The sequence below is a fragment of the Vipera ursinii genome (genome assembly GCF_947247035.1).
Source record: "Vipera ursinii genome assembly, chromosome: 2".
NCBI lineage: Eukaryota > Metazoa > Chordata > Lepidosauria > Squamata > Viperidae > Vipera > Vipera ursinii.
In genome coordinates this window covers 36,071,109-36,143,197 of record NC_139513.1, presented here as the reverse complement: position 1 = coordinate 36,143,197, position 72,089 = coordinate 36,071,109, and the positions used below count along the sequence as shown (strand labels likewise).

The 72,089-nt window shown below is 40.5% G+C and overlaps 1 protein-coding gene across 1 annotated transcript; it reads right to left on the bottom strand.

Moving 5' to 3' along the window:
* Positions 1–19,031: 19,031 nt before the first annotated feature.
* LOC310635295 (monocarboxylate transporter 2-like) lies at positions 19,032–61,067 on the bottom strand. Its single transcript, XM_083354085.1, has 5 exons — positions 61,055–61,067; positions 55,320–55,579; positions 30,110–30,253; positions 25,987–26,832; positions 19,032–22,488 (listed from the first exon to the last, which is right to left on the bottom strand). Exons 2-5 carry the CDS (start codon positions 55,534–55,536, stop codon positions 22,187–22,189), a joined length of 1,509 nt encoding a protein of 502 aa, XP_083210211.1. The 5' UTR covers positions 55,537–55,579; positions 61,055–61,067; the 3' UTR covers positions 19,032–22,186.
* Positions 61,068–72,089: the final 11,022 nt, after the last annotated feature.

The following is a 72,089-nucleotide window of genomic DNA, read 5'->3' as shown; positions in this document are numbered from 1 at the left end:
CTCTGATTTGAAAGAGGGGTCAAAGAAGACATCTATGTCAAAACTGAGGGGGAGGGATACAACATCAGCTATCTCCAGTCTACAACACAGTCCTTTCAGCAGTTCCAAGAAGGCTCCACACCCATTTGCACTGAGGATACAGATAAACCTCCAAGTGGCCTCAATGACTCTCTAATAGAATCAGCTGTCTGCAAGTAATTTAAATCCTACCATCCTCACCATCCAGTTAGAGCTGAAGAAGCTTCTTGGATGAGAAGCAAAACGTCTTCAAAGAAAAACAAGGGAGTCCAATTGCCTCTTGAAAAAGCACCTTTGGGAGTACTGGGAAGGCAGGGATAAATGATAAGGACACACAACCAGGCACTGGAAGAAGTCATGTAGAAAAGGGAGACCCACTCAAGAAGACCAGTGAGGCCATTACTAAGGCAAAGATGCTCTCAGTTTAGACTTGAATTTTAGTGGCCACATGGACATACACATGGCATTTTCTTGGAAAGAATATTGAAGCCATCTGCCCTTACCAAGTATTAATCAGAACTGTCCTCCTTAGCTTCTGAGTCAGTCATACTCAGCCAGGTAAGTTGAAACTGACATATCCATGGCTTAACAGAATAACAGAGTTGGAAGGGACTTTGGAGGTCTTCTTGTACAACCCCCTGGTCAGGCAGGAAACCCTATACCACTTCAGACAAATGGTTGTCTTATCTGTTCTTAAAAACTTCCGCTGTTTGAGTGTTTACAACTTGTGAAGGCAAGTTGTTCCATTGATTCTAACTGTTCTAAATGTCAGGAAATTTCTCCTTAGTTCTAGGTTATTTCTTTCCTTGATTAGTTTCCATCCGTTGCTTCTTGTCCTGCCTTCAGGCGCTTTGGAGAATAGCTTGACTCCCTCTTCTTTGTGGCAGCCCCTGAGATATTGGAACACAGCTATCATGTCACCCCTTGTCCTTCTCTTCATTAAACTAGACATACCCAATTCCAGCAACCATTCTGCAAATTGTTTAGCCTACAATCCCTAATTATCTTTGTTGCTCTTAGTTGCAAATCATATGAATTTCATACAAAAGTGTCCAGATTTGGTGTAGATAAGGAAGACGACCTGGATAGAAATATTCAAGAACTGTTAACTAGGAAATAGGGTTGAAACATTTTTTTTATGTCTGAAGAAAGAAGATAATATTCAAAAGCAGCTCAGGTAGGCATCCTCCTAATTCACTGGGGAGTAAAGGTACAGAATAATCAGACTTGCAAGATTTTGTTATTGTAGCCAATCCAATGAGTGTGCATGTATTCTTCCTCTGGTGTAGATTTTCTGGTCTGGTTTAACTAGTGGTGTGATTCAATGACTAACAGCTGCAGTAAATCAGGTAAAAAGACCGAGAACATTTCAAAGAGCATCCACTGGATAGGAGAGGTGAATAGGGATTCTTTCTCATTTCATTCAACAAGAGGAAGAATCAGGAAGCAATTGTTCCAGCAAAAGCGATACATCAATAATAAAACATAGGATTGCATTTAAGGCAGTGCAAGCACAAAGGATATTCATGCAATGGAAAATCCCCTCTCCCATATCCCAGGCATTTTGCAGGGGGGGAATTTTAGGATGTACAGGGGACTTCTTGAGATAACAGGAAGGAAGAAGGAACGAGTAAATAATTCTCCTAGGGAAAAAGTCCTTGTTCAGATGGTACATTGGATACAACTTTGTAAACTCTGTGCTATAATAAATCAGAAGCAAAGTCCACTTCAGTGACAATTTTGAAATGTGCTGAATTATGTTAAAGTTCAGTCGGTAACTCCAATACTCAGGAAAGCACCTTTGGAAATGAAGCATCTGAATCAATGTTAATCGTCTCCAAAGAGTAAAGATGTCCTTTGGCTTAATGTGATTTCCCCCCCCCCAAAAAAATATTCTCTTTTTAATCAATCAGCCATTTATTTCTCTCTTCCCTACCCCACCCCTAACTTGTAAACAGAGAATGGCAAAATGGCCCAATTAAATGCATCAAGTTATATAGGCTAAATCCGAATTTAGAGATTTATAAGGGACATAAACTTCCTGCGAGTCATTGTTCTTATAAAAAAACTATAAAGAGAACAGATTATGGTATAAAAATCAATTCACTTTCAGGAAAGAGGCCATTCATTAGGACAAGATAAAAACATATACTTCATTCCCATTTACAATCATTGAAGTTTATGCATGTGGGAGCTAAGTGAAAATTTTCAGATGCACAAAGAGACTTAATTGGTCTTTAGTTCAATGTTTTGGGTTTTTTTCTTCTTAAGAAATATAGCTGCAATCTTAACTGAACTCTAAGAGACATGGCAATTTCCAAAACTGCTAGCATGGAATAATCTTATGGTGGGTTGAATGTGTGTAGCAGAGTTTTAAGCAAGCAAGCAATAGTTACTGATCGAGATTGTGGGTATCTAAGATTGTGGAACAGATATAGGAAACTTGAGGCTCTCCAGGTATTTCTGAACTTTAAGGCTCGGCAGGCCCTATCATCACAGCTTGGAGAGAGGAGCAGAAAGTTTTTGTTCAGTTGCAGATTCTGAAAGGGTACAGATGCCCCATCCGTGTTACAAATCAAGGCAATCAAAACCCCCAAAAAAGGAAACAAAAAGACTAACAAAAAGGAATCATCAGTACTGATAGGGCAAGCCACTAGTATATAAACAAAGAGCAAACCCCACTCTTTGTTAGCACTGATGATATTACCAAGTTGGCTAATGAAATGTCTGCAAGAAAATCATCAAGCTCAGAGAGCACCAAGGACCCCCCCAAAAAAGGCAGTTTCATGTACAAAATGGTAACGGAAGTGATAGATTGCACAGAGTGTTGTGTGAAAATATAAGAGTATAAATTCCTGCCTTCAACACCTCTTAATGGCTACTAACAATTTATCAGCGATGGCAGCGCTTTATTAGTGGATCACACTCTGGATTTGCTAGTGCAGCCTTGGCAAGATGTGTGGGACTTCAATTCCCAAAATTCCCCAAACATGCTGGCTAGGGAATTCTGGAAGTTGAAATCTACACATCTTCCAGTTTTCAAGGTTCAGAAACACTGTGCTAGAGAGTAGCTCAGAAGTCTGAATGGCTGTGTGTGACTTCTAGTGTCCCTATTCCTTATAAATAGGAAGTTGCTTTTGATTGATGTATGTGTTTATTACTGTGACTTAAACGCTCCTTCGATTTTATGGCTATGATTTAATTAGGAGAAAAGCCAGCATGTGCAAAATCCGAGCCCTCATTTCTGGATCACGCTAAATCTAGCCTTCCACGACAGAAAGGACTATGTAAGTCAAGTTATGCAAAGGTAGAACTTCCAAGCCTGCTAAAGTGCTCCTAATCTCACATTTTAAGGGCATAAACATAAATGAAGGTCATGAATTCATTTTTCTGATGATGCCAGAATGGCAATGCCTGGAAAAGTTTTCGGAACATCTCCTTTAGAGAGAAGGCCGATGACACTTTTAATTCGCTTGCAAACTGAATTAGAACATGTAAGGGACACTTATGCTGGCAAATATTAAAAGCAGGAACTTTTCTCAGGATCTGTGGTACCTGTGGAGGTGCCTGCCCAATCATGGGGAAAGATCTTGCTCCTTTAAAGAGCTGCAAAAAGCTGCTGTGATCTGCGCACTCCAAAGCAGCACCAATATGAAGCCCTGCTCATCTCTCACACATACCGTTTGTTGTGTCAACAGTGAACAAATGCAATTTATTTCAGAGATGACATTTGGTGCTGTCAGAACACGTAACGTGTGCTGCTCTGTACTGTGAGCTGAATATTCAGATTGGGTTTATTGGATATGATTGCCCTTACTTACTGCCTAGTCACCTCAATCTTTGAGTTGCATATTAAACCAGGAATTTTGCACCTCAGTTTGTGTTTGGAATAGTCAATGAAAGTAGGAAGACATGCTTTTTATTTGTTTTCCTAGAGAAAAATTTGACAGGAGTATATCTTCCTTTACCTGGTAGTCAAGGTTAAGGGTTAATAGTTAGTTGTGAGACTAAAATTCCAGAATTGCCAGCCCGCTAAAGGTCCTAATAGCTAAGAACAGTGGTGGAATTCAGCCAGTTTGGCAGAACCGGTAGCTAATTTTTTGTTGCCCAGGCCCAGAACGGACTTCTGGAAGTGGCATCCACATAGAGAACCAGTTGTTCATATATTTGAATCCCACCACTGGCTAAGAAGGCTGGGGGTGATAGTTCCAACAATAATTTGATATAGTGGTTAAGGTGCTGGCCTAGAAATCAGGAGACTGTGACTTATAGTCCTGCATTATTCATGAACACTGACTGGGTATCTTTCTGAACCCAGCCTATCTCACAGGATTATTGTTGTGGGGAAAATAGGAGGAGGAAGGAGAATTAGGTATATTTGATGCCCTAAGTTATTTATAAAAATAATAAAGACAAGATAAAAATAATAAAAATAATAAAATAATAAAGACAAGATAAAAACACATCTGAAATGCATCAGAATAGTCATTTTAGGTTAATGTGAAGGGGCTAAGGAAAAACAAGAGACAGATATCTAAAATCACATGAAGATAGACAAAAGGTTTTATTCTTCCCTCACAAGATTAGAACTCAGAATGGAAATGTAGAGGAAATTCAGGATGAATAAAAGAAAGAACTTTTATACAGTGGGCAATTAGATTATCCTTAAAACTCCAACAAGATCAAAAAATCAGACACTCAATGGCAGGACTGATGGTTGCACATTGCCTCTTGAATTATAGGAGGGATGCGTTAAATAGGAATTATGAAGCAACAATGTGAGGGAACTATTGATTCTAGCCCCCTCTTCATTTAGCTTTCTGAATTAACATGATTGGCCACAATGTAGTAGGATGCTTAATTGTGGGCCTTGGGCAAAAATATAAGTGCACTCATTAAAAGTAATTTACCATCCCAATCTTGGATATGCTATTTGTGTCTGCAGTGGTCCATGAGCACTATTCTGATTCCTGCTGGAGGGTTTGAACCCCATAAAATAAGAACTGGCTATGTACATCTAATGATTCCCTATAAGGAGGAAACTACTATGGTCACATACCACCTCCTGATGATTGATTCAATTGGTGAGAAGTGAAATTCAGATTCTGTATTTCTCCCTACATGCAGCTCATCTTTAATCTAGTTGCCAGAATCTTATGGAAGACGGATGGGGTTCAGCTTCATACTTCACATTTTAGCAAGTTACCCTTTACTAAGTCAAACCATTGCTCCATTAAAATATGTGGAACTGATGCTGAAGATACCTCAGAAACTTCAGTTAGGACAAAATACTGCAGCAAAAGGTAGAACTGGGGGATATACACATCAGCCTACTTCTTTGTGATCTTTACTGGCTCCTACTACATTTTATTTATTTATTTATTATTTATTAATTTTATTTGTATACCGCCCTTCTCCCGAAGGACTCAGGGTGGTGAACAGGGCAGTGCATGTTAAAAGTCAAAATACAAAAATTAAAAGAGATTAAACAAAATGCCCACAACTCTTACAATAAGTTAAAACACATTAAAAATAAGTTAAAACACATTAATAAAACCCAACCCCATCCCATCAGGCCAGGCCAGCTTGTTCGAAGAGGTAAATCTTTAGGTCACGCCGGAAGGAGCGGAGGTCGGGCGCCATCCGGAGCTCAACCGGAAGATGATTCCATAAATCCGGCGCGCCCACAGAGAACGCCCTCCCCCTGGGGGCCACCAGTCGGCATTCTTTGTGGTTCCTTTTTGATTGATTGATTATGTGCTATTAAGTTGGTGCCAACTCTTAGTGACTACAGATAGATGTTCTTCATGAACTGAATTGGGCGGCTGTATAAATTTGTTAAAATAAATTTTAAAATCCATCACCCCTGTAACTGAATCCATCTATATTGCTTCTGTTTATCTTCTTTTTCAATTTTCTTTCACATCCCAATTTCAGGTGTTGGTATTAACTTCTAACACCCTTCATAGCTTACTATCATATTATCAAAATACCTTTAAACATTTATTCCTACTGATATCCTAAGGTCAACTTTAAAGAATCTTTTCCCTCATGTCTTCTTATGCTGAAGTGTGGTAAAAAGACTGTTCAAAGGTGGATCTTTTCATTGGCAGCCTCACTACCCTTTTAAATATAGTTTCCAGTCTGGTATAATATGGTGCCATCTTGATGATCAAGAGTTGTAACGGTCTCCCCAAAGTCTGATAAAATGCATTTGACAGTTTGCAAAACAACTAGCAGGAGAACAGACACATGGCAAATACATTTTTAAAAAACCATTAAGAAAAGACTGAAAAAAAATCAAATAAGCTGAAAAATAAATTGGGTTCTAAAAGGAAAGTAATCTAATTGTTGAGATTTCCATAACTATGATAATATGTTAATTCCCTCTGATATTTTCAAATTCCTTACTGTTGTTTTTATCATTTAATAGTTTTATTGTTTATCTTGTTTATTTTGTATTTTACCATGTTGTCAGTATTAATTTGTTTAATCGTTTTTAATTTTACTATAAACATCTGGCAGCTTATTTAAAGAGGAAATAGTATATTTATTTATTTTTATAACCATCCAGCTCCAATGTGTATAATTTTTATATACATTATAAGTATATATTTTTTTTAAAAAAATAATAAAACAGCCATCAGATCATCTTCTCAGACCAGTTCTAAAGAAGAACCTGAGGGAACAGATATGAATTATAGCAAGGCTGAACTTGCATTGCAGCTTAACTCGAGTTTGAATATTAACAACAGAAAAGAAGATAACAGTTTTATAAAATGAAATGTCTGCACTGTCAAAGTTTTGTGGGGTTGGTACAAAGTTATTGGAAAGGCAAGTTAAGCAGCCTGTTTTTGGCAACAGATTTATATTTGCTTTGTGGGAGTAAATGTGAACTTTGGAGCCACTTGATACGGTTGTACTGCTCTTAAATCAGTTTCCACAGCCATTCAGCCCAAGTTCTAGCTGGCTGACAGTTCACCAAAAATCATCTTGACCCTACTTTTTAAGGGAAGCGGAAGCATCATTCATAGTTACCTTGCATGCTGTTTTCTGCAATCCAACATTGAAAGAGTGAGGACAACTGGGTTGTATTGAAACAGGTTCTCTGGCTTGGGGAGAAAAAAAGGATGTAGAATTCCAGAATTATAAAAGCAGAAAATTTAAGAGATGTAAGTAGCGATAGACTTTGTAGGATTCCAAATCATGATCCAGATACTCCATCAACTAACCAGCTTCTCCCACCTTGGCACCCTCTTGGTGGGTCAGCTTTCAGTGCCAAACATCCCCAAGAATCAAAACCAAAAGAAAGCAAACCAAGGCTGTGCTCATAGTACCACTCTTCATTATGACTTCTATAAAAATAATAAAAATAATAAAAATAATAAAGTCAGGATATAAAAAATATTAAAGTAAATAAAATAAAAATTCTGGATTTGAGAAGGACTGCGAACAGTCTTATGTTAATACAGTCTGATGATCTCCTTCCAAACAAGGCAGGACAGTTAATCAAGGAGAGAAGCAACTTAGAACTAAGGAGAAACTTTCTGACAGTTAGAACAATTAACCAGTGGAACAACCTGCCTCCAGAAGCTGTGAATGCTCCAACACTGGAAGTTTTTAAGAAGAGACTGGACAGCCATTTGTCTGAAATGGTATAGGGTTTCCTGCCTGAGCAGGGGTTTGGACTAGATGACTTCCAAGGTCCCTTCCAACTTTATTATTATTATTATTAAACCCATACAGGATTATGCCATTAGAAATATGGGAAAACTGAGGAGAATTTAATATTCATTCATTCATTCATTCATTTCATTTCATTTCATTTTCTATGGCTGCCCCTCTTGGTCAATGACTCTGGGCAGCTAAAAGGAATCCCTGTGGATTTTGCTCCATTTAGCCATTGCTGATTCTAAGGGGTGGTGCTCATCTCTGTTTCCAGGCTGTTGAGCCAATGCTGTCCAAAAACATTTCTAAGTTCATGTGGCCAGCACTGTTACCTTCCCCACCAAAGTGGTACCTGTCTTTAATCCGAGCAACTTAAGAGTTCATAAAATATATTATAATTATACAAAAAACACTTTAACACAATATGGGATCATTTCTTGATTGCAAACAGAATTTGCATCCAGGCCTACTTTCCATTTAGGTTTCTAAATTGCCATAGAAATCTTACCTTCTTACTCTTTCAGCGTTATATTCTAAAAGAAAGATGCACCTTGTGTTGTATGCTGATCTTTGTACAGTCCCTCACTCTCAATGACACTGACTCTGAATTTTAGTACTGACCTTTCTAAGGACAGCTGTGACAAAATTATTGCCATTTCTCATTGAACTGTGCATGAAAAATGTTCACAGAAAGGATTGTGCTTTTTTTTAAAAGCTTTTTGTTTTATGGAAAAAAAGAACAGAGAATCATGTTGCTGACCTTTCTTTGGTCTTAATGAGGTATTTTCAGAGCAGGAAAATAATCATGACAAAAAGAGGATGTCTACTTGTATTTGGCTGCAGGGCGATTTCATTGTAGAAGATTTGATAGGAGCTACCTTCCATATATATAGGGACGCAGTGGCTCAGTGGGTTAGGACACTGAGCTTGTTGAACAGAAGGTTGGCAGTTTGGCAGGTCGAATCCCAAGTGCTGCGTAACAGAGTGAGCGCCTGTTACTCGTCCCAGCTTCTGCCAACCTAGCAGTTCGAAAGCACGTAAAAATGCAAGTAGAAAAATAGGGACCACTACGGTGGGAAGGTAACAGCGTTCCATGCACCTTTGGCATCTAGTCATGCCGGCCACATGACCACGGAGATGTCCTCGGACAAGCGCTGGCTCTTCGGCTTTGAAACGGAGCTGAGCACCAGCCCCTAGAGTTGGAAACGACTAGCACTCATGTGTGGGGCAACGTTTGCCTTTACCTTTACCTTCCATATATTAGAGCAACACAAATATGTCTGTGGAGAATTCCATTATGCTCAATGATATATACAATACATTAAGTCATAGCAGCTAATCTAAAAACAAAAGGCTAAGCCTGATAAGTATTTAGATGTAAGACTATGCGAAAATATCTAGATCAGACAGGAAAGTCAAAAGACACATTGGAGGAAGGCAATCACAAACTACTTACCGTATATACTGCTGCTAAAAAAAGCATTAAAGATTTATCGTTTTCCTTCCTCAGAATGGGGAATGATATGAATGCATCATATAATTTTTTTATCAACACTTTGTCTTCTTTTGTTGACCAGTTTTGTTTTACATTTCCATTTTATTGGATTTTATTGCTATTTACTGAAAATGTATGCCAACCTATGTCAGGTGCCAAGGGGTGGCTATAAGAATCAAATAAATAAATCAACCAGCGCAAACATGTCTTTGTAGTCACCAAGAATGAAGCTCAACTCAAGGATATTTTATTTAAGTATACTAAATAGCAGAGCTCAGTGCTGCAGGAACTATCGATATTATCATCTCTTGGTTGAAATTGAATTTATTTAATGCTGAGATTGATCTAAGCACTGACACGGAAATGGGTGATTCAGTTTTGAATTAAAGTATCCAATTTTATGTCAATAGCATCATTTTCCAGAAATGTGTTACATACCATTTTCCATCCCCATGAAAAAAAAGTGTTTTAGTTTGCTTGAAAGTTAGAATCAAGACACGACTGCTACTACATCATGTCCAGGTGCTCATCCTTAGCATTCATAGTTAATATTATATATTTTGTTCTCTTCTCAATACCCAGCCCTTACAAAATTTCACAGAAACCGTGCCTAGTCAAAATCTTTACAAAATCATGAAATCCTGAATGCTCAAACCAAATTGTATTTCAATTATGCCATGTTCAAGGGAGATACTGGATTATAAGCAAAAGGTAATACTAACTGGGAATGCTGGGAAAGAGAGAGAGAGAGAGAGAGAGAGAGAGAGAGAGAGAGAGAGAGAGAGAGAATTCTCAGCATGGAATTAAGCTTACTCTCTCCCATTTCAGTTCACAGTAAGATCCCAAAACCTTAGTAATTTGCATTGTTCATCATCTGCATTAAACACATTCAAGAGGTCTTGCACAACCGTCTGTTTAAAAGTGTTTCATCTGACATCTTTAATTAGATTTGTGGCAGTCACTCCACTCCTATGTAATAATCAAAATGATTCTTAGCATTTAACTACTTTGGAAAAAACCGGTAAATGTAGTAAAGTGGGTGTTTAAAAAGCCAAAGGTCATGTAGTGAATTAAAAGCAAAGTTCATATACCAAGGAGAATGTCTAAGGCAGCACAAGATTGAACTCTAGTGGTTCGTTTTAAACACTGCAAACTGCTTTGAGCATTGTCTCCCAAGAACAGATATTTTGCTTTCCAGCTCTTGAAGAAAACACCAGGCTAGTAGTCAAAATGTTCATGGAGAGGAGTAACATATGTTTTCCAAAATAAAGGTAATGAAAGAGAGGTTTTGTAGCGCTAGACAGAAATCCTCTCTATTCAGAAATCAAAATCAAAGACGCCTCTGTTCCATTTGGGCCCTGTTGTCTTCCTTTGTTCTCTCCAGGTGATCAAAAAACAATATTTTCTCCTTGCATGCATATTAGATTAACAGCTAGCAGGGTTAATTTCCCATCCCCAATTTTATTCACTCGGCTTGAATTAAATAAAGGCATGCCCTTATTTACAGCTTTCAAGCTTGTGACTTAGTTATTGTATTGATATCACTGACATTTTCCCAACAGCTGTAGCTAGCTTATACTGGTATTAGGGATGTCTGCAGAATGTGGTTAAAAAAATAAATCCAAAATGGCAACCACAACAGTGCAATCAAACCAAATGATACACATAAATGAAGGAGTGGAGACATTTTGAGCTCAATGGCCAAGGTCTACTTTTCCTAGCAGCCCAGTCAGCCAGTCTCATTTGCCTATGACATCTCCAAATGTATGCTACAAGTATACTAATTCTAGCCCATGGGCCTATAGTATACTATACTAAGCCACAGACCTAGGATAACAGCCAGGTTTACAGGGCTCATTTGAATTTCAGGGTAGGGGAAAATGGGTATCTTGGAAGAGATGCTATTCCAGAGACCAGGTGCTACAACAGAGAATGCCCACTTCTGGAGTCCTATCAGATGTCACCACAAGACTCAAAGCTGACAACTATGTTAGATCAAATACAGGAATACAGGGGACAGATGGTACACAGATAGCCATAGATACCCCAATGCCATGTAAGGATTTATAGGTGATAACCACCCCTTTGAATTGTACATAGAAGCATACCAGTATGGGATGTCTATAATATACCTATAATAGTATAAATACAAAGATGATTAAGGGGACTGGAGGCTAAAAAATACAAAGAACAGTTGCAGGAATTGGGAATGTCTAGTTAAATGAAAATAAGAAATAGAAGTGACATGATATCAGTGTTCCAATATTTAAGTAGTTGCCACAAAGAAGAGGGAGTCAAGCTATTCTCCAAAGCACCTGAAGGCAGGACAAGAAGCAATGGATGGAAGCCAATCAAGGAGAGAAGCAACCTAGAACTAAGGAGAAACTTCCTGACAGTTAGAACAATTAATCAATGGAACAACTTGGATCCAGAAGTTGTGAATGCTCCAACCCTGGAGGTTCTAAGAAGAGATAGGACAACCATTTGTCTGAAGTGGTATAGGGCAAAGGCCCCCAACCTTTTGAGCACCTGGGACCAGTTCTGTGCAGAAAAAATATTCCACGGACCAGAGGGAACCTGGTTTCATGTGCTGCCTGCATCCAGCAGATAGGGCTTCACTTGTTTGCGCAGCCTGGTTGCTGGTATGCTGCGGCCCGGTGACGGTCCACAGACTGGGGGGGGGGGACTCCTGGTATAGGGTTTCCTGCTTGAGCAGGGAATTGGGTTAGAAAACCTACAAGGTCCCTTCCAACTCTATTACTCTGTTAGTATGCCTTAACATTCTGTATCAGCTGTAGCTTCTGAATAGCGCTCAAGGGTAGTCCTTTGCAGAATATATTTCACCAATTTCAATGCAACATGATTAAAATATGAGTGACTATCTGGAGGGCCTCTCGGTACAGAAATGGCACAATTGGCACACAAGATGGAATGGCTGTAAGAATGCAACCATTAAAAATTAGGTAGGGTGGCTATCTGTGTGATCCAGTAGTAAGAAAAATGGGGCTTTTGCTCTGTTCCTTGAATACCTGTTGTAATTAAAAAGCTAACATTTCATTCTAGCGTAGTCTAATATTGAAACTCATAAACAACATCAGCATGCTATTTCTTTGATGCTTGCATAACAGCTGTTGCTTTCTTTGAAGTCTCTTACCTGATACTTGCCCAGGTAGCAACATTAATTGATAAAAGATCTGCAAAGGTTTTGTTCTGTTAGCACTCAGAAACATTTGCATAAAGAAGGGGGGAAATGATGTATACATTATCAAGAATATTCCACTCCTTAGACTGGGTGTGGTATGTGTGTGTACACATATGGATTGCATTTTTATTAAGGTCAGGCCATTATGTTATAATGCAACAAATTTAGGAGCCTCAGTAATACTCTAGTACTGACAGAATCACCGCTATACAGATTACACAACTCCTGGGAAGCCATTTATAAACTACAGCTGGCAACCACTTAGAAAAAAAAATCAGATACTCTAGTTGAACAGCATGTATACATTAGATGGTGAAGTTTCTTCACATGAGGGAGATAAACATCATTTGCCAGTATAACTTCACCTCAGCAAGCCCTAAGATTTAGAGCTACAGGAAGTTTAAACCCCCTATAGGGAAACTATCTATTTACTTTCTTTGAGATTATTTTGAAATACTTTGTTTTCCTGTTACGGAATGTATTTGATTCCGATTTTTCATTTTATATAATAGATTTATTTTCCAGTCACATCAGATGTGATGAGTACACAGTGAGTATCCTAGGAGTAATTAAACATTACAAACCATGGAAAGAAATCTCCAATAAAAAAGAAAGCTTGCAGAAATGTATTTATAAGACGGTTTAATTTGAACAAGGACTCTCAATACCCAGAATTAATTTTGAATATTACAAAAATATACCAGCAGTTAAAAATAATGACAATATCAGCAAATGTGTAGGGAATACATTTTCCTGCTTTGGGATAAGAAGACAAATTCAAAAACTAAGGGCAGATCTTGCAAATTTTAAGCCAAGTGAGATTCTATTATTATTCCTCGTGGCAAAAATATTTCATAAAATTCAGCTTCTATGTTAATATCATAACAAAAACCTTCATAATAATAAAAACCATAGTTGCATTAAAAGTATATTTCATTTGTAATAACAATGTTTATAATTTGTAAAGTTACATAAAACTGTTCTGGAAAAGACTCAGTGGAATGTATATTTTGCAGACAAGATTTACTATAAAACATATAATGGAGTTTGTTTTAGTCATACTACAACAATAGGACAAATTGTATTAACCAACTGCACTAGAACTATGTGCTATTCCTCATTTGTACCTACGAGTGATAGGATATTAATCATAAGTGGTGAAGGAAAAACACCAGCTTTCTCATAAGTAAGCCATGGTTTCTGTTTATAAGTCCTGCAGACTCCGGGTTGGCTAATCTTAAAGGCTGCTCTGCTGAAAGGCCAGACCTGGGGGCTGGAGAAAAAGACTTGAGTAAAATGATAAATATCAGAAATTAACAAAGAAGCTTGCAGAGGAAACACTGGAAATTCTCTTACTGAAGCCTGTATAAACAGACTTTTCCATCTGTCCTTACTACCTGGTTGGAAACCAGTTTATTTATCAGGCACTAAATATAACTGGTTCCTCTTAATGCAGCATTTCTCAGTTTTGGCAACTTTAAGCTGGGTAGACTTCAATTCCCAGAATTCCCCAGCCAGCATTACTGGCTTACGTAATTTCCAAAGTCCATCCAGCTTAAAATTGTCAAGATTGACAAACACTGCTCTATTGGACTTCCGTATCAGAGTTAAGGAAGGGCCCAGTCTTCCCAAGTGGGGAGTTTGCTGAGGAGGGGCGGGGTGCCCATTTAATCTGCCAGTGGAAAGGAGTATAATAAGTCTCCAACTACTGCTACCTATCCCATTTGTCTCCCTTGCTTTGAATATTTTGTTTGAGAATTTTTCTTTACTAGGCTTGGTTTGGCTTGTTGACACACCAAAGAGCGAAGAAAGAGAAGAGAGAAGAACAAACTGCAGCAGGTTTTTCTACATCTTTGGACTCCAGTGTTTGTTTGCTGGCTCTCATGAGTCAGCTCTCTGTCTACAAAGAATTTTGCCACATCTTGATAATCATTTTTTTTCCCTGCCATGTCCTCATAATGTTGACTTGGTCTCTCTCCCAGGCCATGCTTTTCTTAAGACAGGGGTGTCAAACTCAATTTCATTGAGGGCCGCATCAGCATTGCGATTGCCCTCAGGGGGCTGGGTGGGTATGGCCAGGGTGGGCGTGGCCTACTGGGTGGGCGTGGCTAGAGTGCGTATGGCCTACTGGGTGGGCGTGGCCAGCTCTACATCGTTTGCATCAAGGGTGCCTATGGGGGCCTGGGCAGGAGTGGGACAGATCTGAGGGTCTCTGGCAGAAGGAGGGTCTCTGGGCCAGGGCCAAGGCAGTGGGGCCCGTTCCCTCACTTTTTCCAGGATGGCTTCGTGGGCCACATGAAACCACTTTGCGGGCCAGATCCGGCCCCCGGGCCTTGTGTTTGACATGTCTGTCTTAAGACTTAGAGCCACCTGTGCTATACAGGACATAGAGCAACAATTGTTTTCCAACAATTTTGATCTGCTAATCTTGTTGAATTGCACTTGTTGCAGTAGCAAAGGGTGGGTTTTTTAAAAAACAAACAAACAGGGATGAATTGCTAACCCAACACCCAATCTTGCTCTTTCCTGGTCTGAGTATAGGGCTGACAATGACAGAGCCCATACCTGAAGCAACTTTAAGTCATCTAGCTTTAGTGGAATGGGGAAAAATAAATTTTACTTTGAACAGATAAGGTTTTATCATGCTTATATCGCTCCAGTATTAATTGTTTATCTGTTATATTGTTAAAGAAGCTACTGGATCTTTTTTTTCATATTTGGTGGTAATGTTGTAAATTTCAACATTTCTGTAAAATAATTTGTACTAGAATGAAACAAAATTTAAAACCTGAATTCCCATTTTAACCTGAAGTAGTCTTATTGAAGTTTACTAAAAACATATATTCCCCCGAGCTATACTGAATTAGCTTTGTATATATTAGGCAAGGTTATTATATGTTTCTTATTGAAGTCTAATTCCTTCTTAACCAACATGAGGGAGTATGCTTCAACGTCCAAAATAATTTTAAATCTGACAAAAATTTAATTGAAATAGGAGACCAAGTCTGGACTATAACTCAACATAATATCCAAAATTTGAATTTTTCTATGTATACAATGTTTCAATCCAAACGGATATTTAAAGTAAAACAGATTATTAGTTTTGAATGAATGAATGAACCTTTATTATCAAAGTACAACATGTATACATTGAGATTGGCTGAGCCTCTCTTCATGTCCCCACAACTCACAGTGACAACAAACCCACCATCTTGTTACTCCATGTGAGCTAATTACACAGCACACAAGTCAATCATACATAAAAGTATTTCCTGTTCAAGAGCCTGACAGCCCATGGATAGAAGCTGTTCTTCAGCCTGTTGGTACTGCTGGCTATACTCCTGTATCTCCTACCCGATGGTAGGAGAGTAAAGAGGTACCAGCCAGGTTGTGAGTCGTCCCTGAGAATTTTCCTCACTCTTCCAAGGCAGAGAGCCCTGGCGATGTCATCCAGTGGTGTCAGGGGACACCCCACAATGTCTTGTGCTGTGTTCACCACCTTCTGTAATATGGCTGTCAGGCCATCATACCAAACCACAACACAGTGCAAGAGGACACTCTCTATAGTAGACCGGTAAAAGAAGGTCATTAGCGGTTGTTCTACCCTGTTCTTCTGCAAGACCCTGAGTAAGTGGAGTCTCTGTTGGGCCTTTCTGGCCCCCTGGGTTGTATTGACTTTCCAAGTAAGATCTTCACAGAGGTAGACTCCCGGGAATTTAAAGGAGGAAACTCTCCACACAGTCCACCCCCCAATGTAAATTGAGGCAGGTACCTCTCTTTTCCTCCAGAGGTCTAGCATCATCTCCTTTGTCTACCCTGATATCAACTGGGAGACAAACTCTGCACCAAGTGGAAGATCAAACAGATTCTTGAGAAACCTAGCAGACAACTTTCTCTCCCAAAAAGTAGAGAAGGGAACTAGGGGATTAGCCATATTGGATTTAATTCTCACTAACAGAGATGAAATGATAGAAAGTGTCGAAGCCACAGGAACCTTGGGGGGAAGTGATCATGCAATATTGGAATTCAACATTCTGGAAGCACAAGCAATAGAACACAGCCAAACTAGAGTCTTGGACTTTAAAAGAGCTAATTTCAATAAACTTAGAGAGACCTTGGGAAGAATTCCATGGATGAGAATCCAAAAGGGGAAAACAACTCAAGAAGCTTGGGAAATTTTGAAAAGTGAGATAATAAAGGCCCACTCTAGCACAATACCAACAAAGAAGAAAAATAACAGCTCTCAAAAGAAACCAGCATGGCTGCATAAAGAACTCTCTGATAAATTGAAAGATAAAAAGGACAAGTATAAGAAGTGGAAAGAGGGGCACATAACTAAGGCAGAATATCAGCAAATAGCCCGTGCCTGAAAAGATGAAGTGAGGGAAGCTAAGGCTCAAAATGAACTAAGGCTTGTGACCAAAGTCAAAAACAACAAAAAAAGCTTCTTTCAACATATAAAAAACAAGAAGGAAATGATTGGTCCATTAGTGGGGGAAAATGGCAAGAAGGTGACAAGCAACAGGGAGAAAGCAGAACTATTTAACTCGTTTTTTGTATCTGTCCTTACACAAAGGGAAAAAACAGTCCAACCTACCAAAACCAGTGCCATAAAAAACAGAATAGAAACGCAAGTTAAGATAGGCAAGAAAATGGTAAGTGAGCACCTGTCCAGCCTAGACGAGTTCAAATCACCAGGACCAGATGGATTACACCCCAAAGTTCTCAAGGAACTGGCAGACATGATCTCAGAACCACTAAACTATATTTTTCAAAGATCCTGGAGCACTGGGGAACTACCAGAGGACTGGAAGAGAGCTGATGTAGTTCCCATCTTCAAAAAAGGGGAAAAATAGATCCAGGAAAGTACATACCTATCAGTCTGACCTCAATACCTGGGAAGATTCTGGAAAAGATAAACAAAAAACAAATGAGCGAACACCTTGATGCAAACAAAGTCATCACTAAAAGTCAACATGGGTTTGTCAAAAATAGATCATGCCAGACAAATCTTATTATATTCTTTGACCAAGTGACAAAATTAGTGGACCAGAGAAATGCTGTAGATATAATTTACTTGGACTTCAGTAAGGCATTTGATAAAGTAGATCACAAGCTACTACTTGATAAGATAGAAAAATGTGGGTTAGATAGCATCACCACCAGATGGATTCGTAGCTGGCTGACAGTCCATACTCAGCGTGTGGTCCTCAATGGAACCACATCTACATGGAAGGAAGTGTGTAGTGGGGTGCCCCAGGGCTCTGTTCTGGGCCCAGTGCTCTTCAACATTTTCATCAATGATTTGGATGAGGGGATAGATGGGGAACTCATCAAATTTGCAGACGACACCAAGCTGGCAGGAATAGCCAATACTCCAGAAGATAGGCTTAAAATACAGGAGGATATGGACAGACTCGAACACTGGGCACTATCTAACAAAATGAAATTCAATGGTGAAAAAAGTAAGGTTCTACATTTAGGCAGGAAAAAACAAATGCACAGGTATAGTATAGGTGGTACCTTGCTCAATAGTAGTAACTGCCAAAAAAGCCAACACAGTGCTAGGCTGCATTAACAGAGGGATAGAATCAAGATCACATGAAGTACTAATACCACTTTACAATGCCTTGGTAAGGCCACACCTGGAATACTGCATCCAGTTTTGGTCACCACGATGTAAAAAAGATGTCAAGACTCTAGAAAGAGTATAGAGAAGAGCAACAAAGATGATTGGGGGACTGGAGGCTAAAACATATAGGGAACGGTTGCTGGAATTGGGTATGTGTAGTTTAATGAAGAGAAGGGTGAGGGGTGACATGATAGCAGTGTTCCAATATCTCAGGGGCTGCCACAAAGAAGAGGGAGTCAAGCTATTCTCCAAAGCACCTGAAAGCAGGACAAGAAGCAACGGATGGAAACTAGTCAAGGAGAGAAGCAACTTAGAACTTAGGAGAAATTTTCTGACAGTTAGAACAACTAACCAGTGGAACAACCTGCCTCCAGAGGTGGTGAATGCTTCAACACTGGAGGTTTTTAAGAAGACACTGGCCAGCCATTTGTCTGAAATGGTATAGGGTTTCCTGCCTGGCAAGGGGGTTGGACTAGATGACCTCCAATGTCCCTTCCAACTTATTATTATTATTATTATTACTCACAACAAGAGGCTCTTTAGTTCTTCCAGTTTTGGTCACCACAATGTAAAAAAGTTGTTGAGACTCTAGAAAGGCTACAGAGAAGGGCAACAAAGATGATTGGGGGACTGGAGGCTAAAACATTGCTGGAATTGGGTATGTGTAGTTTAACGAAGAGAAGGGTGAGGGGTGACATGATAGCAGTGTTCCAATATCTCAAGGGCTGCCACAAAGAAGAGGCAGTCAAGCTATTCTCCAAAGCACCTGAAAGCAGGACAAGAAGCAATGGATGGAAACTAGTCAAGGAGAGAAGCAACCTAGAACTAAGGAGAAACTTCCCGACAGTTAGAACAATTAACCAGTGGAACAACCTGCCTCCAGAATTGGTGAATGCTCCAACACTGGAAGTTTTTAAGAGGAGACTGGACAGCCATTTGCCTGAAATGGTATAGGGTTTGCTGCCTGAGTAGTGGGTTGGTCTAGATGACCTCCAAGGTCCCTTCCAACTTACTTATTATTATTATGTTCTGGTACAAGTTGTTCTCTAAACACCATAAGGATAGTTTTCGTACCTCCCCCCTGTATGCTGTTTCATCTCCACCTGTAACAAGACCCACTACGGTGGTATCATCTGCAAACTTAATGATCGCAGTGGATGGGTCAGATGATACACAATCATATGAGTACAGTGAGTACAGGTAGGGGTGAGCCCGTGCAAAGGTTTTGATTGAATATATTGTAATTTATGATTTTATCTGATTTATACTTGATCATTGTTATTAATTATTCTTGCTTAAAGCTTAATTATGACTTTAGCTATTTTAAAATGATATATTCACTCATTCAAAATTAATTTACACCAGGAAACTACCATCCCTTTGATATTTTTAGGTCCCTTGTTCATTTTGCTTTACTCTTTTCATTCTCTTTGTGCTTGTTTAATGTATATATTTTTTTTCTCAAAAGCTTAATAAAATAAGTAGGAAAAAAATCAAGATTATAGCTTCAAAAAGCTTTCTCTCTTCTTCCAATGGAATTTTTGTGGTGGATTTGATCTGCAGGCTTCACTGATTCCTTGGCGGCTGACGCAGTCAGAGGTCAGACTCTGCCCAGCTTTTAATGGCCACAGCCCTCCGCTAACATTTTGGCTTGCAAAAAAGGAGGGATAACACTTATATGTGTCATGCCATCTGGCATATTCCATAACACATAGCATATCCTACATGAGCACCTTATAACTATCAGTATAAGATTTCTGTACCTAGTTTCAAAAATAGACCATCTGACAGGTAGTAGGCATAGGTTATCAAGAGCAATGGAAAAGCTTTTTGATTTGCCAGTTCCAGTCCCTTAACAGTTTGCGCTTGTTTGTTAGGCAACTTGTCAAGTACATAAACCCACCATTTTAAGCATCTGTCTACAATCATCTAACCCTGCTGCAGCTGTTAAGAAAGAGTGATGGTAGTTTCATCCCCACTGGCAGATGACGATTGGTAGGAAGAAAAAGATCTAGGAAAATCAATCCCTTTCTTTAAAATGCCTCACAACAAATCAGTAAGAATAAAACCATCCACTGACTTAGTTGTAGCTGAAGAGAGATCAGCAGTGGGGGAGGCACAATTTATGTCACTTTGGAGGATTGGTGGTTAGCCCTTCAGCTGCCTTGAGAAACAGCTGTGTAAAATATCTTATTGGGACAAAGAATCACTTGGAACTTTTACCTTTGCAGTTATCCAAATATGTCCTGTTTTAATTAGAAATAACAAGCCCTTTACAACAAATACCTTATTATTATAGAAATAGCAGTAGCACTTATATACCACTTCACAGTGCTTTACAGCTCTAAGTGGTTTACAGATTCAGCGTATTGCCCCCAACAACCTGGGTCCGCATTTTACTGACCTTGGAAGAAGGCTGAATCAACCTTGAGCTGGTCAGAATCGAACTCCTGGCAGTGGACAGAGTTAGCCTGCAATACTACATTCTAACCAGAGTACCACCACGGCTCCTATTATTATGGTTAGTGACAGAGTCAGCCAGATGTTAACACTGAACTTCACATTTTTGTTTACCCATCATCGTGTCCTTCTTTAAGACTGGAATAGACAGGTGTTGATGTTCCATAATATTAATGGTTTTGTCACAGGATGTAAGCTGTTCTGAGTCACGTTGTTTTCTGCAATTGACTGGCGGTGATTTTGTCAATGGTGTTCAAGTGATGCTTCCAACATTTTGGGATTGCAGCCAAGATGCCTATTATTATTGGTTTTATCTCTGCTTTATTTTGCCACAGTAGTTCTACTTCAATTTGCAGGTCTTTGTATTTTGTGATTTTTCTCTTATTTCCTTTCCTTCTACACTGCTGTCTTCAGGTATTGTAAGGTCTACTATACAGTCTTTTTTTAATCTTTCTTTTCAACAGTTGTTAAATGTGGGGTGTTATGGAAGTTACTTATCTCTCCCAGAGCATTTTAACCGTCTTCATTTTCTATTATTTTGACTATTTTGTGGTCTTACCAGTTCTGGCTTGCAGGCAAATGGTATTGACTGATGATGCAAAGTAGAATCATATCATACAAAGATGGCTAGGTATAAGATTCACTCCTTTGGGAAGTGAAAAATTGGGGGTTTCCCTTTTTTAATAAACCTGTATGCTCATTCCCAGCACCGGTTACATGAAGAGAAGTTTTTCCGTGGATCCAAGGAGGCATGATTTTGTGTCCTGCCTGCAGCCCAACAGATGAGGCTTTGCTTGTTTGTACAGACTGGTTGCTGGCATGTTGCGGCCCGGTACCGGACCACGGACCAGGGGTTGGGGACCCCTTCCTTAAATTATGTCACTGATTTTTTGGCAACTATGTTTGATGGGGGTCCTTGAAGAGTTTTAATTTTGCCAAAACCACAAGATAAAGTCAGAAGTAAAATGGTAAACTTAGCGCTTAGACATGAACATTGATCTTTTTTTAGATAAGTGCATTATATTGTTCTTATAGGCTTTGATCTTTATGTGTTTGTTCAAATCAGTAGACTTACTGATATTCTGAAAAAGCAATTGAATATGTCTCTGTGAGTTTTTTGTTAGCAAGTACATCTCACCATTTTATTCTATGTACCAGATTACCTTCAAATACAAAGCAAATAAAAATACCTTGAAAAATATATTTTTTTATTTCTCTTGAGATTATTCTTATAAAAACTTTTTGCTGACATGATATTTTTCACTGCAATGTTGAGGACCAAATCATGGACCCCGCAGTGGAAAAAGTGCTGTGGGTATCTATTGCTGTGCGTTGTTTTTTTTTTAATCTTGCATCTTCTATTATACAACAATTTTCTACTCTTCTATTTTTGCTACAATAGAAACAGGAGTACAGGTCAAAAATTCAAGTATAAATTATCTTTTAAAAAAAATCATCAGCTAGGACAGTTTTTTAGTCAAAACAAGGTAAGATTTAAGTGGATTTAGATTTGCAGCCCTGTAAAGCCAGGTCTAAGAAACTGTCATGTATCCATATAAAATGTGACTAATTATTTTAAAATTTGATTTCATACTACATATAGTCCTCAACCTATGACCACAATTGAGCCCAAAATTTCCTTTGCTAAGCAAGGCAGTTGTTAAGTGAGTTTTAAGGAACAATTTTCCATTCAGAAAACTTTAAATTAGATTTAGGCTTCAGTTGGAAGGCTTGCCCTATTCTCTAGTCCATTCTCATCACTCTTCAAAGGAGCTTTTTCATTAACATCTTGGATTTTTTCTGCTGCTTTTAAGGTTCCTTCATCACTTTCTGTCCTTGCAGGATTATGAACTTTCTTTTCTCCGTCTTCCTGCATCCTTTTCTTCTCTTCTTTTGCAAGCATTCTGTAGTTGTAGTAATTCATAATGAAGAGGAATATCCCAGCCAAGACCATCACTGCCCCACATTTAATGAACATGTATTTGTAGTCTCCAAAGGTGTCAATAAGAGTACCTATCAATGGAGAAATGACATCTTAATTATTAGTGACACTTATTGATCAAAATAGAATAAGACCATCATGTGAGAGAGAAGCAACCTAGAACTATGGAGAAATTTCCTGACAGCTAAAACAATTAATCAGTGGAACAACCTGTCTTCAGAAGCTGTGAATGCTCCAAAACTGGAAGTTTTTAAGAACAAAATGGATAAACATTTATATGAAATAGTATAGTTTCCTGCCTGAGCAGGGGGTAGGACTAGATGACCTCCAAGGTCCCTTCCAACTATTATTATTATTATTATTATTATTATTATTATTATTATTATTATTATTATTAGTATTAGTATTAGTATTAGTAGTATTAGTAGTAGTATTATTATATAAAACTTTTATTCATAAAACATGAAACTCAGTCAACTGAACACTCAAATTGACTGGCACTAATGGCTGACATGGGTTGCTGCCAGCATCCTAGGTATCATCATCATCATCATCATCATCATCATCATTATTATTATTATCATCATCATCATCATCATCATCATCATCATCATCATCATCATTATTATATTCCAGGCAAATTTTGAATCGATTGCTAAAATGGTTAGAGAAAATGGTATCTACTCAATTTCACAATTAAGGACAGGCTTTCCTTAAAATAAGAAATATCAGCAAATCCTAGGCTAATTTTGAATCAATATTTTGCCACCTTTTTTGGTTGCAATCCACGCATTTCATCCTCCAAATTAATGTGCAATCATGGTTTTCTTTGACCATTTTCTTGTCCTTGAGATACAATACTTTTCAAAACCACCATAGCGATAATTTATTGAAAGTATGGTACTTAATTATTCTAATGTCTAATCAAACAAACTACGCATTTTGTAACAAAGATGAGATGCTTCCATCTTGATTGGATAAAAATACTGCACCAAGGAGCAACATAGCCCACATTCATGCTTTAATATGGTGGCATTAGCAAAAACATCAAAGAGAGGCTAATTGCAGCTATTCTAAATTTCTGCTAATCAGGATGACCTTAAGATCTGCAAAATACATTTCAATGAGAGTTTTAATGAGAAGAGTACTGGAAAATTTAACAGTAGAAGAGTCTTTCCATCTCCTCCTTTGAGAATAACAGAAAGTCATAAAACACACCAGGAAACATTACTTAGTCCATTAAAGCAAAACCCAGTAGTAGGTTGTTAAATGCCAAAAAACCAATCAATTTGCCACTTATTAAATAGGGAGCAACACACTGAACTCATATTCCAAACTATTTATAAAGCACTTTCTAGCGTCATTAACAGTCTTAAGCAATTAGCCCTAATCTGCTTCTTAAAACTGCATGCTGAAAAAACATGTGTGCTGACCTCTCACTACACTATAAGACAGGAAGAAAGTGCTCTGATAAGAAAGGATAATTGAATAATAAATATTTTTAAAGCCCTTGAAATCTGAGGTTCCTTTTCCCTTATTTGACAATTAATGGTCATCTGATATAAGTTGAAGTATCAACATCTGTATTTCAACTATTCTATCACTTATACCACACGCATTTAAGATTGCAGCTTTTTGTCCAAAGCCATTTTAGCTCCACTACAGTCAACAGGCTTAAATCAAATTAAATCCTGTGGAGCAATTATTTTCTTAACAGCAAACAGCAATAGCTTAATGCAGATTGCAGTAATTTTGAACCTGCCACATATTGCCCTTAACTTCCTTGATTCATAAATACTTTTCTTCTAGAATAGAAACAACAGGTACAACCTGTATCTAATAATTGTGTAAGGATTTAAAATCTAGTTAAATCATCCTAAAACAAATCAAAAGGAAATGGGCACATGAAAGCTGTTAAGCAGTGGATTCTCTCTTGCTGACAATTTTCAGATAAGGATGGCTATCAGGGATGGTTTAGTCCAGACATGTCAAACACAAGGCCTGGGGGCTGGATCCGGCCCGTGAAGTGGTTTCATGTGGCCCGCGAAGCCATCCTGGAAACAGTGAGGGAACGGCCCCCACTGCCTTGGTCCTGGCCCAGAGACCCTCCTTCTGCCAGATCTGTCCCACTCCGGCCCAGGCCCCCATAGGCACCCTTGATGCGAACGATGTAGAGCTGGCCATTCCCACCCAGTAGGCCATACGCACTCTAGCCACGCCCACCCTGGCCATACCCACCCGGCCCCTTGAGGGCAACCGCAATGCTGATGCGGCCCTCAATGAAATTGAGTTTGACACCCCTGGTTTAGTGGATATCTGCAGTGACCAAAGAATCATATAAGTAGATCTGTAACTCAAACATTCTATAATTTTAAAGTGATGCTTTTACCAGCGGTGATCTCCAAATTTTTTTTAAGAAAATCAGATATTTGTATTTTACCTGGCTGCATCTATTTTGTCTTATCTTAGCAATATCATCTGATAAAGTTTCAAATGTTTTATGAAATTGCTAAACATGTATTATAATAATTATATTTCTTCAGGATGTGAATAGTATTATTGTAAATATTCACGTATTTATTTGAAAGCCATCCAGATTTGCCTTATCAGTGAGATGGGAGGCATCTACATGTAATCAATAAAAATAATTCAGGTGTAAAAAAATCTGAACGATTGCTAGGTCATTAATAATTAGAAGTATCCATATATTTTAATATCATCCAATGTTCATCTGGGTTTTTGCATTTCAGATATGGAAGCACCACTTCCAGGGTAGCAGGTGAATTTATTGATTATATTTATCTTTCTCTTTTTCTCCAAGAACCCAGGACAATCTATATGAGAATCTCTTTTCATTTTATCTCCCCAATAGCAACCTTGTTAGATTTTTTTTTTGGGGGGGGGGGGACTTATGGAGGATGGCTGGCTGAAGACCCTAAACATATTTCCATGATGGTGAACTACTGTATCTCTGCTCAGTCCTAATCTAATATTTTAGCTATCATGAAGACTGGTTTTAATCTTATGACTGCTGTTTATTTGTGTATTTTGTATATTTAATTTTACATTAAGAAAAATTAACTACTGAGTACAGAAATATAATGAACTGAGATCCTTTTTAAAAAAAAATACTAAAAGAAATTACATGAATATATTATGTTAATCTTTATCCAAAATCTAGCCAGCCAAGAAATTTGAGGTTTTGCAAGGCACAGAACATTTGAGGTTAGCAAGGCTCATCTAAACTGATTTTTAAGCAGCCTTTGGATAGTTTTAACAGTTTAGTTCTGCAACATCCATTTTAATGAACAGAAAATTTCAAGGGACTGAATTTTCTTGTCGGGTGATAATTTTATTCCTTCAGGCATACTCCTGATGAACCTAGTTTAAATGAAATTTGAAAACTTCGGCAGATGTGGAATTGAGCAGGGCAGTGAAGAATCAAGAAATCAAATTCTAAGAGTAGGTGGGGGGGAAGCCTTAACACCTGATGCTTCTTCCTTGAAATTAAAAGTAATGATTTTCATTATTGAGAAGACTAATGGAAAGAAGAGTATAAATGTTCTTACCCCCAATAGGTGGCCCAAGTAATATGGTGAAACATTCCACTATGGTGACTAGTCCTACGGCACTTGTGAAACGGCTGGCACCGACAAGATCCATGAGAGTTTCAAACAGCATTGCACACACCATACCAAAGGCCAGGCCAAAGAAGATAGAATAAATGACTAATCCCACGTAACTTGTTGCCAGTGGGCACAGCAGGTGACAAGCACCATTAAAAGTAATGGAGAAGCTGAAAAAATACTGAATTCTTGGCCTCACCCATTTGCTATTTGCAATGAGCCCTGTAGCTGGCCTGGCTATCATGTCAACTATTGCTAGAATGGAAAGGAGAAAAGCTGCTGAATATTCATCAATCCCACGGTGCTTTGCATAAGGAGCCAAAAAGACAATTGGTGCAAAAAATCCTAAAAACATCAGCACGTTCCCTATCAGATAGATCAGGAAGCCTCTGTGCTTAAAAAGCGACAAATCCAGGAACTTGTTGAAGTTTTCACAACAATCTCTGTCTTCCTTTGTTTCCATATCCTTATCCCCCATTTCGGCAATGCCTCCATCAGGTTTTTCTCTTATGGCCTCTTTTGTGTCTTCATTTTTTTGCCTTTCAGATGTTGGTCCAATTGGTCTGAAAAGGGCTCCAGCCACGCAGCAGTTCAGCAGAATTGCCCCAAGGATAAAAAAGCTCCCCCTCCATCCAAAAGTGTCAAAAAGAAACTGGTTCAAGGGTGCAAGGGTGCAAAGCATGACGGGACTTCCTGCCATGGCAAGTCCATTTGCAATGGGACGTCTTTTCAGGAAATACTTCCCAATGATGATTACTGAAGGCTGGAGGTTCAGGGCAAGACCAAGTCCTGTGGTGAGAGAATAAGAAAGAAGTATGTTACCTCATTAGTTTAAAAAAGCATGTTCTGTTATCATAGAGACTAATATGAGACAGCAGTGTGCTGCAACTGCCAAAAAAGCCAACACAGTGCTAGGCTGCATTAACAGAGGGATAGAATCAAGATCATGCAAAGTGTTAATATTACTTTACAATGCCTTGGTAAGGCCACACTTGGAATACTGCATCCAGTTTTGGCCACCACAATGTAAAAAAGATGTTGAGACTCTAGAAAGAGTACAGAGAAGAGCAACAAAGATGATTGGGGGACTGGAAGCTAAAACATATAGGGAACGGTTGCTGGAATTGGGTATGTGTAGTTTAATGAAGAGAAGGACTAGGGGTGACATGATAGCAGTGTTCCAATATCTCAGGGGCTGCCACAAAGAAGAGGGAGCCAAGCTATTCTCCAAAGCGCCCGAAGGCAGGACAAGAAGCAATGGATGAAAACTAATCAAGGAGAGAAACAACTTAGAACTAAGGAGAAATTTCCTGACTGTTAGAACAATTAATCAGTGGAACAACCTGCCTCAGGAAGTGGTGAATGCTCCAACACTGGAAGTTTTTAAGGAGAGACTGGCCAGCCATTTGTCTGAAATGGTATAGGGTTTTCTGCCTGAGCAAGGAGTTGGACTAGATGACTTCCAAGGTCCCTTCCAACTTCTTGTTGTTGTTGTTATTATTATTACCGTATTTTCCGGCGTATAAGATGACTGGGCGTATAAGACGACCCCCGACTTTTGAGAAGATTTTTAAGATTTTTCGTCTTATACACCGGAAAATACTTACATGCCAGTTGCCAAGTGTCCGACACAAGCCCGATTCAGACCTGTCTGATGCAGATGGTGCAAAGCCCTGCCGGTTCCCACCCGATGCCGGTGCCACCTCGAGAGGGAAGGGCGTGAGGCGCCTTCCACGGCTCCCCGAGCACTCCTTAGCAGCCGGGGAGCGTGCACGTGCACAGGACTGCCCTGCCGGCTCCTGCCCGACGCCAGACGGCTCTGCCGGTGCCGCCTCGAGAGGGAAGGGCGTGAGGCGCCTGCCACGGCTCCCCGAGCACTCCTTAGCAGCCGGGGAGCGGGCGCGTGCGCAGGACTGCCCTGCCGGCTCCTGCCCGACGCCAGACGGCTCTGCCGGTGCCGCCTCGAGAGGGAAGGGCGTGAGGCGCCTGCCACGGCTCCCCGAGCACTCCTTAGCAGCCGGGGAGCATGTGCATGTGCAGGACTGCCCTGCCGGCTCCCGCCTGATGCCGGACGGCTCCGCCGGTGCCGCCTCGAGAGGGAAGGGCGTGAGGCACCTGCCACGGCTCCCCGGGGACTCCTTAGCAGCCGGGGAGCGCGTGCGTGCGCAGGACTGGCCTGCCGGCTCCCGTCCGACGCCAGCCTGCCCTGCTTCCTCCACAGTGAGAGGGGAGAGCGTGCTTTCCCGGGCTCGTCGACTTGCAGCCACGCCGGAGCCAAAAGGGGCTTTTCCTTCCACCCACCCTTTGGAATAAACACAAGAGCTCCCAGGGTCTGGTGTTTGCAAGGGGGAGGGGAAGGGGCTTAGAGGCTCTTGGTGGTGGGAAGGGAGAGTCACGGTGGAGGGGGGAATGGACTAAGGAGGCTTGAAGTTGCTTTGCAAGAACGGGGGTGCTCGATTGATTTATGTACTATTTTCCGGCGTATAAGACGACTGGGCGTATAAGACGACCCCCCAACTTTTGAGAAGATTTTCATGGGTTAAAAAGTCATCTTATACGCCGGAAAATACGGTACTATTATTATTATTATCCGTCCCAAACAATTCTGTGGCAGGAGTATATTACTAAATCTACTTTGTTCTAACTCAAGATTCCTTAACTTAGTGGTCTACATAATGGATTGAAATTATGGATTGCAAAAGTCCATCCAGCATCACCATGCCTGGGAAGGCCATCTCATTTACAAGTCAGATAGTTCTAAAAATCATCTGCATGAAAACTGATTTATTTTTAATAAAGTTTTCAGAAGTAAACAATACATTTGGTAGCAGAATTTCTAACAGAAGTCTTTACACACAGGCTGTATTCTGGACAGCCCTATTTGAACAGTAAACTGCTGTAAAAAGGCATTATTGTAAAGCTGTGACAGAAGCCAGAAATACATATAAGCGGATGAACATTTTATAGGAGAAGGTTCATGACTGTGCTTTGAAAACAAAGCAAATCGTATCTATTTTCTAGGTCTATTATAAATCATGACCAGCATGTGAAATAAAGAGGTCTGGCAGCTATTCCTGCTTTTTATATCACATTTCTGAATTTGTTCTGAAAAAAGTAAATATTGTCATAGGGGATTTTGAGGACATGGGAGTCAGAAAATTAAACAGGTTTTATAACTTCTTTTAAATGAGAACAGTCCGTTCTTGATTCCACTTGGTGCTTTGGTGCCACCGAGTACTAGCGGTTATTTTTTTATTTTACATTTATACTGCTTCTTTTCTAGGAAGAGTCCAAAATAACATGCCAATAAGGACAAGAAACTGATGAAGAGAATGGTGGAAACCAACAAAATATGCTACTGGAGAGAGGATTTCTCTGCAACTCACCTGAACCTGTTCATCAACATATATGCCAAAGTGTCCACTCCACCAGAGTAAACCTTGAAGGAAAGTGGGGGCTCCAGAGAATTATATGTATGTTTTTCATTCAGATTCTTATTTGACTCTTGAGATTCTTCTCTTGAGCTTTGGGCAAAGTGCCTTAATACAATATACAGATCATACAGATCATAAGAGCTGAATATTACTATAGCAATGCCTAGGTATACAACACCAAGGTCAGAATGTATCAGTTTTCTAGGTCATAGGTAAATGAAAATCATCAGGTATCTGTGGGGTCTTCTCTTGGGACATATAACTTCTATGGACTGAGCTGTGGTGGTGCAGTGGTTGGAATGCAGTATAGCAGCCTAATTCAGCTCACTGCCAGGAGTTCGATCCTCACCAGCACAAGGTTCACTTCCATCCTTCCAAGGTCAGTAAAATGAGAGCTCAGGTTGTTGGGCGCAATATGCCGACTCTGTAAACCGCTTAGAGAGTTTTTTGAAGCACTGTGAAGCACTATATAGGTCTAGGTCAGGGGTAGGCAACCTCGGCTCTTTTATGACTCATGGACTCATGGAGTCAGCTATGCTGACTCAGGAATTCTGGAGGTTGAAGTCCATGAGTCATAAAAGAGCCTAGGTTGCCTGCCCCTGGTCTACAGAAAAGAAAAAAAATAAAATTACCTGTGATGAATCCAGCACAAATGTACAGTTGAAAAATGCTGTTGCAGAATGCTGCTGAAACCATTCCTATGCCACATAGTAGCCCTCCAAATATGACCACCGGCCGGCTACCAAAACGATTCACCAAAATACTGCTAAGGGGACCTAAAAAATGAAGGGAGTGGGAGGAGGGAATGAGTCATTTTCATAAATATGTCTCTGATGTCACATACTTTAAACATCAATAGGGGCTGAATTATTCTTGAATCAGAATAAGGATTAATTAAGGTGTAGGAATGACTCCCAGCTAAGTAGTAAATCACTAGTCATAACATTTGAAAAGAGAAGATAATATTTGACATAGGGGCATCAAGCAAGAAATTGGAGGGAAGAGAGAGCAGAGTGAAAACAGGAAAACAAAGCTTGCTTAGCAGTATCATTATCATATGATGCACAACTACATGGAGTGACACAGAAAGCAGAGCAGATTGTAGCATCTGTTGGTGGCTGATATCAAGAGAGGAGAAAAGAGAGGAAGAGAGAAAAAGAAAAAGAAAGGGGAGGGGAAGGGGGAGAGGGGGGGAGAGAGGGAGAAGAATTTGTACTATTTGGATGAGAGATTGCTAGGAAATAAATTGGAAAAAATATCCAAGAAGGCAAAAGCAAGGCACTTCTATGTTTCTGCCCAAAAAACTTAACAGAAGGGAGTCAAACTTAATTTGAGGGGGAAAAAACCCTTCTTTTTCTTAAATGCAGAAAGAGCATAATCACACAGTATTTTTCATAGGTTCATGACACTCAGTCTTTCTATTTCAAATACAGTCAGAGCTTGTCTTTCAATTTGTAGACCAGAACAGGATATATTGGTAAAGATGCAGTGTTAACTTTTTTTCATTAGGGCTCTGTACATGGACTGCAAAACTGTATATTCTTTATTCTATTCTATTCTATTCTATGTTCTTTATTCTATTCTATTCTATTCTATTCTATATTCTATTCTATTCTATTCTATATTCTATTCTATTCTATTCTATTCTATTCTATTCTATGTTCTTTATTCTATTCTATTCTATTCTATATTCTATTCTATTCTATTCTATTCTATTCTATTCTATTCTATTCTATATTCTATTCTATATTCTATTCTATTCTATTCTATTCTATTCTATTCTATTCTATTCTATTCTATTCTATTCTATTCTATTCTATTCTATTCTATATTCTATTCTATTCTATTCTATTCTATTCTATTCTATTCTATATTCTATTCTATTCTATTCTATTCTATTCTATTCTATTCTATTCTATATTCTATTCTATTCTATTCTATATTCTATTCTATTCTATTCTATTCTATTCTATTCTATGTTCTTTATTCTATTCTATTCTATTCTATATTCTATTCTATTCTATTCTATTCTATTCTATTCTATTCTATTCTATTCTATATTCTATTCTATATTCTATTCTATTCTATTCTATTCTATTCTATTCTATTCTATTCTATTCTATTCTATTCTATTCTATTCTATTCTATTCTATTCTATATTCTATTCTATTCTATTCTATTCTATTCTATTCTATTCTATATTCTATTCTATTCTATTCTATTCTATTCTATTCTATTCTATTCTATTCTATTCTATTCTATTCTATTCTATTCTATTCTATATTCTATTCCAGGGGTGTCAAACTCAATTTCATTGAGGGCCGCATCAGCATTGCGGTTGCCCTCAGGGGGCGGGGTGGGTATGGCCAGGGTGGGCGTGGCCTACTGGGTGGGCATGGCTAGAGTGCTTGTGGCCTAGTGGGTGGGCGTGGCCAGCTCTACATCGTTCGCATCAAGGGTGCCTATGGGGGCCTGGGCAGGAGTGGGACAGATCTGGGGGTCTCTGGCAGAAGGAGGGTCTCTGGGCCAGGGCCAAGGCAGTGGGGGCCGTTCCCTCACTGTTTCCAGGATGGCTTCGCGGGCCGCATGAAACCACTTCGCGGGCCGGATCCGGCCCCAGGGCCTTGTGTTTGACATGTCTGCTCTAGATGATTATAAATGGCAATAGATCATTTCTTTGCTAACAGCTAGTGACTGTCAGATCTGATAGCCATAGCAGAGTATTGGTCAGAAGTTAATGCAAAGTAATAAAAAAATCACATGGGAAAAATCATAATTCACTAGAGAAGCACACATATGTTTTATCACAAAGATAATACAACGTTTAGTACTATATTGTTAGATGCATTAGTCTACCAAAATGAAAACAGACATTAAACTCTAACTGATTTTTTTATTATATACATTTATATGTAATAGAGATGCAAAAATGAATGGAAGGATGGAGATTATATCCATAAATATACAGGGGAAAATATTAAAAGTGGAGACAAAGCACATGAAATGCAAGACACCGTTTGGATTTCTTTCAAAGCTCAAATGTGATTTGGAAATATGCAGTGATAATCTATAACAGCAAAACCTGGCAAATGCTAGGAAGATGATATTATGAGCATTTAATATCCATTTACCTTTAGTGCATGTATTTTTATACAGAAGCGCACAGACAAAATCTGAATGTTCTGGCTTTATGACTTCATTGAGCTCACCCTCATATTCTTCTGCACATTATCAAAACAATGCCCTGCTAATTGTTTATGAGATTATAGCCTCAAGACGCAGATTTTTTTCTCAGCCCGCCATAGAGTTGGCTTAGTGTTTTTTGTAGCTGTTCCTCTTTTCCAATAATGCTTTCCTGTTCTCCCAACACAGGTTTTGCCACATGAATGGCTTCAGTCAGGATTCAGTCCTGGACTGCTGACTTACTACACGTCTAACATACTTCTGGAAGAGCATTAGATTTGGATTCTTTTCAATCAGGATTCAGATCTGGGTATGCAATGAAAATAGTATTGGTCATACTTTTGGATGACCTCTAGGTTGGGGGTGGATGACCCTACTTCCCCTCTTAGGAGCTTCTGATACTATTGACTATGATATCTTTCTAGATCAGGGGTGTCAAACTCAATTTCATTGAGGGCCGCATCAGCATTGCGGTTGCCCTCAAGGGGCTGGGTGGGTATGGCCAGGGTGGGCGTGGCCTACTGGGTGGGTGTGGCTAGAGTGCATATGGCCTACTGGGTGGGCGTGGCCAGCTCTACATCGTTCGCATCAAGGGTGCCTATGGGGGCCTGGGCAGGAGTGGGACAGATCTGAGGGTCTCTGTATTATATATGTAAACAGTTAAGTTAAATGTGATTAACCAGTATACGTGAGGAAAAGCAAATCTGACAGGAGAACACGCGGGAACTTTGACAGCTGTCAAAGTTCCCCGCACAGCGCAGGCACAACCGCTGACAGCTCGCGGCTGTCAAAACACCGAGCCATGCGGAAGCCTGAACTGTCAAGAACAGACGACGCGGATTGGTCCAGATAGACGCGGCGCCAAAATGGACGTTCCTGATTGGCCCTCACTGACAGCTGCCGGCTATAAAAGCCGGCCGAGTTATTCTGTTTTGTCTTGCTCTAAATAAACCCTTTAGTTAACTAGCCTGTTGTCCCGAGTGGTCCTTCGGCTACTTCACTGGCGATGAAGGTGGGATCGCTCCAGAGCTGAAGTCACGGCCGCGGAAGAGAGTTCCCGGCCAGAGCTGTCACGGAAGTTTTAACTTCCAACGGAGCGAGACCCAGGACCGGACGACATGGCAAACTTCGGTCGCGTGAGGGAATTCGACACCCGACATCCCGAAAGGTGGCAATCACACCTGGGCCAGGTCGAGGGATTCCTCCTTGTCAGCAAAATCACCGATGACCGAGCAAAGGCCGCGGCGCTGCTATACATCAGTGGACCCCCCGTCTACGACGCAGCCGTGGGGCTGTTCAGCCCGGTGCCCATCACCGAAGTATCCTACGCGGACCTGGTAGACCAGCTGACGAAGCATTACATGCCAGCCCGATCCGAACTGTACTGGCGGGTTCAGTTCGCCCAGAAGAAACAACGCCCAGACGAACCCGCAAACAATTTCATCGCTGGGGTCCGACACGCCGCGCGGAACTGCCGCTTCCCCGACCTAGAAGACCGCATCAGAGACCAGGTGGTGATCGGCCTGAGGGACGAACGCTTACAGAAGAAGCTGACATCCAAGACCGACATGAGCCTGGCAGAGCTGACCAGAGAAATCATGGCCTACGAGTACAACCACAAGAAGAAGTCAACTACCACGACCCCAGAGAGCCCAGCGACCATCTTCCAAGAAAGCGCCACCCTCAGCGACAGCGAAGAGTCGGTGGATTTCACCGACGGAGAAGCCCTGCAGCGCAGAATGGAACGCAGGCAACCAAGGAGAAGCGATACTTCGGACCGCCGAAGGTCCAGGAACCCCCCTCCGCCACTGCCGCGTTACGAGCAACGGGCCGCCTGCGCCAGCTGCGGGGGCAATCATGCCCAAGGAAGCTGCCGGTTCAGGAACGCTAAGTGCCACAACTGCGGAAAGACTGGCCACATCAAACCGGTGTGCCGCAGCAAGGGCCGTGACAACATCAATGATTTGGAGGCAAACTCCCCAGGTAGGCCAGCTACCCAGGCCAGCAGAGAAAAACCGCCAGGGGCCCTGGTAGGAACAATTGACAGGGTAAACAGCCTAAGCTCAAAGGTTAAGATCAGGGTAAGAATTCAGGGGGTGCCCTGCCTCATGGAAGTGGATTCAGGGTCAGCAGTCTCCCTAATTTCATTTAAAACTTATCAGGAGATCTGTCAACAAGGCAAGGGGAAAATTCCCCTGAGGCAAACCCAGGTCCACCTAGCAGACTTCCAGAAAACCCCTATTCCTCTGGAAGGGAGGGCTAAGGTGGAAGTAGAGTACAGATCTTTCAGGGGTCCCCTAGAAGTACTGGTAACGCCGGGAAATCGCACCAACCTGATAGGGCTGAACTGGTTCGGACCGTTAGGGATCGCCATAACGGGGGTAAATACTGTACAATCACCCAGTCTCGAAGCCGTTTGCAATAAGTATGCAGACGTCTTCGATGGCACTTTAGGGAAATACACGGGTCCCCCCATCTCTTTACAATTAAACCCAGACATCCAACCCATTAAGATAAGAGCTAGGAGAGTGCCCTTTGCCCTTAAAGAAAAAATTGAAAGGGAACTAGAGCGCCTCGTTGGGCTCGGGGTGCTTGAACCGACAGAGGGGGGAAGCTGGGAGACCCCAATAGTCACCCCGGTTAAGCCTAATGGTGAAATAAGATTATGCGCGGACTATAAGGCGACCCTCAACGTAGCTCTTAGCCCCCATGCTTACCCGGTGCCAGCGGTAAGGGACGTTTTTGCTTCCATCCGCTCTGGCGCCATTTTCGCCAAACTTGATCTCACGCAGGCGTATTTGCAACTGCCTGTCACAAATGACACCGCGGAAGCCCAGACAATTGTCACCCACCGCGGTGCCTTTAAAGTAAAAAGGCTACAATTCGGCATATCAGGAGCCCCGGGTATCTTCCAGGGTATCATGGAGAAAACCCTGAAAGGAATACCCGGGGTCTGCCCCTACTTCGACGATGTTCTCATCGCCGGAGAAAATGAAGAAAATTTAGCTGACAGACTGTCAGCTGTGCTGAGCCGGCTCAGAGAAGCCGGCCTCAAACTTAAGCGGGAAACGTGCTCCATTGGAGTCACCTCCACAGAGTTCCTAGGGTACAAAATAGACGGACAGGGCATCCACCCCACCACAGACAAACTAAGGGCTATTCAAACAGCACCTAGCCCAAGGAATAAACAAGAACTCCAAGCCTTTTTAGGATTATTAAATTTTTATCATGCCTTCATCCCCCACAAAGCCACTATCGCAGAGCCTCTGCATAGACTCCTGGATAAGGGAACTGCCTGGTCCTGGACCAAAAGTCATGAAAATAGCTTCCAATCACTAAAAAAGATTATTTGCAATAGTTCAACGATCACCCTTTTCAGAGAAGATACACCAATATGCATCGCTTGCGACGCATCTCCCTATGGAATTGGGGCAGTATTAAGTCATTTATACAAGGATGGCACCCAAAGACCCATAGCCTTTTATTCACGCACTCTGTCGAAAGCAGAAAGAAATTACGCACAAATAGACAGAGAAGCCCTAGCAATTGTTGCAGGGGTCAAAAAATTTCACGACTATCTTTATGGGAGACCCTTCACTATATACACAGATCACAAACCCCTATTAGGGATATTCACTTGGAATAAAATAACACCTCAGATTCTCTCACCGAGAATACTACGGTGGTCCACATTCTTATCTGCCTATTCTTATCAGTTAATCCATAAACCAGGGAAAGAATTAGGACACGCAGACTGCCTCAGCAGACTGCCAATCCCTAGCAATGACCCAGACCCAGCCCCAGCCGGGATGATCTTAGCAATTTCGCAACTTCCAGACTGTCCCCTCTCTGCTAAGATTATAGCGAACAACTCAGCTAGGGACAAAATACTCAGCAGAATTCTCAGGTGGGCCACAACAGGGTGGCCAGCAAAAAACCCACACCCCCAATTCCAACCATACTTCAACAGGAAAAATGAAATATCTTCACATAGGGGATGCCTGCTATGGGGAAATCGTGTCATAATACCAAATAACAACACAAATCAAACGTTAGACATCTTACACGAAGGACACCCTGGCATTGTCAAAATGAAAGCTATGGCCAGAAGTTATGTTTGGTGGCCGGGCATAGATAAGGAAATAGAAAAATATGTAGGAGGGTGCTATACCTGTCAAGCAACCCGGAACGAACCACCCCAGGCACCAATCCACAAATGGGAAACAACAAAAAACCCATGGTCACGCATACATTTAGACTTTGCAGGACCTATCCAGGGACAGAGTTTCCTAATTGTAGTGGACAGTTATTCTAAATGGTTAGAAGTCACTCCCCTTAAGAAAACAACGTCAGGAGCCACTATACAAGCCCTAAGAAAAATATTCGCCACACACGGCCTCCCAGACACCATAGTTTCAGACAATGGCCCTCAATTCACCTCTCGTGAATTTCAGATATTCGCTATGAAGAATTGTATTAGGCTGGTCACGTCGGCGCCCTTCCACCCATCGACTAACGGGATGGCTGAAATTATGGTACGCTCCACAAAAGAAGCTTTGAAAAAATTCGTCAAGGGGAACTGGCAAAGGCGACTCAGCCAATTCCTAATGTCACAACACGCAACTCCATGCACAACAACGGGCAAATCACCAGCGGAACTAAGATGGGGGAGGAGGCTGATAACATGGCTTGACAGACTGCATCCTGACACATACCCGGAAGAAAACGAACAAACCCCCCCCATCCGCACATTCAAACCAGGGCAAATGATATGGGCACGATCTTACTCAGATAAAAACAAATGGGTTCAAGGGACAGTGCTAAAACAAACAGGACCCATTTCTTACCTAATATCCACACAAACTCACGGCAACCTACGCCGCCATATCGACCAACCCAGACCCAGACAACCGCCATACACCCCAGAACCCCAAACGTCGGAACTCAACCTGCAACCCCCTCCAGAAATACTACCGATACCAAACCAAGATGAAGGGGAGCAAAGAGACGCACCACCGGCAGACCCAGACATCGCCCCACTTCCTCGTCGTTCCACCAGGAACCGAAGGGCCCCCACCTACCTAAAGGACTACCAGTGGGTAGGTTCCAATGACAGACAGGGAGGAAACGCTCCAGGGGAGGGGTAAGGGGTGTATTATATATGTAAACAGTTAAGTTAAATGTGATTAACCCGTATACGTGAGGAAAAGCAAATCTGACAGGAGAACACGCGGGAACTTTGACAGCTGTCAAAGTTCCCCGCACAGCGCAGGCGCAACCGCTGACAGCTCGCGGCTGTCAAAACACCGAGCCATGCGGAAGCCTGAACTGTCAAGAACAGACGACGCGGATTGGTCCAGATAGACGCGGCGCCAAAATGGACGTTCCTGATTGGCCCTCACTGACAGCTGCCGGCTATAAAAGCCGGCCGAGTTATTCTGTTTTGTCTTGCTCTAAATAAACCCTTTAGTTAACTAGCCTGTCGTCCCGAGTGGTCCTTCGGCTACTTCAGTCTCTGGCAGAAGGAGGGTGCTTTGAAGGAGCAGGCAGGACAGCGAAGTTAAGCAAACTTAACTTTATTAGGAACCAGGCAAACAACAGAAGAACATTGCTCTTATTTATACTAGCAGCTGTCAAACGTCTGGCCAATCAGGGCTGTGCCGGTTTCCCGCTCCGTTCGCTTCCGCCAATCGGAGTCGGCTGGTTTTGACAGCTCGGAGCTGTCATCTGGTGGCGCGTGCACTGTTGCTGGGTGATTTTGACAGCCGAGAGCTGTCAGTCGGTTGGCGCCTGCGTAGTTCTGTCCGGCAGCTTTTGACAGCTGTCAAAAGCTGCCGCAGCTTTACCTCAGCCCTGTTGGTTCTTTATACATTAAGAATGTTTAACGTTATATTAACATGTAAATACATAACAGAGGGTCTCTTAGCCAGGGCCAAGGCAGTGGGGGCCGTTCCCTTACTGTTTCCAGGATGGCTTCGCGGGCCACATGAAACCACTTCGCGGGCCGGATCCGGCCTCCGGGCCTTGTGTTTGACATGTCTGTTCTAGATCAATTCAGAGGGTCAGGAGTGGAAGGCAAGTTTTTCTGCTGGTTCCCTTCCTTCCTTCAGGGTCTAACCCTAACCCTGATAGTAATGATTGGGGAGGAGAGGGATCGATCCTCACCTTTACAGGGTTTGGCACTTTCTCGTGAAATTACGATATATGGCTATGTTTATTAGAAAAAAATAGATAATAGGGAAAATAAATAATTTTGTAGTCGGTTACATTTGACTACATTTGTACTCAGTTACATTTGCTAAGATAATTTTTTAATTGTATTTACTTCAAAGGAAATTGGAATCTATTTTCTATTTTTTATTCTTTCTTTTTGCACTTTTTGTCTTATTTTCTCTTTTCCTTTTCTTTAGTTTTGTGGAGGTTTATTTTAAAAAAACATTAATAAAAACATTAAATTTTATATTAAAAAAAATTAAAAGAAAGATCTGAAGGACCAGGTTATGGATAGATCATCATGGACAGAATTTATCTATGTGGTTGCTAATAGTTTGACACTGAATTGATGGCACATAATAGTCAGACCAACAAAAATCAGAACAACCTACTGTTCATCCAGTTCAAGGACTGGAGGAGTAAACATTCACAAAGCCATGAAAAAAAATCCTTTCTAGATTTTTATTTCTAAACTCTATATATAATCTGTCAACTGAAAGAATATATTCCAAATATCTGATAATGATTTCAGGCTTAAGTGGAAAGGCACTGTACAATTCTTTGTTTATTTTTAATTGCTACTTTATTCTTATAGTTCTATATAAGAGAACTGATACCCTCTGACAATATTTGGGATTGTCCTTCACTAAGTGTCCCCTTGCTTTTTATGAAAGTCTTTAAAAGGAGTTTAAATGTCTGCTTCTTAATTAAGAAAGCAAGGTGAGAATGAAAGCAGAAGAAACAGCTGGCAAGGATCTTCTGGTGTACTCATAAAGCTGCTCTTTACTTATCTTGACCTTGCTGAGGAAGTGATGGTTGTGTTGATAGATTCCCATGAAACATTTCAGACCTGAGGAAGTGGCCTCAGAGGTCCAGTCAACAGCTGCTGTAAGTTTTATCAATATGGCCTGCAGCTTTTAAAAAATGAGATGCAGGGAAGCCACTGGAGAACAATAATTACTAGTTGCTATGTGGAGTCAAACAAACAAATGCCTGGCTTTTTATAATAGGGAGCTTGGAAGACTCTGTATTGACCCTTTTATCTATTAAGGACAGCTGTCTACTTGACCAGCCAAATGCAAGATTTTAAGAACAAATATTTCAGTGATCAAATTAGACCAATTATTTTCTTTTAGTCTCCAATCCAAGTCAGAAAAACAATTATTTATGCAACTTTGGCAATCTTTCAAATGCTGTCCATTATTCTCTACATATTTCATACATCACCTCTCTGTAGACAAAAGAGTTAGTGAAAAAAAAACCCACAGAAAATTAAAAACAGGCTTCTGATTCTTATGCTGCAATTAAATCATGAACCAGAAAGTACCAAGATGAAACACAGTCTAGAGATAAGACTTCACAATTTTCGTATAAACTCTGTGAATACAACAGGGGCTCAAATATACACCAACCACATTTTAGACTAATGTATTACATGAACCCAGTTCATGTGATTTGGGGTTGAATAAACCAAAGTTAATAAGGGTGTTACAAAAACTAAAATGTTGAGAGAAGCAGATGAGTAGAACCACCAACGTTTGACCACAGAAAATAATTTGTATGTGCAAGAAAGTGAAGAAATAAAGGTGTCAATTTTGACATCAGACAAGAATCAGAGATAAGGATGTTACCTGTCATGTAGCAAGGAACATTTGATGTAGTAACCTAATGTTCAACAAAAGGATAGCTGATGAATTACATTTGTCAAAGAATGTAAAGGAAGATGAACAGGTCAAAAAGTCCTAATACATGGACACCACTATGTATACAGGGCACTCTTTCCCAGTCCCTGTACATCACTTAATCAGAGTACAGTGAGGCAACTGAATAAAAATGTGTGAGTAATGCATACACAATTGTAAACTTTTATAGGTGTACAAAAACTAGGAATAGGCAATGCTATGGCTTCTTTGAACTATGGTGCTGGAGAAGACTCCTGCGAGTCCCTTGGACTGCAAGGCGATCAAACCGGTCAATCCTATAGATCAACCCTGACTGCTCTTTAGAAGGCCAGATCCTGAAGCTAAAACTCAAATACTTTGGCCACCTAATGAGAAGGAGGGACTCACTGGAGAAGAGCCTAATGCTGGGAAAGACTGATGGCAATAGAAGAAGGGGACGACAGAGAATGAGGTGGATGGATGGAGTCACTGAAGCAGTAGGCATGAGCTTAAATGGACTCCAGAAGATGGTAAAGGACAGGAAGTCTTGGAGGAACATTGTCCATGGGGTCACGATGGGTCGGACACAAATTGCAACTAACAACAACATGGCTTCTATACGTATCTCTGGACTCTAGAAGACCTTTGCAATTTATTGGAGAACAACCAACTAACTATGGGAGTTAGTCCATATCTCCATTTCCACTGCAGAAGAGCATAAGCAGTGCCTTGATGGATAGTCCAGCAGTCTGTTCTTATAGTGGCCAAACAATTGCACAGTCCACTACTTTTTCCATTAACCTTGAATCAAGGCTAATAGCAATAGATCCCCAAGAATTCATCCAAATCTCTTTTGAAAGCAGCCAAGCTGGTAGCCAGCATCACATCTAAGGGTGGTGAATTCCAAAAATTAATTATGCAATGTGTAAGCGTATGTGTATGTGTGTGTATACCTGTATACCACAGTCATGTCTCCTCTAATTCTCTTCCTTTCTAAACATGTTGCAGGAAGAGAGTGTTCCCACAAACTTGGAGGAATTGAATATATCTATGTGGATGGCAGTCACTGCTGCCTGGAACTCTTAGGGTATGCATGAGAAGGTCTATTGATAGCAATCCAGTTCAACTTCACCTACTTTATTTTTATATACCTTTGTCCCATAACATCATATAACAAGCCAAAGAGGATAATGCTGGGGGGGGAAATCAATATACAAGCAAGTATGTTCCACCTTGGAAAACAATTTCAAATTGACAATAATTTTGTTTTATTAACAGCATCCTAGAAATAAGTTTGTGTCTTACCTTTCCTTCCTCTTATACCACACTGAGTTGGGGAGGATCCAACCTGAGTCTCCTCCTAACAGGGCTGAAGGAGTATTTCTGCCCTTTTTGTTTCTGTAACAGCTTCTGAGTATTCCCATCAAGGTTATCTCTATGGCTCGCTACAGTTAATGTCAATAAGGATGGCAACCCTCACTTTGTAAGGAATTTTCCCAAACGTGAATTTGTTTATTACCAGAATAAGCTTCAAGCTGTAGGTGAAGGATCATACAAAAACGTTACTACTACAGAGCATTCCTAACCTTTTTGAATTCTCAAGCATCACTTAGGTAGAATGCAGCAGGCAAGTAGATGCATGCATCTGATATGAGAATATTACTTAAGCAATTGTAATTAATAAAACACTTCTAGATTAATAGAGACTCTCTGTGTTCTGTCTCCCTCAAGTATTTTGATACAACATACACTCCTGAAGTTCAAATTGGTAACAGTGCGTAAGTATGATGTGCAGATAAAGCCAAATGCTCTTAGTACGATATTTTGTATGTCCACCAAGGGAGCTTACAGTGAACGCTGCCTTGGCTAAATGAATGTAGCTCAAGAGTATAAAACAGCATCATATGCTGATTTTGGCTGGGTTCATACATCATGCCAAGCCATTGTTTCTTTTAATCATAGTGTAATGGATAAGCCAGAAATGACTAAATTCATACATCCTGCTAAGCCAAAGTACAAAGATGATTAATTGAAGAACAATTTTCTATTTGGGGCATCAGGTATTTCCTATGTAAGTTTTTAATCTCCAGAATTAATAGTTTTATAAATTCACTGTTTGAAAATATTTATTACTAGCTGCCCAGATTTTGTGGAAGCTGGTTGTATACAAATCTTTTAAATCAATATACTCTCAATGCCACTATACTTGAACATTTGCATTTCATTTTATTATTTAATCAAGCTAGTGTGTTTTGACAATGGATCCCAGAACCAAGAGATGAGCAAGAATTCACTCCTATGACAACAGAGACTACTTAATGATGCATAAAACAATGATTTGGTGTTTCTCAAGTGCCATTTACAATATTTCCCTAAACAGGAGTTCTCTTCCATACCATTAGTAGAGGAATAGGATTGACTTTGAGAGTTTAGAATTTGCCAGACCAGGAATGATAGCTATTTTAAACAACGACATATAGCACCAAGACTGAGAGATACAAAAACAAAGGGAAGTTTGTTAGGTCTTGGGAACAGCAGAAAAAGAAAAAACCAGTTTTTTTAGAAATAATTGAAAACTCATACTGACAGTGAGCAATTAGCTGCTTAAAATGGCTTCCTTATCTAGCTTATCTAACTTTGCGGTGTTGAGTCTTTGGATAACTTTTTCCAATTTGTACAGGAGCTGGTCACTTGGGTTAAAATTCCATGTGATCTTCAGGGATTGGAGGACTCTTATTATTGTATTGTCTGAGCTGTAGTTTCATCTGGAAGTTGTTTTAATGCAACCGTTCTTGATTTGGTACAGGGAAAACAGGAAGGATCTTTACTGCTTTAGAAATGGCACCTATACCTTATTTAGAATACAACAGAATAACAGAAATGGAAGGGACCTTGGAAACGTTTAGTCCAACCCCCTGCTCAGGCAGGAAACCATATACCATTTTAGACAAATGATTGTCCAGTCTCTTCTTTAAAACCACCAGTGTTGGAGCATTCACAGGTTGTTCCACTGATTAATTGTTCTGTCAGGAAATTTCTCCTTAATTCTAGGTTGCTTCTCTCTTTGGTTAGTTTCCATCCGTTGCTTCTTGTCCTGCCTTTAGATGCTTTGGAGAATAGCTTGACTCCCTCTTCTTTGTGGCAACCCTGAGATATTGGAACCCTGCTATCATGTCACACCTAGTCCTTTTTTATTATTATTAAAGTAGACATACCCAATTCTGTTCTTCATATGTTTTAGTCCCCTGATCATCTTTGTTGCTCTTCTCTGCACTTTCTAGTTTCAACATCATTACATCTTAATCTTGATTGATTTACCATCACATCATTAATCTTGATTGATTTAGCACCCATTGTTAAAACAGTTTGACTAAAACATTTGTAAATGGCTGCAAACCAAGGGCTAGCAATCTCTTAATTTAATGTAATTTCTTCTTGATGTACATTTTGAATCTATTCTTGAATCTAAGAAAAACCGTTACAGAATTAGGTACCCTTTGCTAACCCATTTTAAGTATAACCTAAGCGATTATGCAAACAATATCATTCTGGCAAAGGTGAAGGAGAACAGAGTTCCTACAAAGATATTTGGCCTGTGAATAACTATAGTGTAGCTGGAATGCCTTCTCTGTATTCGCAAAAATCACCCATTCAGAAAATAATCTCTAGTCAGCAGCTTTTAAGTCTCAGGGTAATGTTGTCCTCAGTTGATGCCATTTCTAGAAAGATTAGGAGATTCTGAGAAACCTGGACAAGTCTCTGAGAGGAGGCTGTGTAAATTTCATCTTAGTTTTCCCCAAGCTGGGTGTCCACCAAACATGTGAACTTCTCCAAATTCCCAAATTTCGCAGCAATGGTCATGCTTGCTGGGAATTGTCACCCATATCTAAGAACCCTGTCCTCTCTGATGCAAAGGGACAATCTCAATCCATAAATGCCAGGTCCAGACAACATTCAACACATACATGCTACTCTAAGGATCTTGAGAGTAAAATTATTATCATAGAATACTAGCTGTTAGTTGCTGGTGAAGTCTATCCTGGAACGACAGATTAGGCCAGGGGCCTTCAAACCTGGCCCTTTTATGACTTGTGGACTTCAACTCCCAGAATTCCTCAGCCAGCATGCCTGGCTGAGGAATTCTGGGAGTTGGTCCACGTCATAAATGGGCCAAGTTTGAAGACCCCTGGATTAGACTAACATTCTTGGTGGCTCCCTGGTGGTTGGACTTGGATAGACTTTGCTTCCTTGTCCAAATTTTTATTATCTCAGCTCTACCTATGTCAGCCTTCTCAGATAAGCCAAGCAGGAAAGATGACTAGATAAGCCATATCTACTTTATTGTAAGGATCCATTAACAGAATCTTGCAAGTTTGAAACTCCCACCTGCCACATTTAACAACTGGATCCATTAGGGCAGACCCTTCCTAAGTTCCGTTCTTTAACTAATAAACCAATTGTGATTACAGGCTCCTGTCTCTCTTGACAGATCGTTTCCTAGGCAGCACCTCCTTCCCCCTTTGCTCAAAGTTATCTATGCATTCCATTCCATTCTCTTTCGAATAATGCTTTCAGCTTCACTCAAGTTTCTCCTTACATTATTGACTTGGATTCATACATTACACTAAGTTGTAATGTGGGACTTTTAATTATTTCCATCCTAAATATTCTCTTAGATAAAAGATCTGCATGGCTCCTTTCAGTTCCTGAAATGGTTGCAGTCTTCCAATTCAACTAAGGCATTCATTTACATTTATATGTTTATATTTTGTAAACCATTTATTAAAAAAGGTAAAGGTTCCCCCGCACATGCGTGCTAGTCATTTCCAACTCTAGGGGCCAGTGCTCATCTCCGTTTCAAAGCCAAAGAGCCAGCGCTTGTCCGAGGATGTCTCCATGGTCATGTGGCCGGCATGACTAGATGCCACAGGCGCATGGAACGCTGTTACCTTCCCACCGTAGTGGTCCCTATTTTTCTATTTGCATTTTTACGTGCTTTCCAACTGCTAGGTTGGCAGGAGCTGGGATGGATAACAGGCGCTCACTCTGTTACACGGCACTTGGGATTCGACCCGCCAAACTGCCAACCATCTCATCGACAAGCTCAGCGTCCTAACCCACTGAGCCACCGCGTCCCACTAAACACCATTTATTTACATTCTACTAAATTATTAAGAGCAAATATTATTTTATTAGCATTCTCATCTGAGTCCAGCCTAATTTCTGTATTTGTGTATAAATGAATTTTTCTTTTGCCTGATCAGACTAAACATGTTTCCAGCATTTTTATTTGATTTCTATCAAAGGGTTTTCCAGAGATCCATTCTGTTTCAGTAGATTTTATGCAAGGCTTGGTTTTAATACACAATTCTCCCTCTATCCAACTCCAGATCCTCCTTGGTAATGAGACTATCATGTGAAACCTTTTTGTGGACAGGTCTGTATATAGGTAGACTATTGCAATCATCTCTGTGACCAAAATGGTACACTTTCCATCCTCTGGAAATCCCAATAAAAGAGAATATGTAGCTCAGGGTTGAACTGTGGAGTCCATAGTGCCCTCTGAGCTTGGTTGTATGCTTGCAGATATTTCATTACCTAACTAGGTAACGTCATTAGTGCTTACTGACATTACCTCGTCAGGTAATGAAACATCTGCAGGCAAACAATGAAGCCCAGAGGGAACCATGGACCATGGACATTTCAACTTTAAAAAGAAATATTTCAAATACATTGCAGAGGCCTACAAGAAACATACATAATTTTGTGATCCATCTCTTGGCTGTTATAATACGAAGCTGGAACTCTATAGAAAATGTAATTTTCTTAAGAATGTAATTTATTTTGCTAAAAAAAGTAAAATAGGAAAAATAGAAAACCACATACTGGTTTTTCCCCAAAGGAAAGTTTTTCACCACTAAGAAGAGAGAGAGAGAAAGACAGAGAGAGAAAGAAAGTGGAGAGAGGAGAAAGAGAGAGATGAGATGAGAGAGGAATGAATGAATCAATTTTTTATATGCATTTTTTCCTTCTTTGGTAAGGATACTTGGCTATATTTCAGTATAACTTCTGGAAACAATTCTTTTTCCTGCATCAAAATCATATGGATACAAATATACACATATAACAGGCAAATAATGTTACAAAATATGGTGATGGCTGCTTCTCTTTATACAATAGTACCAGTCACCCTAGCATTATAGCTCTTTGCTTTAGATTCTGTGCAAAATTTTAGGATCCAGAGAACCTGCAGAGAACCTCTAGTATCATGCCATTTATCTTCAACTTAAGTCACTTAAGTGTTATTAATAAGGTAATATAATGTTTATAGGAATAGGTAGAGCAGAAATAACACAAATGGTAATGTCACCGACAAGTTAATGAGCTACTGTCATCTCTTCATCACAGACACGGAGTAGCTAACAACTGTGGCAGGATGATTTTTCATCCAAAAATGTGAAACTGGATATTTCATTAGGAAGTTGCTCAGGAACTGAAAACTGGTTTTAAGATGCTAATTCTATTAATCTATGATTTTGGTGCTCTTTACTTATCTGATTATCTGCTGTGAGTTGCAAATGCTTCTCTGTAATCTCAGGCTTTATTTATGTCCCAGTCAGAATAGGCTTTCTGTATCTGCCACTGTAATTTATAATAAAAGTTGGGTAATAAAACTATACAGATTTGAGTATACTGAAAATATTCAAGGTCAGCTCCCTACTAAACGTCCTAAGTGTAGTGCAATGACCTACAGGTCAGAGATTCACTAGTTGAGAAACTGCTGGCTGAAGAAAAGGTTTGCTGATATCACAGTGATTAAAAAAAGCTTCAGGGCTATATATTCCAGAGTTTAATCCAATACTTTCAAAGAATAAATAATGAAGGCCAGTAATTAGGAAAGCTGTACAGTGTCTCAGATTGATGATATTTCAAGTACTTTTGTACATGTGTGAGCATATTGAAACATGGGTATTAATTTTGTAAGCCACCCAGGGTCACCTCATGGTGAGATGGGTGACAAGCAAATTTAATTAATTAATATGCTACCCTAGAAGATTTCTGCTTGAATGACTCAGACAGGTGAGGATTCGGACCTATCAAGAGCTAAAGCAAGAGGCGATATAGTGGTAAATGTTCTCTACTAAAACTCCCTTTCAATGGACAATCTGCACACCAAAATTAGAACAACTCCACTCTTAGGAGTTTTCCAAAAGTTAGCAAAAACTGCTCTTTCTAACTGGCCCGTAAGATGACTTGCAAAACCACCATTGCCTATTTTACTGAATGTGTTAATATATTGTGATTGTTATTGTCTGCAACTAATTATATAGCTACATTCCCTCCCCACCCCAGACTATAAAGGCTGTCCTCCACTGCAGCTGCAAGCCTTAGAAAAAAAATCGATGTGGAGTAAGATGTTGCAGAGATGTTCTCTGTTTATATTCTTTTTTGACACAGAATCCAAAGCACAGCAGTCCTAGTAAAAGCACATTCCTAAAATATCTAAGTATTACTGCACAGGGAACGTCTACAGTTTTATTTGAAAGTAGGCTCTGATCAACAAATATTAAGCTTGCTGTAGATTGAAACAAAAGTATAATTAATTTCAGAGGAACAGCAGGAACTGCAGGGGAAGGGAAGCAGAAACATAACAAGTAGAACATCTGCTACAGTGCTCCAAGCCAAATTGTTTCTTTTCTCCTTTATTTTAAAAAAACAAAACTACACTACACTCAGAATCTTACAAAAGGAAGGAAGGCAGAAAGATACCTGGATGGGTGGACTTAGAGCAACGGGGATCAACCTCACAGAGTTGCTTCTGGGAAATAAATGTGTCTGGAAGCCATTTTGTAAGTAGACAAGCCTATTCTATCCCACTCTATTTTTGCCTCAGGCGTCACTGTATAACATTTCACTTCTCATCCAAGAAGCTTCTTCAGTTCTGACTGTAGGCGAATGGAAGGATTTATATTTTTGCAGTTATCTGGTGATTAGCACTTTGAGGGCTAGTCATTAGCTCTCTGAGAGTCATTGAGGCCACTTGGGGGTTTATCTGCATCCTCAAAATCATCTTAATAAAAGTGCAAATGGGTGTGTAACCTTCTTGGGACTGCTGAAAGGACTGCATTGTAAACAGGAGATAGGTGGTGTCCTACTGTATCCTTCCCCCTCTGTTGAGGGAAGGCTGTTCAATTTTGACATAGATGGCTTCTTTGACTCTTGTTTCAAATGAAAGAGTGCTAACAATCAGATGACCGCAAAGAATATAAATCCTACCATTCCCCTCTAGTCAGCTAGAACTGAAGAAGCATATTGGATAAGAAGCAAAATGTTTTCAAAGAAAGAAAAACCCAAAAAAGTTCAGTTGTGTTTTTGAAAAAGCACCGTTGGGGCAACCATGACCTGGATGTTTGAGAATCTCCACAGACATTGTGTAATAACATTCACAATGTGTTCTTTAGATTCCAACTTATAAACTAACACTAAGAAAATTGTCTCATTTTAAATAACACAATGTTCTAGCATATAATTTTTGAACTCAGGTTAACCTTCAAGACTGCATGATCCATTACTTCCTTTCTTCCCAATTCTTTACAAATGTCCCCTCTTTACTGGTCAGTTTTAACCAGAATATTTTACTATTTCTTAATATGCTTAATTATAACTACTTCTCCTTCAACTGAGAATTGGTATTTCAAATTCCACTTGGGATGAATGCCTACAGATTAAAACAGCTTCAAGAACATAGCTCTTCTGCTTCAAACATCAAACAGAGACAAAACTGAGTGGAGCTGATATTTTGTCCATCACAAAGTACGTCTGTAACGAGGATCAGAAAGAAATTATGAAGAACAGCGCATTCAAGAGGTCTACCAATCAAAACTATTACTGTCAGAATATCAAAGGCAGCCAAGCATTAGCTAACATAAATCAGTGTAAAATCACATTACTAAAAGCATGGTATTGATATACAGCATCTGGTCATCAAAGTTATTTTTCTCCCAAATAATTTATCTGGAGGAAATATTTTCATTGCTTAAAGAAGCCTGTTACTAAAAAATTGTACCATAACTTTGCAAATTCAATTTTACGCAGATGGAAATATGCTAATATTTTGCATAGTCATTCCTATACAGATGGAAATTTATCAGTAACGAGGCATCCCCTTATGTCTTCATTATATGTAGAATTAAGATGTTTTATAGTTTGATATATGATGTTAAGAAAAGGCATATGATGGAAAACTGTCCCATATTTCAGGGAATAGCAAACAGAAACTCATTGGTTATTTATAGTGAAAAGTTTGGTCTAAAACTTGTAAGTCATTGTCACAGGACTTTTTTGTTTTTTATTTTATTTTTTATTTTATTTTTATTTTAATTCCATTTATATCCCACCCTTCTCCGAAGACTCAGGGCGGCTTACAAACTTAGCAGTAGCCTTCATTCTATGCATATGCCTGCTTATTAGGGCTTTCACACACACCCCCAAGCGGCATTATTACAAAGTCATATTTCTAATGTTGTTGTTGTTAGTTGCTAGTCATGTCTGACCCATCATGACCCCATGGACAACGTTCCTCCAGGCCTTCTTGTCCTCTACCATCTTCTCTATCATTTAAGCTCATGTTCACTGCTTCAGTGACTTCATCCAGCCACCTCATTTTCTGTCGTCCCCTTCTTCTCTTGCCCTCAATCTTCCCAGCATTAGTCTCTTCTCCAGTGAGTCCTTCCTTCTCATTAGGTGGCCAAAGTATTTGAGTTTCAACTTCAGGATCTGGCCTTCTAAAGAGCAGTCAGGGTTGATCTCCTCTAGGACTGACCAGTTTGATTGCCTTGCAGTCCAAGGGACTCGCAGGAGTCTTCTCCAGCACCATAGTTCAAAGGCCTAAATTCTTTGGCACTCAGCCTTTCTTATAGTCCAACTTTCACAGCCATACACTGCAACTGGGAAGACCATAGCCTTGACTATACCCACTTTTGTTAGCAGGGTAATGTCTCTGTTTTTTAATGTGCTGTCTAGATTTGCCATGGCTTTCCACCCCAGGAGCAAGCATCTTTTAATTTCTTGGCTGCAGTCCCCATCTGCGGTGATCTTGGAGCCCAGGAAAATAAAATCTGTCACTACCTCCATTTCTTCCCCATCTATTTCCCCATCTATTTCTTCCTCATTAATTTGCCAGGAATTGAGAGGGCCAGATGTCATGCTCTTAGTTTTCTTAATGTTTAGTTTCAACCCAACTTTTGCACTCTCCTTCTTCACTAGATGGGGAACTTATCAAATTTGCAGATGACACCAAGCTGGCAGGAATAGCCAATACTCCAGAAGATAGGCTTAAAATACAGGAGAATATGGACAGACTAGAACACTGGGCTCTATCTAACAAAATGAAATTCAATGGTGAAAAAAGTAAAGTTCTACATTTAGGCAGGAAAAATCAAATGCATAGGTATAGTATAGGTGGTACCTTGCTCAATAGTAGTAACTGTGAGAGGGATCTCAGAGTCCTAGTAGACAATCACTTCAATATGAGCCAGCAGTGTGCTGCAGCTGCAAAAAAAGCCAACACAGTGCTCAGCTGCATTAACAGAGGGATAGAATCAAGATCACGTGAAGTACTAATACCACTTTACAATGCCTTGGTAAGGCCACACCTGGAATACTGCATCCAGTTTTGGTCACCGCGATGTAAAAAAGATGTCGAGACTCTAGAAAGAGTATAGAGAAGAGCAACAAAGATGATTGGGGGACTGGAGGCTAAAACATATAGGGAACGGTTGCTGGAATTGGGTATGTGTAATTTAATGAAGAGAAGGGTGAGGGGTGACATGATAGCAGTGTTCCAATATCTCAGGGGCTGCCACAAAGAAGAGGGAGTCAAGCTATTCTCCAAAGCACCTGAAAGCAGGACAAGAAGCAACGGATGGAAACTAGTCAAGGAGAGAAGCAACTTAGAACTTAGGAGAAACTTTCTGACAGTTAGAACAACTAACCAGTGGAACAACCTGCCTCCAGAGGTGGTGAATGCTCCAACACTGGAGGTTTTTAAGAAGAGACTGGCCAGCCATTTGTCTGAAATGGTATAGGGTTTCCTGCCTGAGCAGGGGGTTGGACTAGATGACCTCCAATGTCCCTTCCAACTTATTATTATTATTATTATTATTACTCGCAACAAGAGGCTCTTTAGTTCTTCTTCACTTTCTGCCATTAGAATGGTATCATCTGCATATCTTAGATTGGAATCTTAATTCCAACTTTTGATTCATCTAGCCCTGCCTTTCTCATGATGTGCTCTGCATATAAGTTAAATAAGAAGGGCCACAGTATACAGCCTTGCTGGACTCCTTTCCCAATTTTGAATCAATCAGTGGTTCCGTGTCCAGTTCTCACTGTTGCTTCTTGACCCGCATATAGGTTTCTCAGGAGACAAATAAGATGGTCTGGTACTCCCACCTCTTTCAGAACTTGCCACAGTTTGTTATGATCCACACAATCAAATGCTTTAGCATAGCCAATGAAGCAGAAGTAGATGTTTTTCTGGAACTTCCTAGCTTTCTCCATGATCCAGCGTATGTTGGCAATTTGATCTCTAGTTCCTCTGCCTCTTTGAAATCCTGCCTGTACTTCTGGTAGTTCTCGATCCACATACTGCTGGAGTCTAGCTTGTAAGGTTTTAAGCATAACTTTACTAGCATGTGAAATGAGTGCAATGGTGCGATAGTTTGAACATTCTTTGGCACTGCCTTTCTTTGGAATTGGAATGTAAACTGATCCTTTTCCAATCCTGTGGCCACTGTTGAGTTTTCCAAATTTGCTGGCAAATTGAGTGTAGCACTTTTACTGCATCGTTTTGAATAGCTCAGCTGGAATAGTCACCTCCACTAGCTTTGTTGTTGCTCAGCTTTCCTAAGGCCCACTTCACTTCACATTCTAGGATGTCTGGCTTGAGGTCAGTGACCACCTCATCGTGGTTATCAGGGACATTAAGGTCATTGTTATATAGTTCTTCTATGTAATTTTGCCACCTCTTCTTAATCTCTTCTGCCTCTATTAGGTCCCTGCCATTTTGGTCCTTTATCATGCCCATTTTTGCATGAAACGTTCCCTTCATCTCTCCAATTTTCTTGAAAAGATCTCTGGTCCTCCCTATTCTATTGTTTTCTTCTATTTCTTTGCACTGTTCATTTAAGAAGGCATTCTTATCTCTTCTAGCTATTCTCTGGAATTCTGCATTCAGTTGGGTGTATCTTTCTTTTTCTCCCTTGCCTTTTGCTTCCCTCCTTTCCTCAGCTATTTGCAACGCTTCCTCAGACAGCCATTTTGCTTTTTTCATTTCTTTTTCTTTGGGTTGGTTTTAGTTGCTACCTCTTGTACAATGTTGCCAACCTCCGTCCATAGTAGCCACACAAGCCTCTTCATGCCATCAAAGTAAGCAATAGGTCCAAAATGTGTTCTTTCCTATAAGTTTTAGAGGAATTTTAAGAGGGAATATCAGTATTTGGCACACATTTAACCTCTTAAAAACTCAAAGCCTCTCCCAGAAAATTGCACTCATTTTGGGTCCAGACTATTTTTTTTCTATGTGACCCTCGCTATGTTGTGCAAAGCATGAGTGCTTTAAGCCAAGAGAAACTGCCAATTCTCAAACTTCATATCTAAAAATATAATTCTTGTAAATTTCAACTTTCTACTTTTTCCCATCCACTCTGTAAGGAGGTGTAGGCTTAGACAAAGGAACAGGGTTCTCATTTATATAATAGGAGCATACTTGGAAAGAGTATGAAGATCTGAATTAGTTGTTCTTTGACCCCTTGTTACCTCACAAATATTGCAGAGGGAAATCTACTTTCAAGGACAGCTACTTGTCATTGGCTCAGAGTAAAAGTTCCTGTGGTGAGGGAGGAGGAATAAAATACATACCATCCATTATTCTTTTATATGCTGTATATACGCAACAGTCCTATTATACAGTACATGAAACTGTATTGTTCCAGTTTGCTGTATTCAGCATAAATTTCTGAAGAGCACTGACATGACAATATGTTTCATCAAACATTAACCCTGCAATTCAGTCTGAATTAGTGCAATCCTATCTGAATTAGTGTCTAATCACTCTAAAATAAATGGTATTCTTCCCTTTCACAGAGTTATAATACATATCTACCTAAATCCTACAGCTTCATGATACCAGGTAATTTTTTTCAAGGTTCAAATGATTAGCAGAAATATGGAATATTTAAAATATTTAAAAGTGAAAAGCATGAGAAAATTAAATCTTCAGAGCAACTTTTTTCAGAAAAGAACCATTAAATTATGCCTATTTGTAAATATTTAATTTGAATATATTTCAGTATTATCAGTGGCTATAATATGGTTATCTGTAGCAAGATGATATTATGTAAATTCATATATGAGACACTATTGTGCAAATTTTTATTTCTGTCACCCTCATTCATAATAATACCCCATGTGCAAATGAATAAACCAAACACATGTTAGTCTAATATAAACTATTATACATTTTTCTTAAGGAAACAGCGGCCTTGGTGATATATCAGTCATGATTCATTAGTTAGAAGTTGAGAATTCTGCCTGCACAACTACAAAATCAATGCAAAAACACAAAGTGATTCTTTAGAAAAGGAATTCAATACTCTAAATTTTTAAGGACTCTTCACATATATATGTTTGCAACCAGATAGCTCTTGACCTGTATTTACAAAAGGAGACTCTTACAAAAGGAGTATCTGGGAGACAGCATACTTCTCTTGCAATTACACTGAGCTACCCATCTTATATTGCTGTAGAAGCAGTCTATCATTGGTTTATATTGCTTTATAACTCAGGTTATAAATTGTTTAGAACATATAAAGGCGCTTATGGTGGAACATGAACAAGAAGAAACATTTTATCATGTTTGCAATATGGGCAAAAAAACCGAAGAAAATTATGGGTTTAAACGTGTACACTGATTCAGAGGATTTTAAAGGTTAGCATGCAATTGAGACCAGAGGTTTTTCTTTTGGGATCAATGGATAAACAGTTGGAAAAAAGCTATGGAACTTTATTCTCATACACAATAACTGCAGTGAGATTATTGTATGCACAAAGATAGAAAGATTCAGTGCTACTCACAATGGAGGAGTGATTGGTGAAGTTGATGGTACTTGCTGAGATTACTAACTTGAATTGTTTGATCAGAGAAAAGAAAATATCTATGTTTATTGATGATTACAAATTCCTTATGGACTTTTTGCATAAAACAGACAAACAGTTCATTTATGATTTACGGTTTTGGTTATTAGACAGGATAGATTATAGAAAGAAGAGAGTTATGTTATGACCACCACAGTAAGAAATATAGTTATAATTATACTTATAACTGCTGTAAAATAGATTGGAAGTTATAGCTTTGTATGTTTTTTGTGTGTTTTTCTCCCCCCCCTTTTTTGCACATTTAGCTTTTTTTCTTTTTTTTCTTGTTTTGTATGAGTTTGTATTCATTTTAATCTTAAAATAAATTAATAAAATTAAATGAAATAAAACTTACTACTACTGCAGCAAACACAAAACATCTTGCACCCAACCTGATTCTATAAGATCAGATTTGAAGAATTCAGATATCTGGTTGAACAACTATTTTATTCTAGTACAAACCAGTACCACGGGCTACTATGACCGAGCAAACTGCACCTACCAATTTCAATACCAGCCATTTAATTGGAGGGGACGTGTAACTTCTACAAGTCAAAGCCAAGTCAACAGATTACTCTCTTCTACTTACCTCCGCCATATGTAGCAGCCAACATAATTGAAGAAACCCATGCAATCTCACTGTATGATGTACCAAAGAAATCCTGGATTTCTTTGAAGAAGATTGCTATTCCTTTGGGGAAAGCATATGAAAATCCAATGGAAATGAACGCTCCAAAGACCACTGCCCATCCCCATTGGCCATCTGGAGGGGCATAGGCTAGACCCGTGTCTGCTGGAGGTGGCATGTCAAGACTAAATTAAGTTCCTTTAAGCACTTTTCTGGAAACCCTGAAAAACAAAGTGTACACCCATAATAAGCTAATGACACATTCTCATAACTAGCTTGTTACTTTGGCATAATGTTTTTCTTCTCTCTCTGTGCACTGTATTTCGGAATGCTGGCAGCTCCTCTAATACACAAAACAATTGCTAGAGATACCTCTAGAAATCTTATTTTTGAGAAAATGTTTACTGTGCAGTATGTATCTGACTACAGGTATTGATGGATTGTTTCTTCCCTTTAGCTAGCTTCATGTAACTTTTAGGATTCTCAAAATCATAAAAAAATAATCTACAAGAACATGAAATGATTTATCTGTGGAGTTTATCTGATACTTTCAATGCAATGTTCTATTTCTATTCACATCCCATATAATATCCCCAAAAACTATATTGCAGTCATAATCACAGATTGGTTAGAAAACCTTCCTCTGACACAAATAATTTATTTATTTTTTCCTCTTGGTGCCTTCAAGTCAACAGTGATCCCAGGTAACAAGTTCTGGACAAGTTCATTACGTTTTCTTGGTATGGTTTTTCAGAAAACTCGGCTTGCCATTTCTTCCTCCCTAGGGCTAAGAGCGATTGGCCCCAGATCATCCAGATGCTTTTGTGCCTAAGGCTGCACTAGAACTCCCAGTCCCCGGTTTTTAACCTGATGCCTTAATCACTACTGACTGATTTTTAGAGCATGTGAATCCTGCTTACAGACTGAAACTTGCCATATGAGTAAGTGCCAAGGATTTAAAACATATGAGCACTGTATGAAAAATTACCTACAAGACTAATTTTAGCATCATGTGCCCATATAATAAAAATACCAACAGCGCTTCTATACCGCTTCACAGTGCTTTACAGCCCTCTCTAAGTGGTTTAGAGAGACAGCCTATTGCCCCCAACAATCTGAGTCCTCATGTTACCGACCACGGAAGGAGGGAAGGCTGAGTCAACCTTGAGCCGGTGAGACTCGAACTATCGAACTGCTGGCAGCCGGAAGTCAGCAGAAGTAGCCTGCAGTGTAGTACTGCACTCTAACCACCAGAGTTCCAACTAAGTGGCATAGAAATTATTCATTGGAAAACAAATTAATCATTAGCTTTTAAAATAAATAGAAATGCCCAAATAAAAAGGAACAAGAAGGCAAGTTACTAGCAGAGGAAATAACTCCTATAGGATGGCAACATTTGAAAAATATTTGTATTAAGAAATAAATGACAAGTACGTAATAAATTGTCCTAACCATTAATTCTCTTATATTAACCATGCACTTGATTAAACTGTACAATACAGAAAGCTTGGGAATAATTATGACTTTTTCCAATTAACCCTTACACAGAAATTCTATACATGTAACAAAAACGCCATCCATATCAACAAGGGGACCTTCAGAACAGGGGCAGGCAAAAATCCCTTTGGTTATGTGTCCTACTCCAAGCTCTCTGACCACAGGCTATGGTGCTCTAGATAATTCAGTTTAATTTCCAGAGGTGGGCTACATTTTTTCCATCTCTGCTAAAACAAAAACAAAAAATCAATCTTCATGAGGGAGTAGCCTGAAAACAACAACCAACTTAATAAGAGCCCTCTCCTTCCAATTCAATACCATCTCACACAGTCATAAATATTACTCCTATACTGTGTCCTGCAGAATATATCCAGCTGATGACAGCCTTATAATAAGTTAAGGCATTGTCACGGTTGTCACTGTGGCCTGAAATCTCAGTTGGTGGCAGCATGGGGAATGGAATACTTCGGGATAAATGCCTTGCGTTTTTTGTTTTTTTTAGCTCTGTCATATAGATTAATACATGGGTTTGTTGGATGATTTTTTCACTTTGTTTCTTTGTGTTGGTACCTAATTAAAAACATTTCAAACTCAGCTTTGGAAAGCTACATAGATTTCTTATTGATGGGTGGGGGGACATCCCTGACCTTCTTTTTGTATTGGACTGCATACCTATGCAGACAAGGTTAAGAGAGTTTTACTCTATCCATTTAACTATTCCATAAATCAGGAGCCAAAACTAAAATACACCCTCTCCTGGTTTAATTTCTCTACATACACACACACACACACACACACACACACACGTCTTCTAGAGCTGTGGTGGCAGAGTGGTTAGAATGCAATATTGCAGGCTAATTCTGCCAACTGCCAGCAGTTCAGTTCTCACTGGTGCAAGGTTGGTAAAATGAGGACCCAGATTGTTGGGGGCAACATGCTGACTCTGTAAACGGCTTAGAGAGGGGCTGTAAAGCACTGTGAAGCAATATACAAGTCTGAGTGTTATTGCTATTCTACTAATTTAGAAACCCATACCACCTTCTTCAGTGATGACCACTGAAAGCTATGGGAAAGGATATAGAATTTTAATTTATCTATTAAATTTATTTGCTGCGCATCTCACCATAAGGAGACTCTTTATAGGTCTTGTGTTTGTGTGTAGTGTCATCAAAATAGGATCTATTTTTCCCCCTTTGGGGCACTTGTTTGCTTTTCTAAAAGTACTAGTTTAAAAATGATAAGATTGCCTGATAGAAATATTGTACAAATATTTTTAAAACCTGGTTAAGAGCATAGACATCCACTTCTAATTACCATGATGAAAAAATGATGACACTACACACAAACACAAAAATCAGAAGCTTTGCATCACGACGACATGATACGCTTCTATCAATTGTTCTTAGACCCAGTTTGGATGCAGAAGTTTCACTAAATTTTGAGATCAATTTAGTTGGAAAAAATAATAATAATAATAATAATAATAATAATAATAATAATAATAATAATATAAAGTTGGAAGGGACCTTGGAGGTCATCTAGTCCAACCCCCTGCTCAGGCAAGAAACCCTGTACCATTTCAGGCAAATGGCTGTCCAGTCTCTTCTTAAAAACCTCCAGTGTTGGAGCATTCACCACCTCTGGAGGCAGGTTGTTCCACTGGTTAATTGTTCTGTCAGGAAGTTTCTCCTTAGTTCTAGGTTGCTTCTCTCCTTGACTAGTTTCCATCCGTTGCTTCTTGTCCTGCTTTCAGGTGCTTTGGAGAATAGCTTGACTCCCTCTTCCTTGTGGCAGCCCCTTAGATATTGGAACACTGCTATCATGTCACCCCTCACTCTTCTCTTTGTTAAACTACACATACCCAATTCCAGCAACCGTTCGTTCCCTATATGTTTTAGCCTCCAGCCCCCTATTTGGGGCTTTTTTAATGCAAAAATTCACTTCAAAGGATGTGGCTAGAAGAATGTACATTTTAGGTAAGTAGAAAGTCTATTAGCTCAATGGTAGAACATTTGTCTAGTTTTAGGGTACTGAGATCACTTTCTATACATGTTGCTTTCAGAGAATCTATAGAAAGCAATTCCAGATTTCTATTGGCATCAATAGATGGTAGCTTATGTGAACTACCATCAACAACAAAATGCTATTAATTAATTTCAGAATCAGTTATTACTTAAGACTCAAAGGCCATGTTAAAACTAGTTCTGAGTCTCCTGGCAACTGCTCCTGAACAAAGGAAACTAACCAAAGATGTAAATCAAGCCGAAACCTGATGCAATCAGTTTGTGTTTTCCCCAAGGGCTGCTCCTATTGCTCCTATTCTTCATATTCTTATCTAAACATCTGTGTAAATTTCACCAAAGGAAGATGACAGGTGAGCTGAATTTTACTGTAAATATTTATGTTTAAGCAAGTGTTTTGCAAATATAAAAGAGACCTGGTTTTCATGCACAATTACCTGCATGTTATTTATATTATTTAAATATAAGCAACTGGATAGTAAAACAGCTAGTGGCAGATTACAACACAAAATTAATCAAAGTATGATCTGCATAGTTCTTGGATGGGAGACCACTAGGAAAAGTCTTGTGGAACAGAAGGGGAAATTGAAAAAAGCATCCTCGAGGTAGGCAGTAGCTGACTGCATCCATATATAGTTTAAAAACTATTCAGCTAGTCTCCAAATTCTAGCTTTACTTTCTAAAATTGAAATCAATAGAGGTCATAATCCTAAAATAACAAGATTTTTGTATTTCCAGATCTGGCACTCTTTTGGAGGAACACCTACACAAAAATGCACACAAGTCACAAGCTGCCTTTCTTTACAGACAACATGGTTTCATACCAAAACAGGTTACAGTTTCGGCCTACAAATACTATACTGCTGTATAGATGTATTGAGGCGTGTCATCTGTTGCCTGTATTTGGAAATTATTACACACGGGTAGATTTAAGCAGGCAAAACAACGCAGAATAGCTTATGCCTCTCAACGATGCTTCTACAATGCAGCCCAAAATCAACACGTAGTTCCCTTTCCCAGATAGAAATAGTCGTTGCCAAAGTGGCAAGAAAAAGACACTTTGGGGCAGCATCGCTGAAAGGCATAAACTATTATTTATTTATTTTCATCCTGCCTTTATTATTTTTATAAGCAACTTGGGGAAGCAAATATATCTAATACTCCATCCTCTATTTCCACCCCCCCTTACAACAAACCTGTGAGGTGGGCAGGATTAGAATTCATCGTCCCATGGTACTCATCCCCTAGCCTGGTGCCTTAACCACTAGAGTAGAAGACCTTTATATAACTTGCTCAAGCTTGATTAGAATTGGTTAAATGTTCTGGTGCGTTATATAAGTCCAAGCCCATGTAGCTAATTTATAGCTCAATACATCACTCAAACTCAGCAAATATATCAAGCAAGTTATCTGAATTGAAAAAGGATACGGGAAGTAGGAATCCTCTTTTGCAGCAGCAAAGTTGGAATCCTCTCCAGAGGTTTTGCAATCCAGTTTAGCTGGTTAAAGATGGGAGTTGATCCCAACCCCTCTGGGGGCTCTCAACGTGGCCCACGCATACATACAATAATATCAGCTGAATTAATAATTACTAATTGGATGAATTGCCTGTTAGGGCAACCCCGTGGATAAAATGCATTTATCCCCTTCTCTAGACCAGACATGCCTCTAGGTCAGGGGTAGGCAACCTTGGCTCTTTTATGACTCGTGGACTTCATCTCCCAGAATTCCTGAGCCAGCACAGCTGGCTCAGGAATTCTGGGAGTTGAAGTCCACGAGTCATAAAAGAGCCAAGGTTGCCTACCCCTGCTCTAGGTGATGGGCACATGCTACTCCGTTGTCAAAGGCCTCTGTATGCCCTAGCCACGGTAACACAACCACGCTGACGACGCAACAGTTCCCTAGTTTCTCCGGACACACGGAGTACACGTGTAAAACCCGCGCTCTGCCCACCAGCAAGACACGCTGGCAGATGACGCTGGCCCGCGAGTCCCGGCCCCTCGGAGCTCCACGTGTGCGTAAAGGGCTCCGGCTGGTCCGCAAAACGTCCTCCGCTGTCCCTGACTTTGAAACTGGGGGGTCGGGGGAGAAGTTGAGCGACTGTGGCGCGCTTCTTTCTCCCTCCCCACCTCTCGCAGACTCTGCTTGGGGCGGGCGGGCGCGCGGCAGGAGCTCTTACCTCTTGCTTCAGGTCAGCCAGAAGTCTGACCTGAGACGCGCCGGGGACCCGAGGAGCCCGGGAAGAGGGAGGAGCGAAGAGGCGGAGAGGCGGAGTTTGAGCGGGCGGGGAGGTCGGGGATCTCTCCTCGGTCCTGCATCTGACGCAAGAAGGGCGAGCTCCTCGCGGTCTTTCGCCTCCTTGGGGGGGAGAAACCTTGCCCGGGTCAGCGCTCACGGGAGCTACTAATACCACTCTACAAAGCCTTAGTAAGACCAGAAGGAGAGTGCAAAACTTGGGTTGAAAGTAAACATTAAGAAAACCAAGATCATGGCATTCGGCCCTCTCAATTCCTGGCAAATAGATGGGGGAAAAATGGAGGTAGTGACAGATTTTATTTTCCTGGGCTCCAAGATCACTGCAGATGGGGACTGTAGCCAAGAAATTAAAAGACGCCTGCTCCTCGGGAGGAAAGCCATGGCAAATCTAGACAGCACACTAAAAAGCAGAGACATCACCCTGTCAACAAAAGTGCGTATAGTCAAGGCTATGGTTTTCCCAGTTGCAATGTATGGCAGTGAAAGCTGGACCATAAGAAAGGCTGAGCGCCAAAGAATTGAAGCCTTTGAACTATGGTGCTGGAGAAGACTCCTGCGAGTCCCTTGGACTGCAAGGCGATCAAGCCGGTCAGTCCTAGAGGAGATCAACCCTGACTGCTCTTTAGAAGGCCAGATCCTGAAGCTAAAACTCAAATACTTTGGCCACCTAATGAGAAGGAAGGACTCACTGGAGAAGAGCCTAATGCTGGGAAAGATTGAGGGCAAGAGAAGAAGGGGACGACAGAGAATGAGGTGGCTGGATGGAGTCACTGAAGCAGTAGGCGTGAGCTTAGATGGACTCCAGAAGATGGTAGAGGACAGGAAGGCCTGGAGGAACATTGTCCATAGGGTCGCGATGGGTCGGACACGACTTCGCAACTAACAACAACAAAGACCACACCTAGAATACTGCAGTCCATTTTGGTCTCCTCCACACTGGAGAAGAGCCTAATGCTGGGAAAGATTGAGGGCAATAGAAGAAGGGGACGACAGAGAATGAGGGGGCTGGATGGAGTCACTGAAGCAGTAGGCTTGAGCTTAAATGGACTCCAGAAGATGGAAGAAGACGGGAAGGCCTGGAGGAACATTGTCCATAGGGTCGTGATGGGTCGGACATGACTTCGCAACTAACGACAACAACACTATAAAAAAAAGATGTCGAGACTCTGGAGAGAGTGCAGAGAAGAGCAACAAGGATGATTAGGGGGCTGGAGGCTAAAAAACGTATGAAGAACTGATTACAGGAACTGGGCATGGCTTAGGGTAGTGAAGAGAAAGGCCAGGGTTCCCATGATAGCAGCGTTCCAATTTCGGGCTGTCACAGACAGGAAGCGGGCCGGGGGTTGTCAACCTATCTTCCAAAGCACCTGAAGACCAGACAAGGAATAACGGATGGAAAGTGGTCAAGGAGAGATTCAACCTGGAAATGAGAAATTTCCTGACAGTGAGAACAATCAACCAATGGAACAACCAATGCCTTCAGATGTTGTCCGTCCTTCGTCACTGGAGGCTTTCAAGAAGATACTGGGCTGCCATCTGTCAGAAACGGTGCAGGGACTCCTGCTTGGGCAGGGGGTTGGACTAGATGACCTACAAGGTCCCTTCCAACTCTGCTATTCTATTCTATTCTATTCTATTCTATTCTATTCTATTCTATTCTATTCTATTCTATTCTATTCTATTCTATTCTATTCTATTCTATTCTATTCTAAATGGGAGCTCTTTGCCCTCACGCCACCCCAGGGGAAGTCTGGCTGTGTTTTTGGGGTGGTTGGAAAAAGGAGGCTGCGGGGGGGGGGGGGGGAAGAGGAAGGTTAGCTGTCCCAAAGGGTACTTTTTCCAAAAAGCAACTGGACTATCTTGGGGTTTTTTTGTTTGTCTGAAAGCATTTTGCTTCTCATCTAAGAAGTTTCTTCAGTTCAGAACGTCTCGGATGAGCAGTGAAACGTTTTCAAAGAAGAAAAACAAGAAAGTCCAGTTGCCTTTTTTTTTGAAAACTAATTGGAAACTAGTCAAAAAGAGAAGCAACCTGGAATTAAGGAAAAAATTCATAACAGTGAGGAAAATTAACCCATGGAACAGCTTGCCTTCAGAAATCGTGGGCACTCCATCACTGGAGGTTTTTAAGAAGAGACTAGACAGCCATTTGTCTGTCTACTGCTTGAGCAGGGGACTGGACTAGAAGACCCCAAGGTCCCTTCCAGCTTTATTCTATTCTATTCTTTTGGAAAAAGCACCTTTGGGACCATGACCATGGATGATTGGAAATCTCCATAGATAGGCTCTTTTGCCTTCATTTCTGGGGGTCCCTCCTGGTGCTTTGCCTTTGGTTTCAGTGGAAGTCTTACTGCCTGCTGTACTTTCTATACAACTTGAAGATTTGTGGACTTCAGCTCAGCTGGGAAATTCAGATTGCTGGCTGGAGTATTGGAATCCAGACACTTTAGACTTCTCAGGATTGAGAAACGCTGTAAGACCAAATTCCCTTTGGGAATGAGAAATACCTTCTCAGTGGCCCAAACCTAAAGCGATAGAGCTCATTTCCTGGTGGGTTCCTCAAATGGAGTACTGTCACAAAAGAAGAAAAATTGAAAAAATAGAAGCAATGCCAATAATGACAACAACATCCACATTTTGGAATAAAATGTATGTGGCAAAAATTTAGGTGGTTCTATATCATACCGTACTTTGAATCAAGGATTAAATACATAGCTTCTAAGGCAGGGGTCTTCAAATTTGGCCCTTTTATGACTTGTGAATTGTCTTTTTGGTCAGTTGGTGAATTGTCTAGAAACTGTTATAGAAATATAAATTATATAAGTGAAAAGTTAATCACACTAGAACTTTAATACTGCCACAGTCAAATGTATAAATCTATTGTGTTTTAACAAATAAGAAAAGTGGGGAAGGAAAGTTGAAAGGCAAATTCAAACTTCCCAAATTGCTTTAAAATATCTTGGCATTATTTAAAAACACAGAAGTTACATATAGAATGTAGGCTACTGGTAAGTTATTGTTAGGATAAGAACACATGTCATGGTTAATAAAAAAAATCAAAATCTTTAGAGGAAAAAAGTATCCTTCAAAAAAATGGAAATGTTGGCCAAATGAGAAATGCAAAAAAGGAACGTAAATGTGCATAACAGAAATGGAAGGAAATGCTGAACCAAGTGATGGATTCAGGGGCAATTCTATGATTATCTGAAGTCCTACAAAACAGGACTTTTAACAGGAACGTCATTAGGGCAAACATTACAAAATTATTTCAGAAAGCAATTCTGAAGAATTTATTTAATGGTATCTTCAGGATCTCACTGCATCACAAGGCAAGCTTGATCTTTGGGGTCATGTCTGTAATGTCACAATGCACACAGTAAAGAGGTGGGCCTTGCATTGTAATACTACTTTCATCAGTTGGACCTTGCTTGCCTCATTCCACATACGTATTATGGTTCTGAACTTAGATAAATACTGTTGTATCAACAAATGAAGCCAGCCTGAAATTCCTGCATTAGGCAAGAGATTGGATTACAAGATTTTCATTTTCCATTTACTTTCCAGTCCTTTGACTCTTAGATTTTACTGGCAAACAGAAAAAAATCACCGTGTTCAGCTGACATCTGTCAAACTCTTAAAGAATTTATCATATGAAAATTGCTCCTACCCATCCCCATGTGATTGTAAACCTCAATACAAGATGACTGAAAATGTGCTTTATAATGGTAATTTTTAAACAATGATTGGATGGCAGGAAGATCTAGTTAATTACAGATCACTTAGCATAATATTTATTCCAAGCAAATTGATACAAAACACTATTGTTGTGTTTCTTTGAAGCAAATATGATTGTTAGAAATGTTCAATTCATGAAAATGCCTCTGTCTGAATTATCTGCTTCTGTGTTTCCTTCCCCCCCCCCCCACCTTTGCTCCAGTTCTAACTTGTGGATTGTAAGAATAAACAAAAGGCTATTGAGAAAGCTGAAGCTTTGGTTTATCATTGAGTTGAATAAAGTTTACCATGCTTACTAGTTAGATGAAGGGTCATACAGAAAACGTTTTTTACAGATAAAATTAAGCACTTGAAAGGCTTTATAAAGAAGCATCACTAAAGATAATAATAATAATAATAATAATAATAATAATAATAATAATAATAATAATAATAATAATAATAAGAAGAAGAAGAAGAAGAAGAAGAAGAAGAAGAAGAAGAAGAAGAAGAAGAAGAAGAAGAAGAAGAAGAAGAAGTAGTAGTTGGAAGGGACCTTGGAGGTCATCTAGTCCAATCCCCTGCTCAGGCAGGAAACCCTATACCATTTCAGACAAATGGCTGGTCAGTCTCTTCTTAAAACTTGTCCCGTTGCCTGGAGGCGGTTCAGGTCTGGATGGGGAGGAACAGACTTCAGCTCAACCCTGACAAGACTGAGTGGCTGTGCATTCCGGCATCCTGGGACATTCAAAATATTCCACCTCTTTCTATGGGGGGTGAGTTTTTACCCCCCGTGGATAGGGCTCGCAACTTGGGAGTCCTCCTAGATTCACAGCTTACCCTGGAAGACCATATAGTAGCCGTGACTAGGGGGGCTTTCGCCCAGGTTCGCCTGGTGCGCCAGTTGCGGCCCTATCTGGACCGGGATGCCCTGTGTACGGTCACTCATGCGCTCGTGACCTCTTGCCTGGACTACTGCAATGCTCTTTACATGGGGCTCCCCTTGAAGACCACTCGGAGGCTCCAACTGGTACAGAATGCGGCCGCAAGAGTTGTCTTGGGAGTATCCCGGTACTCCCATGTTACACCTTTGCTCTGCGAGCTGCATTGGTTACCAGTTGTCTTCCGGGTGAGATTCAAGGTTTTGGTTATGGTCTTTAAGTCCTTACATGGCATGGGTCCGGAGTACCTCGGGGACCACCTGCTGCCGGCGTCAACTTCCCTCCGCCCTGTGCGTTCCCACAGAGAGGGCCTCCTCAGGGTGCCTCCAAAGAATGTCAGCTGGTGGCCCCCAGGGGGAGGGCCTTCTCTGTGGGCACTCCGGCTTTCTGGAACCAACTGCCGGTTGAGCTCCGGACGGCACCGGACCTTCGCTCCTTCCGGCGCGGTCTGAAGACCCATTTATTTGAACAAGCTGGCCTGGCCTGATGGGGGATGTTAGGGTTTTTAATGGGTTTTTATATTGTTACTGTTTTTATCTGGGCAATTGTTTAATTCTCTTTTAATTTTTGTATTTTCTATTTATATATGCCCTGTTCACCGCCCTGAGTCCTTCGGGAGAAGGGCGGTATACAAATTTAATAAAATACAAATACAAATACAGTGTTGGAGCATTCACCACTTCTGGAGGCAGGTTGTTCCACTGGTTAGTTGTTCTAACTGTAAAGATAAATTCTTTCTCATGTTGACAATTACTTATATAGCGGTGGTATGGTAGAAATTATTTATTTAGTTTTCCAAAAAGTTTTTTGACAGAATCAGATCTGGCAATTAGGATAAAAGAGGAGAGGTCCCCTTATGGATCATTGTTCTCTAAAGCTCATCAGTAGCAGCCTGTAAGGTAAAGTTAAAGGTTCCCCCGCACATGCGTGCTAGTCGTTTCCAACTCTAGGGGCCAGTGCTCATCTCCGTTTCAAAGCCGAAGAGCCAGTGTTTGTCCGAGGACGTCTCCGTGGTCATGTGGCCGGCATGACTAGACGCCAAAGGCGCACGGAACGCTGTTACCTTCCCACCGTAGTGGTCCCTATTTTTCTACTTGCATTTTTATGTGCTTTCGAACTGCTAGGTTGGCAGAAGCTGGGACGAGTAACAGGTGCTCACACTGCTATGCGGCACCCGGGATTTGACCCGCCAAACTGCTGATCTTCTGATCAACAAGCTCAGCGTCCTAACCCACTGAGCCACCGAGTCCCTAGCAGCCTTCCCATTATAATGAAAATAAAATGAAAATCTTCCTAGGGTAGCACAACTTATATGTACTCAGAAGCCTTCACATCCAAAAATTACATGGTCTTTATTCCTTGCAATTGGGCAGTGTGATGGCTCAGCAGTTAAAGATTCTGGGCTTGTCAGTCAGAAAGCTGAGAGCCCAGGTTTGAGACCCAAACACAGTGTGACAGGATGAGCACCCATTGCTCGCCCCAGCTCCTGACCACCTAGCAATTTGAAAGCATGAAAATGCAAGTAGATTAATGGGTAACACTTTCGGTGGGAAGGCAACGGCTTTGTGTATGTCTTTGACATATAGCCATGCTGGCCAAATGACAACATTGGCTCCCTTGGCCAAGAAACTGAGATTAGCACCTCGCCCTAAAGTCCGACACAACTAAACAGGGAAAACTTTACCTTTTAGTCCTTGCAATTACTGTTAACAAGTGCAAGAAAAAAAACATTCTGATCCATTCAAGAATATTTCAGTTGGCTGACATGAAATCTACTTAGGCAAGCCAATAGCTCAAAGCACTTTCTGTTTTGTGCCTTTGTAGGACTGGTATAGCTAGCTTTAGCCAGCTTAACTCCATTTTGGAAAGGAAAGGAAAGGAAAGGAAAGGAGAGGAGAGGAGAGGAGAGGAGAGGAGAAAGAAAGAAAGAAAGAAAGAAAGAAAGAAAGAAAGAAAGAAAGAAAGAAAGAAAGAAAGAAAGAAAGAGAAAGAAAGAAGGAAAGAAAGCCCTTCATTTTGCTTTCAGGTGTTTAGGTTAACTTTCCCTTTCCTGTTGCAGGTAAATTAGCTAAAAATGTTGCATACTTAATTATCAGCCTTATCAGGAAGGAAAATGCCTACGATTCTTGGGAGAATCGTTCTCTGCAGGGCTGAGAATACTTTGCTGCTTGTTGCCTGTTGTTTGCTAATGATTGTGTGCCTTTGTTTTCCAAAAGTGTATTAAAACTATGCCAATTTCTGTGCAGATTGTCTTTGACTTATAATCACTTGTTTAATGACTATTTTTCACCCTTTTGACCAATGCAGTAATCCCTATGGTAGTGTGATCAAAATCCGGACACTTGGCAACTGCATGTATTTATGACGGTTGCCATGTCCCAAGATCATATGCCCTTCTAACAAGCAAAATAAATAGGGAAGCTAGGTTCACGTAACAACTGCAGTGATTAACAGCTGTGGCAATAAAGCTCCTAAATGGGGCAAAATTTCAACTGTCTTTTTTTAGCAACACAAATTTTAGGCTCAATTGTGGTTGTAAGTCGAGGACTATCTGTATTAGGGGCTCTTGATTTGTGGTGTAGTCACAAGAGCACCCCTGTTGCAGGTTGCAATTTCCTGCCTTGTGTGATAATTGTCTTCTTCACAGCAGGGAAAATTTGGCCTTGGCTCGGCCAATTCATGGTTTGACACCTTATCTACTTGCAGAAAAGTGAACTGGCCACTTTTTCCTTCTGGGATCCTGAGTTTTGATGCTACCTGAGAAGGAGGATTAAAACAGCCCCACCCTCTCCTTAACTGGAGAGTTTGATTTATTAAAAAGGGAACTGAAAGCAAGTATGTGTCAAGAAAAGAGCTAAGCTATAAGATAAAAGAATACAATAAACAGGTTGATTTTGTACAGCAAAATAGCTTTGCTTGGGGGGGGGGAAACAGATAGAGGTTCTGGATTTGTGTTCTGTATCCTATTAAGAAAAACACGTCAAAATAAATAGGGACGCGGTGGCTCAGTGGGTTAGGATGCTGAGCTTGTCGATCAGAAGGTCGGCAGTTTGGCAGGTCGAATCCCGAGTGCCGCGTAGCAGAGTGAGCGCCTGTTACTCGTCCCAGCTTCTGCCAACCTAGCAGTTCTAAAGCATGTAAAAATGCAAGTAGAAAAATAGGGACCACTACGGTGGGAAGGTAACAGCGTTCCGTGCACCTTTGGCGTCTAGTCATGCCGGCCACATGACCACGGAGACGTCCTCGGACAAGCGCTGGCTCTTCGGCTTTGAAACGGAGATGAGCACCAGCCCCTAGAGTTGGAAAAGACTAACACGCATGTGTGGGGAACCTTTACCTTTTTAATTAAGAGGGGTGGCATAAGAGGCTCAAAGAAAATTGTGGAATATAATCAGCGAAACATTAATAAAACGGTACAGAAAAACACTTGATAGCTGATACATTGCTCCTTCCAGGATACATATCCAAAATAATCAGTACTATATTGTTGAAAATTATATGTGTAGTTATATAGTAGATTATTTATTTATTTATTGAATTTATATGCCGCCCCCTCACTATCTTGAGTGACCATGGGCAGCATACAATAATATAAAAACATAGCTGTACAAACATTAAAGGCATTAAAATTAAGATGAACAATTAAATAAAAGGTTAAAATCAAGTGCATGGATGGTATGAGGCTGGAGTTTTATGAATATATATATATATATATATATATATATATATATATATATATATATATATATATATATATATATGGATCCTTGGTTTTACGGGTTTTTCCCCGCGTAGAACTAGAGGTGTAAGCGCAACGTTTCGACGGAATCCCATCCGTCATCATCAGGCTTTAGCTTCCTTCTTCTGGGAGAAGCATGTGGCTGTTTGTTCCTCTTTTTTTTAAACTGCCAGAGGGGGTGTGTTCTGTGGAGGTGTGCTCTGATTGGGTAGGGGACCAAGTGTGTTCTGATTGGGTGGGAGTGTGTTTTGAATGGTGGGTGTGTTCTGATTGGGTGGGGGGGTGTTCTGAGTGGTTGGGCTGGTCTCAGCTGCCAGCTCCAGACCTGAGCTGGTGAGTTGTGCTGCTTTTGTTCGGCTTCGTGTTTGTGGTGGTGCCATGTTTTTATAGTGGGTGTCAGTTTGCTTATTGTGTGGTTTGGAGGGGTTTAAAGTGGCTGATGTTGCAGCTGTAGTTAGGTTTCTGTTTTGTGGTTGTGTGTCTTTATCGTTGTGGGTTCGGATTTGCTTTTTGAATGGTTGTGTGGTGGTGATGTCATGTGATGTTATCATGAGTTTGGGTCTGGTATCATTCTTGGTGGTTGGGCCTCGTCTGTCAATCAAGGCGGGTTTCCAAATGGCTGGTAGACGAGAGGTATCATCTCGTTTATTCATGCTGTGGGGGCGTTTTTCTATCTCAATGGCTTCTCTGATTATTCTGTTGTTAAAATGTTCAATTTTGGCGATAGTTTTGGTTTTTTTAAAATCAATTTCATGTCCCGTGGCTTCAAAGTGTTGGACCAGGGATGAAGTTTGTTCTCCCTTTCTGAGTGAGTTTTTGTGCTCTTCAATGCGTGCACTTATTCTTCTGTTGGTCTGTCCGATGTATGTGGTGGGGCAGGTGGTGCATGGGATTTCGTATACTCCTTGGTTTTCTAACCCAATTATGTCCTTGGGGTTTCTTAGGATGGTGGATATTTTTCTGTCTGTGTAGAATGCTGTTTTGATGTTGTGTTTTTGGAGGACCTTGCTGATTCTGTCTGTGGTCCCTTTTAAGTATGGGAGGAGGGCTTTGCCATTTTCTTGTTCTCTGTCTTGGGTTTTTGTGGGTGTCTCTCTTCGGATTAAGTTGGTAATCGTGTTTCTTTGGAATCCATTGGCTGTTAGTACATTAGTGAGAGTGTGTAGTTCGGTTTTTAGGTGTTGTTCGTCAGCTAGGTGTTTTGTTCTGGAGATGAGTGTCTTGGCTACGGAGTTGATCTGTGCTGGGTGGTGGTGTGAGAGTGCGTTCAGATAGCGGTTTGTGTGTGTTTTTTTATGGTAGATAGTGTGTCCTAGGGAGCCGTTGGATTTCTTGTAGACTAAGACATCAAGGAAGGGAAGTTGATTGTTAGCTTCTGTTTCCATGGTGAATTGTATTTTGGGGTGTAGGCTATTGAGGTGTATGAGGAAGTCATCCAGTTTTTCTTTGCCGTGTGGCCAGATTACGAAGGTGTCATCTACGTATCTGAGCCAGTTTGGGTTTGTGGTTGGATTTTTCTAGAGCGAGGGTTTCAAAGTGTTCCATGTAGAGGTTTGCGATGACAGGTGAGAGGGGTGATCCCATGGGTGCTCCTTCCATTTGTTTGTATCTTTGTCCATTGTAGATGAAGTATGTGTTAAATAGGCAGTGGTTGGTCAGATCTAGGATGTGTTTTGGGGGGTTGTATTTATTTAGGATAGCTGTCAAGGCTTCTTTGATTGGCACTTGGGTGAAGAGGGATACAACATCGAAGCTCACAAGTAGGTCACAGGGCTGTAAGTTTAGTTTACTTATGATCTCTATGAATTGGAATGAGTTTTGTACGTGTGAGGTGATGGAATTTGCATAAGGCTGTAGTTGTTTGGCAAGAAATTTGGCTAGATTTTGTAGAGGTGAGCCTATGGAGCTGACTATGGGTCTGAGTGGAGTTCCTTCTTTGTGTATCTTGGGCAGACCATAGAGCTTAGGACATCTGGATGATTTTTCTCTGGGAATGATTGTTTTCTGGATCTCTTCACTGATGGGGGTGGCTTTTATTTTGGATTTTGTGGTTTTTTCCAGGTAGGTGGTGGGATCTGTCTTGAGGAGTTTGTATGTGGAGTCTCGGAGTAGGTTGGATAATTTGGTATGGTAGTCAGATGAGTTCATTACCACCGTGGCGTTGCCTTTGTCTGCTGGCAGAATGATTATGCTGGTGTCATTTTTTAGGTTAAGTAGTGCTGTCTGTTCCTCTTTGGGTAAGTTGCTTTTGGGTGGTTTGCTGGTGCAGAGGATGTTGGTCACTTCGAGTCTGATTTTGTTGGCGTCATCAGGGTTAATTTTGGTCAGGCTGGATTCGACTCCGCATATAATGGTTTCCGTGGGAATGTGTTTGGGAGCGACTGCAAAATTAAATATATATATATATATATATAGTGTGTAGTATAGAGTGCAGAAAGAAAACCTTTCTGGTGTGAAACAGAAACATAGTTCCTGATTACTGCTAGGAATTTCTTCAGACAAGATAATCTGTAAGTATTAAATCTGTGTTTATTATAATTTCATTATTTTTTTTTCAACCAAACATA

Bases quoted from the DNA above. Each gene is read 5' to 3' on its own strand.
- LOC310635295 (XM_083354085.1), bottom strand. From the start codon at position 55,536: ATGCCACCTCCAGCAGACACGGGTCTAGCCTATGCCCCTCCAGATGGC. The intron at 30,254-55,319 runs GTAAGTAGAAGA...TTCATTTTTTAG, and splicing joins GGCTGCTACATATGGCGGAG to GTCCCCTTAGCAGTATTTTG. The intron at 22,489-25,986 runs GTAAGAACATTT...CTCCATTGATAG, and splicing joins ACTTGGGCCACCTATTGGGG to GTACTCTTATTGACACCTTT.